Source organism: Fundulus heteroclitus, chromosome 12 (genome assembly GCF_011125445.2).
Source record: "Fundulus heteroclitus isolate FHET01 chromosome 12, MU-UCD_Fhet_4.1, whole genome shotgun sequence".
NCBI classification, from domain to species: Eukaryota; Metazoa; Chordata; class Actinopteri; order Cyprinodontiformes; family Fundulidae; genus Fundulus; species Fundulus heteroclitus.
The window spans coordinates 15346857-15407804 of NC_046372.1; the positions used below are offsets into that span (position 1 = coordinate 15346857).

General features: G+C 39.5%; 2 protein-coding genes and 1 pseudogene across 2 annotated transcripts; all 3 read left to right on the forward strand.

Annotated features, from left to right (window-relative positions):
- Nucleotides 1-11573: 11573 nt before the first annotated feature.
- jak2b (Janus kinase 2b) lies at nt 11574-47715 on the forward strand. Its single transcript, XM_012878479.3, has 24 exons — nt 11574-12106; nt 17680-17915; nt 18375-18498; nt 18584-18701; nt 26520-26665; nt 26788-27079; nt 27707-27826; nt 27910-28067; nt 28937-29048; nt 29687-29873; nt 31886-32010; nt 32188-32322; nt 34581-34668; nt 36305-36432; nt 36542-36680; nt 37081-37232; nt 39549-39699; nt 40060-40193; nt 40468-40657; nt 42113-42237; nt 42335-42507; nt 42758-42875; nt 46329-46442; nt 46847-47715. Exons 2-24 carry the CDS (start codon nt 17684-17686, stop codon nt 46952-46954), a joined length of 3369 nt encoding a protein of 1122 aa, XP_012733933.2. The 5' UTR covers nt 11574-12106; nt 17680-17683; the 3' UTR covers nt 46955-47715.
- LOC118565122 lies at nt 44052-44164 on the forward strand (annotated as a pseudogene).
- Nucleotides 47716-49425: 1710 nt separating the features above from the next.
- On the forward strand, nt 49426-60389 carry zgc:114041 (MFS_MCT7 domain-containing protein). The gene is made up of 5 exons (XM_036144043.1): nt 49426-49787; nt 51208-51456; nt 51548-51691; nt 54842-55627; nt 59778-60389. The coding sequence occupies exons 2-5, from the start codon at nt 51255-51257 to the stop codon at nt 59927-59929; spliced, it is 1284 nt and encodes a 427-aa protein (XP_035999936.1). The 5' UTR covers nt 49426-49787; nt 51208-51254; the 3' UTR covers nt 59930-60389.
- Nucleotides 60390-60948: the final 559 nt, after the last annotated feature.

The window sequence follows — 60948 nt, forward strand, 5'->3', positions numbered from 1 at the left end:
ACCATACAGAGTTTGAAAACTATTCCGGAGGATAAAATGCTCTTGCCGTATTTGTGTGTGGTCAACAGATATGCATACATCCTATCTTTTTCAGAGACTTTGACCAGCCTGGTGAATCTGTTAGAAACATATGTTTATGCAGTGATTGGAGATACTAGTTTTTAAAATACCCAGAGAGCAACCAGATGGTAATGTAATTTTTTTTAATTAATAGAGGATTAAAGTTGATAATTTACAATGTTACTTTTAATATTGCATTTCAACCTACAACCCCACTACTTTCTGTTCAGTTTTTAATGCAAATATAATTAAATAGGAATGTGGCAGTTTAGAAAGAACCTTCTTACACACTTTTATACAGTACATAACTACACATATCTCTCTCATTTGTAAACAAGTATGTCTAATATTGTCAATATGCCTGTATTTGTTCAAATTAATTCAAGCTTATAGTGAATACAGTGTCTGACACACTAAAAATCATGGGACAACAATTAACTTTTACTCTATTAATTATAGATAAAAAATAGGTATTTGCCCATTTTTCCTCAATGCTTAGAGAGCAGGGTGCTTGTGTCATGGAGAGGCTGCGAGGTTCTGGGTTTAAATACCACAGACTGCTACTCTGGGTCCCTGAGCAAGACCCTTTGGTCTAGAAAGATCCTTGGTTGCAACACAGTCCCTGTCCACTGCTCCCTGAGGGATGGGTAAAATGCCGAAGGCAAATTTCTCTGGAATTTATGTTGCAATGATAATAAAGATAATTGTTATCATTACTTTTTCACATCCAAATTGCCAAGTTCGAAAATCAATTTCATTTCTTGTTTTGTATCGTCCACTAGGCCCTTACTCGGTTTTTAGAGCAGTTCTCAGATTTCTTATCGGATTTAGTATTAAATACTGATACGGTCATTATCTGGGGGATTTAAACATTTATGCTTATATTAAAGTGATAGCCAAAAATTTAGCCTTAATAGACTTATTTGGCTTTTCTCAAAATCTCCACAGACCTACCCACTTTTGTCTTTGTACTCTGGACCTTGTGCTGACATATCGCATTGAATGTGAAGAAATTAGAGTATATTCTCATAACCTTGTTCTGTCTGACCATTTTTTAATTAGCTCTGAGTTTAATTTAACTGAGCACTCCACCCATGAAAGAAAATCAAGTAGATCAATGTTACAATGCTTTACAATTTAATTCAATTTCATCAGTGTCACAGAAAAACACAGCAGAAGGTAGCAATATGATTTCTATCCATTCACAAATGTATGTTCTTGTTCATAGCGTTGGTTCTTCATTGCATGTGGCATTGCACAATGTAAATGTCATGATTTGGACATTTGTTTTTGTTTTTTGGGCTGATTGTCTGTTCCTCCCATTCTCTGCTCCACTCCACATTATCAGCTTTACCTGCTGTTAATTAGGTTCAAGTCATTTCAACTGGGACTTATTTATACCTGCCTCCCACTTTCACTCACTGCCGGATCGTCTCATTTGTACTAACTGAATGGTGCTCCCACTGCTTGTGGGCTCAGCCTACCAGACTTTATGTTTCTGTATGTGGCCTGCCCTCACTGATGGGTGACTGTGTGCTTGTTGCTGTTTACCCTGGGTTCTGCTGCAGAAGGTTCTGCTGCTGTATATGCCCGCTTTGAGCCATCGGCCTGCTGCTTTTTCTGGTCAAGTCAAATTTCAAGTGGCAATCCCTAGTGTACCACAGGCTTTTACGGTAGACGTTATTAAACTTTGAGAAACCTAATCTTAATCAAGATGATTTAATAAATTGTAGACCTGTATGCAATTCCTTTCTTGTTTAAAATTCTTGATAATATAGTGTGTAAGCATTTGCACTGTAATGACCTGTTTGAAAAGTTTTATTTAGGTGTCAGAGCTCATTATCACACAGAACAGCACTAGTGATATTCTTATTGCCTCGGACAATGGACTTGTTTTTGTACTTGCCCTGTTAGATCTCAGTGCTGCATTTGATACAGTCCGTCACAGTATCAAGAGATCAAAGTAAAATGTAAAGTTTACATGTAGCGCAATACAGGGTTCAGTGCTTGGGCCGTTCTTCCTAACTATATGTACGCTTCCAGTTGCAACAGAAGTGATACAATGCAATCGACTGCCCACTGTTTCTACATACTCATCCAGTGGGAGTCAGTGCTGCAAGTCAGTGACTTGATGCAATCTGCTAGATTTCCTTGAACAGAAAACTTGTTAATCAGTTTGAATAATAAACTGAACTTGAAAGCATTGTTTGATAACTAGAATTAATTTGGAATGTATGTACTTGACTAGGAATCCGCCTGCATGATTGGATTTAATTGACTTTTTATAAAGTGCCTTGAGACGGCATGTGTGTTGAATTCACGCTATATAAATGAACTAAACTGAATTGAACAAACAGCATCATGAAGACCAAGGAACAGAGAAGAGTCAGGGTGAAATTGGGGGAGAAGTGTAAAGCAGGATTAGTTCTAAAACAATATCCCAACCTTTGAACATCTCACAGAAAACTGTTGAGTCCATTATTTGAAAAGTTAAGCGTATGGAACAAACTCTAAACCTACCATGGTGATTCGGTTAGGTGAGACCAAATTTGAACTTAAAGCTATAGCTATTGTAACCCTGTTCAGAAACACTTTTTGTTATACTGGGTGAAATGATCGTTCCATCATTACATTACGTGTTCAGAAAATGGAACCAAAATAATTAGATCTCTGTGAGAGCTGCAGGCCTGTATTAACTCTGACCAATCCCTGCTATTTGGGCCGAATGGCAGCGATTGGACAGAGAATCGGTCCTGCCCACGCCCCCCTCTGACCCTGAAGTTCTGGGGGTATAACCTTATTATTGTGATGCGCTCACATAACAGCAATGTTCATGCACGTTCCTTGGTAGTTTCTGCATGCTGGCTACACATGTATACTTCTAGTGTTTATGTATCCAGTTAGCTTTGTGTTAGCCGTTCATTGGCAAAACACATGTGCTATGAGTTCCTGTAGCATGTGTGTGCTCTATATAATTCAACGAAACAGCTCTGGGGTTTATAAAATCACACATGACATTAAGTTTCCAAGTAAAATCCTAGAGGCAATAGCTGTTTGGGAGCCCTTTTCCAGAGAGGAAGGAAAGGGGAAGAGAAGAAGACATGGAAAAAGAGACAAAGGAAAATTTGTGAAAAACAGAGGAGGTGAAAGAATTAAGAAAACCACGGGGGAAAGCAGCGCAGGAGCACAAAAGTGAAAAAGACAAACAGGCAAGGCAAAAAAAAAGACAAATTTATATGGAAACAGCCTACTTCAAGGAGCTTATCACTCATATGATAATCATCAGCCAATTTAAGTGGCTGGCAGATAGAAGGTCAAGAAGGCAGCTACTCATAATTGCACCTCCCAGCTCGGCCCAACTGAGCCGTTTCAGGCACATAGGTATCATTTCCATCTGTGTGTGTGTGTGTGTGTGTGTGTGTGTGTGTGTGTGTGTGTGTGTGTGTGTGTGTGTGTGTGTGTGTGTGTGTGTGTGTGTGTGTGTGTGTGTGTGTGTGTGTGTGTGTGTGTCTGTGTGTGTGTGTGTGTGTGTGTGTGTGTGTGTGTGTGTGTGTACTCGCGCTGTATACATCGGCCTTCATGGTGATTTGCTTGAATTTAAGACTTTGAAACCAAGAATTGAGCTTGGGCCTTGGGCTTCTGGGTAATTGCATGAGAGCAATCTTAAAGATAACATGCAGTACATTTGGGTGTATTTGCCTCTCAAATGTGAACACAAACTTTACAAATATGGAGCCAAAACTGAAGATTGAAAATTAGCTGTATCTTTCCTTGATAAGCTAGCTCATCTAGTATGAGCAATACAGCAGTGCATAAGGGGCTGGACTCGTGAGCAGAGCAATAGTTTTATCAGGCAGTTGCTGAAGCTTCCAAAAGCCAAAATAGTGAGTGAAGATCACCAAAAGGAGTGGATGACATATCAACACAATTAGTACCATCAAATGAGAAGTCACATTTCGTCTTTGATAGGAAGAATACATTACATTGTGCTATTACACTGCATGTGGAGTAGTGACTTAATGTTAGAAATGGTGGGAAAAAGGGGGCACCCAAACATGCTGTGTTTTAGCAGGGCTGTGGTCAGGACGAGGGAAAGTGACATGTTGAAGCATGGCGTGACCAGGGTGACAGCGGTGGTTTCGCTAAGGATTGGTCTTTTGAACTGAAGGGGTTTTCACCCCCCTCATCAACAGTTGATAAGGAGCCCAGCGGGCTTGAGCATTATCAGTTCAAGCCGCTGGCTAAAGGCGCTGACTCAGCGAAGCCGGTGCTGCCGAGGCAGTGTAGGACAGAATGGGTCCAGTTCCTGAGTAATAAAGTCTTGTTAGCGGCATCATTGCTGACATAGGCCAACATTCAATACTCGTGATTTCAACTCCTAAATCTGGCTCACCTCGAGACGTGTGTCTGACTGAGACGCTTTTATACCCAAACACAGGACTATGATGACGAAAGCATGTACCGTTTAAACCAATAGGAAAATTCAATTGCAATAGCCATCAATCAACCCTAAGACGGAAGCACTAAGATGGTTTTACGGCAAATATTGCCAAATAAAAAAAAGTCACAGGAAAATGTAAAAAATGTTACATTATAATTGAAGTAGTATCCTTAGGTACAATTTATCCATTATAGATATAAATAAACAAGTTGATTTTGGGGTGAGTTAAGAGTCACAAAACTTATCAATGCATTATTTTTTTAACATGACAACCTTATCACAAAACTTAGTAAAGGTTGATGTTGCACTTTTACTGAGTGTGGGGAAAGAAATTGCTATTTTGCTTTTTTATAATAACAAAGTGGTTGAAGTCCAGTTGTTCTTTTCTTGTAAAAAAAAAAATAAGGCTGAAAACAGAGGGAAAGCAGTTAACGCAAAGTTTTCTGGGGTAGAAATTGTTGTCTTAAACGACAATTTTCAAATGAAAGACAGCTTGTGTTTACCTACTGGCTGAAGACACCTCAGAAATCGGTTTTGGTTTGTGAAAAGAGTGTTGTTGTGTTTTTCCACATGTTTTGATCAGTAAAGAGAAATGCAATTTACCACAGTAAAAAGCTGAGAAAATAAAATGGCATGGTATTGACAAAACCTATATACACGGTTTTATACTTCAACAAAAAGAAACAACAAACGGACACAAGATGAGAAGGTATTCTATATGATTAGAAACAAACTGATAGAGTGCAGAAGGGGGACAGGAGTTTTATGTCTGTTCTCAGTTTTGATGGAATCGTTTTTATCTGAAAGAAGCTTCTGACTGACACAAAAGCTTGATGCTGCCCTCAAGTCTCCAATAACTCCAACAAGTTATTTAAAGCACTTGGAGAAGAAAATGGCACAAATGGCCCTGCAAGTGTGTGTGCGTGTGTGTGTGTGTGTGTGTGTGTGTGTGTGTGTGTGTGTGTGTGTGTGTGTGTCTGGATTTGGCTGGGAGAAAAAGGCGCAGGTGGTGGGTTACAGGCATGGAAGGCCTTTGGAGGCTGTGTTCAAACCACCAGGGACAGAGACGGAAAGATTTTCTTTTTTGTTCTATCTCTCCATTGCTCCATCACTTTCAACTTCTGTGTTTGTATTTTGGTTTTCTTCATCATCTCCTTTCCTCTGTCCTTTTTTGGCTCATCCCATACACAAATTGTGGGCAGTTATCTCCATCTAGTGGCAAATCCTGTGAAAAGCAGTTTTCAGCCTCATTGTTACACTCTTCGACTCTGTTGTGTACCTGTAATACATCACAGACTTGTTATCAGTGTATCAACCCTCCAGACCACTAAGGTCGTCTGGCTCCAGCCTGCTCTGCATACCTAGAACCAGAACTAAACAAGGAGAAGCAGCATTTAGTTCCTATGCTCCACTTATCTGGAACAAAATTCCAGAAAACTGTAAAAGTGCGGAAAGCCTAAGTTCTTTTAAATCAAGATTAAAAACACATTTGTTTAGGACTGCATTTGACTTTACTGAAACATCATTAGTTTAACTTTGTAGTACAGCTGTTTTTAATATTTGCTGTTAGTTTCTATTTTTCCATGTTTTATTTTGTTTCTACATTTATTCCAACTTGCTTTTATTCTGTTTTATTTTCCTATGTTTGAATCATGTAAAGCACTTTGCATTGTCTTTTTACAGAAACGTGCTATACAAATAAATTTGCCTTGCCTTGCCTTGTAATATCTAGTGTACAGCTTCGGATGTGCTATTTAAAATTTCTTGAGGCAAAAAAGTGAAGTAAAAAGGTTCCTTGTCTGTAATATCTAGTGTACAGCTTCTGATGTACTATTTGAAATTTCTTGAAGCAAAAAAGTCAAGTAAAAAGGTTCTTTAAATTTAACTTTTTTGAATTCTTGATGTTAAAAACTCTCAGAATATACACCGACACGCTTGCATCATTGACCCTGATTTTCAGAAATCTTTTTTAAAGCAGAAAATGCAAATGTAAGATAAAGAACAGTGTATATTCTGAATTTTTATTTGCAAAGATATATGCATATTTCTTATTCCATTTGAAGACCATTATGCAAATTATATACAGAACTAAATTTCAATGAGCATTACTATTTCGCAAGGCACTGTAACGCACATGATGCCTTTCCTCATATTATTCTAGTATCTTTTAGACAGTTTGTGGAATGCTGTCAGTATTAATCTATTCTGACTATTTTCTGCTGTTATGCGGGAAAGCGTTTGCTACGAGAGAGGCCTAACAGAAAGAAATAGAAAATGTCAACTATTAAGCAACAACATGTCTTACCTGACCTATTGCATTCATGTGAGTCATGTCAGGGAAAACTTTGCAACAGACATGACGTGAGGGCTTTGGTGTCTGTGGTATTTGTGCTAAAGCAAGGGCATGCAAAGCTGGTCCTTTCACATGTGATAAACAGTGGAATGACATGTCAGCGAAAAAGGCGAGGCTTTTACTGTTTGTTGACAATCATCGGGGACCTAAAGGTTAAAAACAGCAAGAAACACTAAGCTTTCTTCAGGCATAGAACTTTAAAACATTGAGTCAAGGGGATTAGTATTTCTTTCACATTGTTTAAATAACTATTTGCTTCTTTAGTTTTGTATTAAAAGTATTAGCCTACTGATGCCAAATAAATTGGATATAAAATGCATTAATTTTAAAGTAAAAGGTTCAAGTGAGGATGCAAAAAACACTAAGGCCCAACTAAGTGTATTCATCTATAAACGGATTCTGCATTGTACTTTTTTAGTATCTTTCATTTGGTCTTCTCTCCCTAACTTCCCTTTCTTCCACCACCCACCCTTGTTTTCTCCGCTTGTCTTTCTCTCAGTTCCTCTTCCTCTATAGTTATGTTGTGCTTTCGTTGGCACTCCCTCCCCAACCCCCTCTCTGGCTTGCCCTCTCTGTGTCTCAATTTTCTCCCTCGGCCACCTCTGTCTGCCGTGGGCAAACCGGCTGTGGTGGTGTTTTAGATCCACCGCGGGGATAAGTGCTGGAGCAGAACAGACTCAGCTGTCCCAATAGGAGCTTGTGTGTTTGTCACCTGAATGCCCCAGGACCATCCAATCCATCCTAGTGTCTGGGAGGTTTTATGTGTCTGTGTCAGGTGTTTGCCAACGGCCTTTTGCAAAAATAAACTCATGTTAGCCTGTCAGCTGATGTGTGAATCTATCTGACTTTCTGTCCAAACTGACATCAAATTGCCGTGTTTACTTTAGTATCTTTCCTGCAAACGTCTGGTTCAGTATCTTGTTGGAATATGAACTGCAAAGCAATGAGCACTTCTTGTTTAAAGGGGGGAAACTATTTTGTTTTCATAGCTTAATATGTTACATATTAAGAGCTCTTCCAAACAAATAAGCTGACAGAAAATGTTTTCATTGCTATTTTTTCTGTGAAACTTTGGCAATCTGGTCAAAACCACTGCTGGCCAAAAAGGAGCTCAAACGCCCTTCTCACATTCGCCAAAACATCTTGATGATCGTCATAACTTTTGGGAAAATGTCCTATAAACTGAACAAAGAGAAGTAGAACTGTTTTAAAGGTGTGTGTGTGTGTGTGTCTTCTTTCATCTATAATGATGATAATAATGTTGACACATTTTATTTATAATGCAAGGTAGTGTATATTTAAAAGAAATGCTGTCTGGCATAATGGTGTTCCTATCTCAACCAAAAAAAAAACCTAAACGATTGATGTCCGGCCGTTATTTCAAGGCCTAACTGCACTCTAAAAATGCTTTGGTATGACCCTGCAATGTAGCTGAATTACAACATAATTTTATAAAGATGAGTGGCCAAAATTCCTCCATAGAGATGTGAAAGACTCACTGCCACAAACACTTGATGGGAATGGATAATGCCAAGGTGCAAGCATACATTTTATTAATTATCAGGTTGTCTTATTCTGTTCTTAAAATTTGTTTGACAATCTCAAACATTTGTGTCTAAAAGCAAAAATCAAAGAAATGTGTCAGGGGTAAATCCTTTTTGTTTTTTTATATCAGTGTGTTTTTATAATAAAAAATGTTATAGTATGAGGCAACTGAGAATTGTTTCAGGCCCTCTAGTCTTATGGTGCTCTTCACTCTGTCTTACTGAGGCTATTTTAACTGCATTCTGTTGAATTTTACTTTCTTTATTTCCATTACACTAGAGTAGTCTATTGTATTTTGTTGAAATCAAAAATGTGGCTAGTTAATCTTATTAAACAATGACTGCAATTTATTTAATGCTTTCTCTAAATACAATATTTTTTTTTTATCATGTTTCAGTCACTAGAACAAAACCTTTTACAATTTTTGACACATGCTTTTTATATTTGGCATCCGAAAAGCTCAACTTCCCCTTTTGTGATACTCATCTTACACTGTTCAAATTCCCACTAAACAGTTTCTCAATTTCCTAGTGTGTGTTACAGTTAAGTTCTGGCTCTGTTCCAAGAGCTTAGTTAGCATAAAAAGGATTCCCAAAATTAATCTCAAAACAGGTTAACCCTAACAGAATATGGCAGTTTATTCCATTTAGTCAAATAAAAAACCCACAGACCATTACTTCCTTTCAGGATGAGAAGACATTTGTTTATAAGTCCACAACGAGTTCAGAGGAACTTGTTAATTTTAACAAGACAGCTTTTTTTCCCCAACAATCTCTTTTCAGATTAAAAAAAACATGTATTCAATTATTTTAACTTAATTAAAAAGTTTAAATAAGTGGCTAAAACAAGAGTAGAAAAAAATGTTAAACAAAAAACATAAACACCAAAAAAACCTTTTCTATCTCTACAAAACAGCTCTATTAGTTTCACAGAGTTAATATTTGTTACTAAATGCTTTCAGTTTCAAAGGGGAAATCTGCTTTCAGGACGTGTTTGTTTTTCTCCCTTGTGTTGCTGCTTTGTGGTAATTTGTGCAATATGCACCCACACCAGTTTTGGTGGGTGGGTGTTGGTCAGGTTGGTGTTTTCATTGTGAACTTTGTGAAAATGTTTCCTTCCTGGTAGCTTTGGCATTTAGGACACAGAACTTTTAGTCATAGTGGGGTTTTTTGTTGTTGTTTTTTTGCAACTGTAATTCATAATAGTTTTGGAGGAAAAATCAGTACACAGTACCCTCTGCATCATTTCAGCCTTTTTTTTAAGTTTCTAAAAATGTTAAAGATTCTTAAGATTTTTAAAATGTTAATGATTCATGTTTTATATCACATTGTTTTTGTAATCCTATTTGAGTTCATTAATTTAAGTATAACAAAAACTCCATGGTAATAAATAATTATGATTATTTTATTTTTCTACAAGATCACCTGTGCAAGATCTATTAGCTTCCCTTATGTGGTGTTAATATCTTGACCAATGCCTAAGTGGCAGTTAGTCTTCTCCCTTAAGATTGCCACAAAGAGACATAAAACTTTGAACATTTGTTTTTGTAATTTTGTAAATTTTTTCACAAATTTCTTTTGTAAATTATCCACAAATCTGGGTTTTCTCTTATACACAATTGTCTTCAGCTCACTTCACAGGTTTCTTCTTGGATTTAGGTCTGGGGACTGAAATGGCTTTAACTAAGGCTGATTTTCTATTCATGTTTTTGATCTTGGATCATTATTGTGTTAAAAAAAAGATTTCTATTTAAAATTTCATAGATTCCTTTACTTTAACAATTACCCAGGGCCCTTGAAAGAGAAACATTCCCACAGCATCACAGATCCTTCACCGTTCCTAATTGTGAGCTTTTAATTTATCCATATTTGAGTTCTGTGTAAAATTACCTTCACATGCTTATAAACACTTGTAATACTATGTTTAAATCCAAATTAGCTAGTAGTTGTTAAGGTGCTGCAGAGCTGCTTACCAAGAGCAGGCATCATTTTGCTTTGGGAAATTATGATTTATTTTTTAGAAAGAGGCTGGCAGGAAGGACATTTTGCATTATACATATTATTGTATATACTTTACATAATTGTTCAAAGGTCAGTTAATGGTTTCCAGTAAATCTTAACTTTTAAATTTACAAAAAAATTATATACACTGTACAACAAAACACAGCAAGGGTTTCAAAGTCCATAATCTAAACTACATTTAGAATTAATACTCCCACATAACAAATCATTGTGGATTTAAAAGCAGTTTATTATACAGATTTGTATTTTTGAACAAAATGAGATAGGGAAATCTCTGGTAAGGGTACAAACATTAAGCATTCAATGATAGAGTGTATTTTATAAAATACAATCTGTATGGTGGTGAAGTTTGTAGCACTGTTGCCTTCAACCGGGTCTTGGGTTCAAATCCTGTGTGTTGGTTTTGTCCAGATATTGTAGCTTCCTCCCACAGTCCAAAAACATGACTGATACCTTAATTGTTCTCACTGAATTTTCCCTGGTTGAGTGTGTGCGCGAGCATTGTTGTGTTTCCCTGTGGTGGACTGGTTTCTGCTTGAGGTAGTTCTGTGTGTATGGATTTCATGGTCTAAAAACTGTATTTTTCAATAACTAGGTTCCAAATTTCTCATAAAGCCAGAAACACATCCCTGTTGGCAGATTGAGCCAGCTTCACCAATATTTAAAAAAAATCACCTAGAAATAAACGGTTTGCCTCCTTCATCACTAAGTAAAACGGTCTTTTATGAAGAGACGTTTGAATGCTCCGACTTAAAAGCCTTCATTGTAAATGACAACTTGGTTTCCGCAAAACAGTCATGGCTTTCCTGGAAGAATTTCTCGTTTAACGCAGGCTCATGATACATCACTGAAACCCCACTTCCATCCATTCATCCACAGCCCGTAGCTGTTGCAAACCACACTTTATCAGATTGATTTAGAGAACATACGCTTTATTTGAAGTAGAGGCAATTTTAGAAAACTGGGACGTAATTTTGGAAAACTTGACAACACAGCTGAAATCCCCCAAGAAAGGTAATTCGATATATTTTTTGCTAGAGGCTGCTGCTTTGATGTTAGGACTTATTTTTATTTTTATTTTTTTAGTTTATTTATTTATTGTTAGAATTCCCACCGCCTCCAAACGCACCATGCAGTATGGTGGGAGAGGCAGGTTTGTTGACTCAGTCGGAGCTCGGGATAGCCCGGAGCGGTCACTGGCAAAGTAGCTAGCACTCAGTCATAGTTTGAGCTGCCTAGTCGAAAAATTATTCCAGCTATGTAGTTTTATGTGGAATAACCGTTCGAGCTGGAGAAGAGGCCGGTTGGCAAGCGAATTTCGTGTTACCGGGACCGCTTATAAACGAGATTTGCGTCAGTTAGCCTTAGCATAAATTAAAAGATTGACGCGATAAAAAACGGCTGAAGTTCCCCTGTGGGGGAGTGAGATGGCTAAAGCTAGGCTGACCAGAGGTAGCTTTAATTAGCCGGAGTCCGCTGGCGAGCCGTGTGAGGCATGGGGTCGTTGATCTCTCTACACGAATCCAGACCGTAAATAAATCGGTGAGTTTATTCGGTAAGCGTAAAAAAAAAAAAGAGACGGCAGCGGTATCTCGGCGCTGCTGGGAAGCTCTCCGGTCCAGGCTTCGCCGCTGGCCTTGGAAGTTAGCAGACGGCTAACAGCTGCACGTCTGCCTATCCAGCAGGGTAAGTGAGTGTACGCTCGCTCTTTAATTTTTTACTTTGCCAGCTGTACTGTTGTTTATTCTCAAACGTGGAGCAACGCCGAAGCTCGCGAACCGACAAGGTCTGCGACTAATGGTCATGTTTAGTCAACATAAAGTCGTCGGTGGCTGAATGAGGTTGCTAGCAACAAGTTGGGAGTCAGTTGAGGCGACAGCTAACAGCAAAGAGCACGGCCTCGATGAGTTTCAAAGCTAGTTTTTATTTCGTTGCTGCTGTGTTGAGCGTTATTATAGTTCTGGATGGAGATTAAAAGGCTGACATATCAACAGATAGCCTTTAAAAAAAACAAAAAAAAAAAAAACACGGGAGTGTTGAAAAATAACTGCTTGTTGCAAACATTTTCAGAGTGGAAAAGCTAATGTTTAAGGGCAAATATACCAAAATCTCCCTGATACTTTGTCACAAAAGTGAGTAAACCCCTTACGTTTTTTGGTTAATGTGTTGTACAATTTTACTGGATGACACTGTAGATGTGTCACTTTGATACAATATACAGATTGTATAATGGTGCCCATTTGCTTTTCCCTCAAAGTAACCCAAAACACAGCCATTAATGTCTAATATCAAAAGTGTGTCTAAAGTGTAATTAGTTTGCATGTTCACCCTTGTTTCCCAGCACTGCCTTGATTCTCTTGGGCACGGAGTTCTCTAGAGTTTAACAAGTTGCCACCGGAGTGGCGAAGCTGGTGGATATCGGAGGCCTTGCGCTTCTCCACCTTCTGTATTGATGATGCCCCCAAGGTGTTCGGTAGAGTTTAGGTCTGGAGAAGTGTTTGGCTAGCACAGCACCTTTAACCCGCCTTTTCTTTAGCAAGGCAGTGGTCGTGATTTCATGTTTGGGCTAATTATCATGTTGGAATACTTCCCCGGGACCCACTCTCTCCCAACGGAGGAGGTCACGCTCTGTCAGTGCGTCAGAGTACATGTCTGCATTCCCTTAATGACCCGTAGCTCCCCACGACTGGCAGTGCTCATGTAGCCCCCACACCATGACACTCCCACCGCCGTGTCTGACTGTAGGCAAGGCAAACTCGTCTTTGTACTGCTGATACCTCCATGCTATCAATACTAAAAGAAAGAGTCAGTCAAAGCTACTCGATTGCGTTCAAATCGATTTAAACTGACCCATATTCGCATTCGCCCCAAAATTGTCACACTTCTTATGGCAGCAGCAATAACGAGAGGCTCAGCCGTTCCGCTCCCGGCAGCTTTACCTGACAATAGTAGCAGTGATCTGCTTATGGAAGTTTTCTAACAGATTGAGAGCAGCCAGAATAAAAACAAAAACGACATGAGACCATCTGTTGACAAGATAAACACAAAAACGTTGTTTGGAGGAGCTTTCTCTGTAAGCAAGATGGACAGGAAAAACAAAATGCTGAGCGATGCTACACGCTAAGCTAACGCAACCACACTGGTGTTTGAGAACTATATATATATATATATATATATATATATATATATATATATATATATATATATATATATATATATATATATATATATATATATATATATAAAAAAGGTCACTAAAGCTCCAGTTTCTGCAGCAGTGAAGTAGTAAACATCCCGGGCAACTTAAGCTAACGCTAGCCGTTATTAGCTTGACAGATGACGCTACGACGGGGTTCTGTCTGTCCGAGCTCCCCCATCGGAATGCGCTTCCACAGGCGTGTAGTGCCAAACAACGCAACGCTCTGTTCTTCTGCGGTGTGAACCACACAGGACATCGTTAGTCAGTGGAGGCATCGGTCAAGCAAACCAGTGCTCCATTACTCCACCGTTCAGTTTTAAGGGCATCCGAGGCGAATGTGGCCAACAATAACACAAGGTATGGTGGGGCCAGACTGAAGCGGACAGAGCAGGAAAAAAGTGGGAACCCGTAGCAACCTGCCCCGCTGCTGGAACTGATCTGTAAAGAAAATATTATGCAAAATGACCGGACAGAAATTTTACAGGGATGCTGCTGAATATATTTGCATTGACCAGATCATTACTTATGCTGTAAGAAAAATTATTGTATGCACCAGATCCATGTTTCGTTGTGACATCTCAAAAATCATATATTCTTTATTTTTGTCCCTCGTTAAACTTTATTTGTATCAACTAATTTGCAGGCTAATGGAAGCACACAGTGGCACATTATAGATAAGCAATTGTAATAAAAAATAATTGCTAAATCAAAGGGAAATACTCCCATAACGGATATTAACATATATAATATTAGTTAATAGCACACCAAACTGACACTTAAGCTATATATTTCTCTAAACGAGGGCAGATTTGCCCCCGTATTCATCAGTTTTGCCCTAATTAGGAAAATGAAAGTTAAAATTTGTCATATTGTAACTAATTAATTTTTCGCCTTTAACCAGAAACCACCCCGTGCCTTTAAAAGATGTTGCCACGGTGTTGAAAATGGTATCTAGTATTGAGCTTTTTTCCCTGGTATCGAGTTTGAAACGTTAGCGTCGTGACAACCCCACCTTGTGCTCCTCACCTAGAGCCGGCCGTCTGGGACGATAGCCATGCAGAGCAGTTTGATGAAGTGTGCAGCGTATGGTCTGAGCACTGCCCCCCCCCCCTCTCTCTCTCACCCCTTCAGCCTGTGCAGCTATCCTGGCAGCACTCTTACATCTATTTTCAAAGGACAACTTCTGAATATAACGCTGGCAGCTCAGGGTGCTGGCAATCTCATAGCCTCGGCCAACGTTTCGTTTTTCCCCAGAGTTCTTTGTCGTGAGGTGCCATGTTGAGCTTCCAGTGACCAGTGTGAGAGCGATAACACCAAATTTAACACACCTGGAGGGAAAACGGCTAATTGGGCACAATTTGGACATGTTCACTTGTGGCTGTGCTCACTTTCATTGCCAGCGGTTTTGACACTAACGACTGTGTGTGGAGTTATTTTTAGGGAACAGCTAATTGGCTCTGTTATACAAGCTGAAGACTGACTAGCTTGTATCAAAGTGTCATAAAACATTTACAAAAAATATGAGGGGGTTTACCCACATTGGGAAGCCGCTGTATGTTGTTGTTGAGATGCTTTACCTGATTGCCAATGCTGGGGTGTTTTATGTAAGCGGCAGGTTATCATTAGAGCTGTTGTTTTGGGAAAATATCTGCTATTTGAATGTCATACATATCAGGACAGTGACCCTGGCCTGAACCATACTTGTTCAAGTTGTCACAACCGAAACATAATGAAAGGGCTGGTTTAAGGGGATTTTTTTTTCTAAAAGGCTGTTTTTGTATCTATTTTGATTAGCATTTATGTTAGAAATTGACTTATAACGGATAGAATGCCTTTGAAATTGAATAGAAGAATGAAATCGTTCCATCAGAAAGGCCCTAAGATTTACACAAACTAAACTTTTTTTTGGGGGGGATTTCTGATTTATGTTAGAAAATATTTGGATTTTTTTTCAAATGCAATACCTTGTCCTTTAATATTGGTAAGGATTTACTAGGCAGCTGTGTGGCTGTTCCTAGTGAAACAGCATCATTTACTAGATTGTCTAATGTCTTAGTTACCATATCTTTTTATATCTCTGTGGAAAAAAGCAATCTACAGAATGTAAGTCGAATCTTAAAGGTATATAGCCACATCATATGCTTAAAAAAGACAAAACCTGTTTCACCATGATAAAATAAGGTTATATACTCCAAGCCTCCATCCTGATGTTTTTATGGTCCTTTTTGTGGACAGATATAGCCCTGGTGCTGGTGCTATATAAAGACATGGCGCCATCTAGCGACAGTATCACAGAACTATCATAATGCCGCTGTGCCTAATTAATAAATCAAAATTAAATTTTGTAGGACCAAGCCTGACCCTCTGCATTCCTCGCAGTAAAGCGGCAGCTCGACGTGATCGAAGACCAACCGTTATTAATTAAATAAACCAATCTACAAAAATTTTAAGAACCTGATATCAGGACATTTACTCACGTCAGTCAACTCTGCGGTCACATCTGAGCCTCGGCAGGTTTAGCGTCCGCTTCAGTGAACACCAACGGTCATACTGTATTCCCGGCGACATTCCAGTTTTTTTCCCTCTTGGAATCATATTTTTTACGTTTTTTTTTTCACTGGATCTTGGAGCTCTCTGCGTTGTTTCGCCTGGAGATGCTAATATCCGTTAACCGCTTACTTGTTTTAACCCCTGTTGTGCATCCGCAGTACGCACTTCCGTTAAAATCGTAAATAAACACGAAAGGCTTTATTTACTAACAAATTGAGCAAAAACAAAGCATAAAACACCAAAATAACAACTGATACGCCAGCAGGACTTTATAATCTTTGATAAAAACTTTGTATGCAACTAGACTGAGCTACTGACATTTAAGACTTGTAATATGGCAATGCTTCATAGTTTTAGCAGCCTTGTTTTCTTTTTTTAAGATCTTCTATGCTTTGTTGGTGTCTTTAAAAACAAAAGTGCATCATTTTGGCTTATATTTAGTAAGAAATATGTAACATTTTTACTTCATCATACATGATCTGCTTCTTGAAATGAGACTGAACGGTCTCCCCACTCAAATAGAACTGGGTTGTTTTCTTTTCAATGTAACAAAGGGAGCTTAAAACACCAGAGTATGATTTTTGAGATGACTCTTACCTACAGATATGTGCGTTTTAATCAGGCGCAACACAATGTGTAGATTATTTATAGTATCTGATTCATGTTTCTGAAATTCCTTCTTGCAATTGTTACTTGCCACAAAATTTTGTCTACAAAAGAAGCAATTTCCCAAAGTCTGCTTTTGCTTCGTGTTCTGTGCTCTCTGTGCGTTAGATAGTTGCCACCCTTTAAGCCCTTGTCACTCACGTTTCCAGAAGGAAAAAGGGCTTTTCCTGCAGATCATTCCCCGTCATGGACTGAAAATAGGAACAGTAACTCTGGTGTGGTAAAGAACTGTCTGAGCGTTCTCTGCTAACAAATTGGGTTTAGGATAAAATGTAAAACTCCCTACGGTGGTGGTAAAAATACCGACAGGAGCTCAGTTGTAAAGACTTCGGTTGTAGATGGGAAAACATCTAAACACTGATTGATTTTATTCCGTCTCCGTCTCAAATTATTAGCGGCTCCATTTAATTATCCAGCAAATTTCAAGCGAGGTCTGATGTTACTCAAACACTGCATACCCATCTCCAGTTTTAATGCTATGCTCTCTGTAGTGAGGGTTATCTTTTTTAACAGATGTTAAGTGCAGTCCGGTACAATTATATAGTTACTGGGGGGGATGTATAGAGAATTTCACAAAATGATAAAATGGTGGGATAAAAATCTCCACGTTCCACTCAGAAAAGAAACTCATGACTCTGTTTCATTACTATCACTCATGGAATTAGATTTACAGATTTTATAACCTTCTTCTGAACAATGGCTCCTCTGTGCTGCAGCTTTATGCAACATTTTCCAGCACTACGACGTTTCATACCCACGTACCCTCACTGTGATATTAAATTTACATCTAGGCCAAGCGGCAGCTATCAGTCCCAACCCCTTTTTGCTTTCCGTCCCCGTTTAGGTACATGTTGCTGATGGCTTCCCCGCCAGCTATGGACACTGTGACGGACTCTTGCCCCACGGTGCACCAAAACGGGACCGCCCATCGAGAATCTTCGCACACAATACCAGCTGCGCCTGTTCTGAGGCTCCATTTCTACCACAACAGTCAGGGAGCAGGCGACGGCAGCCTTCTCAGTTACCCACCTGGGGACTACGTGGCTGAGGAGCTTTGCATAGATGCAGCCAAGGCGTGTTGTAAGTAATCCAAACTGTGTGGACCATCACAAAGCACTCCATTTGTTTTTTTAATCTGTTTGACTATGTACAGAAATAGCTTAGCTTTTCTTTTTGTTTCCTTGTAGCGGTGCACTCTGTGCGTCGGCGCTAAATGTGGTGCGACTTGCCACTGCAGGGCTATGGAAGGGGGTGGGGTTGGTGGGATAGGGACTAGATTTACCAGCATGTCATGTGTTTAAGGGTAAACCAAAACACACATGACATTTTAGATAATCTTTATTGACCTTTTTTTTCCCCCCCCTGTATTGGTACTTGAAACAAATAGTTTTTTTTCTGTATTTTCCAGTTAATTGCCTCAAAGCGCCGCATTGATGAGCAAAACAGATTTCACCACTGCAGAAATGTTGCATCATGAACTGTAGTACAAGCTTGTTTGTTGTGACTTCTTTCTGTTTGCTGTTTTTCTTTACACCCCAGGTATATCACCGCTGTACTACAGCCTTTTTAGCCTTTTTCGAGAACGAGACAACATATGGTTTCCTCCTAATCACATCTTCCAGCTTGATGAATCGGCCTCTGAAGATCTCTTTTTCAGAATACGGTCGTGTGCTTAATTTACCTTCGCTTGTCCTTATAGGAATTCTTCCGTTTTCTTTGTTGTGACCCGTTGTTATTGTTCACTACAGGTACTATTTCCCTGGCTGGTACAGTAGTGGTGCTTCGCGGGCATATCGATATGGGGTCAAAAAGGGGTCAGAAAGCCCCGTTCTCGATGATTATGTTATGTCCTACCTCTTCTCTCAGGTAAGTGGCTCTGTATAACCCTTTATGTTTCTTATACTCTTAAATGGAGCTTTCAATACGAGGTAAAGGAATATGGGCAGGAACGTGGAATGTAGCTCCACTGTTTGGTGGGAATTTAGCTTGAAACAGCAAGCTGTGCAAATTATTGCTTCTTTGCTTTCGTTTTCTACCTTGTTGCAACTTATTGGGCAATGTGAAAACGGAACAAAAGTTTATGACACGAGCTAAGAAACCTCAGTTTCCACAGCAATTGTTTATACTTGCATGGAAAGTACACCTCAGTTTGGAACAGAAGCTGAACACATCACAATCAAATCTCAACTGTTTTTGGTGTGCTATTAACTTCCTCTATGTGGCCATTGTCCAGATTTGTCATTGCTTCCTGTCTTTGTTTGAGACAATTAAGACATTTTGCACATACAGGAATCATGCACACACGGTCCCTTCCAGTAAGGCTCAGTAAATGATGGAGCAAAGCAGGAAGCTTCTCAGGGCTTCATGTTACATCAAAAGTAACTTTGCTTTGGGGTTAGGCTGTGATACTTTGTGAAGTGGAAGAAGTGCCTCATGCACATTTTGGCTAATAATATATTTTATTAGTATAGCTTGAAACTGTCAAAACAAGTATATATTTTTTTAAAGTGTGGATGCACTTTGTATCAGACTAGAAGTTTTTTTTCTCTAGAATTTAGAAATAGGCAAACAAGCCCTCACCAGCCAATACCAATTTCCCCTTTTAGTTTGAGAGCTGGGTTGTGGGTCCTGATTCTCTGGCTATAACACACACAGACTCATTTGTGAAAGCGATATAATTCAACACTTTTCTGTACTTTATTAATTGAAAAATAAAAAATAAAATGCCTCATTAAGATTAAAACCTCTCCTTTTAAGATCTTGGCATGAAAGCAAATGCGACAAACATTAACCACACAAAAGCAATGTTCTCTTTTAGTAGTAGCTTTGAATCCAACAGAAATTGAAGGGATTACCAGTCTAATCCCATTTTTGCATCAAAGCAAATGTCCGTGACGTATGGTATTTAAACAATTTAATATTGTTGCAGAAAACAGAGGTGTACAGGATGTCACCGTTACTGTTGTAGATGAAGGCAAATTAAAATCGCTCTCGCTTCTTGATAATGGCGTGAATAACTAACTCTGGGCTCCAGAATATGACTGGGTTGGATGAACATGCGACAAATAAATCAGATGAACGTTTTTTGTTGTTCTTTGTGCACAAGTCCTTGACCTTTGCAAAGATGTGGATGATTCTCGGTTTGTGCATCATTCAGAATGAACACTATGCACGCTAAATCTTCATTCTCCACCTGTCGCTCCCACACAGCTAATTACTAAAATCATTAAAAATTTTGCCTTGATGCATTCTGTTCAGAAAGCCTTCTTTGTCTGTTTAACTTGCTACCACCTTTTCAGATTTATTGGACTGTACGCTGTGTAGTACTTGCATGTCTGGCATAAACATTGAGGCTTTTTGTCTGAAGGAGTTCGTCAATCGCTTGTGTTTTCTCAAAGCTCCAACACAGCAAATTACCTCAGAGCTCTTTCTCACTCAGGTCTGCTTTGGTTAAGTGTGGACAGGTGAAATCCTAAACAAGCAAACTCTGATCTGTCTGAAAACATGGCTCTTGGACCCCTTGTAAGTGACCCCTGGTGTGTTTTGCTTACAGTGGGAAAGCTAACTGACAAACCAGCAAACCAGGGAGAGAAATGTTTGTCTTTTTTTACGTAGGATTTATCAAAATATAGATGAAAACTTGTAACTTTTAAATCCCTAACCAAGGAATCACGATATAGGCTCTCTTTTATTTTTCTGCACCCCCTGCATTTGTCCTGTGTATACAGAACATGTAATCTCTCATAGTTTAAGGCAAGCTAGCTAACACTTAAATGCCAAGGAATCCACAAAAGGTTAAAAAGGAAAACAACTGGACTTCTATCCTGAAGCTGAAGATGTTTCACTTCCCATTTAGGAAGCTTTCTCAGTTCAAAATGTCTGGAGTAGTGTGGAATTCCAGGCTTTATAGACCTGCAGGCGAAGCCTCATTAGTGCTTAGATTCACATGTAGATTCGCCTGGAACTGTTGGCAGTTCCAGGTAATTAGGCTCGTCATTTGAGAAATCTGGTCACCCGGTAAAATTGATGCTTCTATTTCATCAGTGTTGTTCAATCTACCGAATATTTATTGTCTAAAAGAACACCAAAAAAAGGGTTTTGAAGAATTTTGTTTGTTGAAACAATGTTTTTCGGTTTCGATGTGAGTGGTTCAAGTAGCGCATCAGTGAAGATGACGGAGAAGTGGTTTATTCAGTCATAATAAGGTCCTTCCGTCTGAAATACATCTCTAGTGGAGCAATCCCAGATGGAGTGTGGATCTCTGCGGAGCGAAAACCAAGTTAGAGAGTCAGGTTAGGATTTTTGTTACCAACAGACAGAGTTTTGGTGATTTGTGACAATCAAAGCCAATGGTATCTTTGTAGGACATCTGAAAATGACCATAGAGCCATTTACTTGCTGAGAATGTGCCGCATTGAGCGTTAATGTTTATAATAATCCAGTTTAAACAACGTGATCTTCCTTATATTTGTATCAGGCAAACGTTTTCAGTATATTGAAGTAATCAGGGCACCTCTTGAAATAAACAAATGTGTCCCTTTTCAGTCGTAACACAACATAAAAAGGACACATTTATCCTGTTGGATCCCGTGCTCCCGACACGAGCGATACAAATTCTGTGGGTGATAACTAGCTGGTCATTTATAAGCCTTTATGTTTTATGAACGCCCCGTGTTCCCCCATCAGAACAGCCTCCACCAAGGTCTTTACGGCCAGCAGACGCTCAACGCTCCCAACTTGGCAGGAGTTTTTAGTGCAGCCATCCTCAGCAACTGGGTCCGTTTACAAAACACAGAAACATTTACCAAGGCAGGTGAAAATATGTCGCTACTCTGAGCGTTCTCTCACCTGACCGTAGTGAGTTTACCTGCGTCCCAACGCAGGTGACTGAACTATAAGTAAAGGAGTGAAGACTAGCTAAGGAGAAACATTAAAGGCAGCTGCACACTTGGTTGTACCGTGCACCGCGCTGACTCTCTGCCAATATTTTTAACTTTATAGTTGAACGCACTTATTGACTATTTCCTGTGACAAATTCCTACGTTTCCCACTGCAGACACCCACCACACACCTGACAGTCAGTGGTGCAGAGAGGCTGTGACCTGCTGGAGCTTGCAAGTCGCAGCTGCCTTGGAGACTTCTTCCCACCCAGCAGTTTATAGTGATGCCGTGTACGCGCTCGTAAAACTGAGCTCTGCACGTACCTGTCTGCGGACTGATGTCCGCCTTATTATGGGAGAGCCTATAGACAGAAATAGCTCAGGATGCGATCTGCCGCTATTTAGAAAGGCTAATATTAACAAAATTAGCTGTTGTTTGTGGTGGGCCCCTCCCCCCTTGTTGAATGGTAGGGGAAACACTGAAAGCAAGCACTGGGGGTGGTGGGTTTATTTAGGCACATGTTGTGTTTCCACCAATAAAGCACATGACATGCTGCTTCCATTCACTTTGAACATTATTATGGAGGATGTGTTGTAATTATTGCCCTGTGGATACAGCAGACTGAAACAAATGCAACATTTAACGTGGTCTTTCGGTTTCCTGTGCTTAGAAAAAGCCATGATTTACATACCAGCATCTTAATTAAGTTAAATATGAATTCTATAAAGACAAATTACAATCTAATTGGATTGATTAAAATTATTTTTTAATAAACCTGAATAAATGTATTTCTTTCAATGTAATTAGGGGCTGGGCTTCTATATTTTTACTTGTTACATGGGGTTTGTGTTTACATTTGAAATTACATTGGAAAAAAAACCCAAGTTAAAACAGCTTTTATTAATTATAGCAGTTTCTTTAAAAAAAAAACAGTATTGCACATTACCTGCAAAAAATATCTTGTCTGGTTTGTTTACTATCCACGGGCAAGAAGTTCACTCCCTCACAGTCTAAAAATCATGAGTGTGAAAGTTGAGACAGGGATAGAGAATCCATTACCTTTGTAGTTCTGGTCTGTTTAGTGTTCACACTGGCCTATTAAAGCCAAAACAAGAGTTGCAAATGTGACGTCACATAGACTGATAGGAAGCTTATTCATTGGTTAGTTATGGTTAGCAGCCATCCTACAGCGTCATGTGGGCCTGCAGGGGGACAATGAAAACAAAGCTTGTTCTAGTCACTGCAAGCGCGTCATGATATACCTCCTCCCAACTGTTGTTTATCCTCTGCTGAGGTCAAAAAGGTCCCGAGAGGCGGCAGAGAAATACATTTTTAGGACCTGCTGTAATAAAGCGATTTAGTAAGAAACCGGATGCAGGCATTTAATATACGAATTTTCAGAAATCCTCACACTTCAGTGTGGGAGTCGTGGCCTAGGTTATGGAGCAGGGTGCTTGCGTTCACGAGAGGCTCCAAGGTTCTGGGTTCGTATCCCACAGACTGCCACTGTGGGTCACTGAGCAAGACCCTGAGCCCCAGAAACTCCCCAGGCGCCATACAGTGGCAGCCCACTGCTCCATAGGGGATGGGTTAAATGCAGAGGTCATATTTCATTGGAATGTATGTTGCAATGACGATTGCAATCATTAATGTTGCAATAAAGATGATTAATAATATGCAGGCAACAGCTGTTGCTGTAACCATGATAGTATCAGCTTATTTGGAAGCTAAATGTGACCAGCCTTAATGCAACCCCTTTGGACACTACAAACAATAGTTATATACAAGATTCAAAAGTAAAGAATTTGTAATATTTTGTGGATAAGTATATGAAGAAAATCTAGAGTGTTTCCTTTATACGGCATACAGTTTTTCCACCAGAATTAGATTCTCTTTAAAAATACAGGATTTTTTTTTAGTATAAATGTAAAACTCCAAGCAGCATTATGTTGGTTGCTAAACATCCGTGATGATCAGGCTGAAGTAACTTCACCCTTAACAGGAACTTGTACCAAGTTTAGTTCACACAGACTAACTTATGTTCATAGTTCAGCCAAAAACACTGAACTAAATTTACACTCTGCATGAATTCTAGGTACAATAAAATAAATGTGAATATTGTGGAAAAGTTTAATGTTTGAAATGAATGAAAGATCAATTAAAAAGGTTATTTGAAACAGAAACGTCAGGCCTTTAAAAATTATTAGTTGGGCCTCTATTTGCATGAATTACTTCATCAATGCAGCGTGGCATGAGGCGATCTGCTGAGCTGTAATAGAAGCCCAGTCTGCTTTCACAGTTGCCTTCAGGTAATCTGTCTTGTTGGGTCTGGTGTCTTTCATTTGCCTCTTGGCAATACTCCACAGATTCTCTACAAAGTTCAGCTCAGACCAGTTTGCTGGCCAACTAGCACAGTAACACCATGGTCATTGAACCATCTTTTGGTCCCTTTGGCAGTGTGGGCCAGTGCCAAGTCCTGCTGGTTAGCTTGTCAGCAGAAGGAAGCATGAAGTGCTCTAAAGTTTCCTGGTAGACGGCTGCATTGACTGCGGCCTTCAAAAAAAAAAACAGTGGACCAGATTACATGGCACCCCTAATGGAAAGTTCACTCCGACCTTTGAGCGATGAGGATTTTTGTGCTTCTCCATTTTTCCTCCAGATTCTGGGACATTGATTTCCAAATGAAGTGCAAACTTTACTTTTCATCTGAATGAGGACTTTGGACCACTAAGCAACAGTCCAGTTCTTTATCTCCTTAGCCCAGGTGTAGGATTCCTCTCTGGGTTAGTGGGGCATGATGCGATGACTCCAATCTCAGTTCAATCCATGTGAAGCTGCCCCAAATTGTTCAGTGGGTTTTGCTTGACAGTCTTCTCAAGACTGTGGTTGTCCCTGTCACTGGTGCTTCTACCACATGTTTTCCTTCCATTCAACCTTCTGTGAGTGTTTTTCCATATGACACTCAGTGAACAACCTTTTGTGTCATTGGCTGTCTTCTGGAGGTCTGTCTGGTCAGCAGTCTCCATCTACTCTGTAGCCTACTGACCCAGAATGAAAGACCATTTAGAGGATCAGCGAACCCTTTGCAGGTATTTGGGTTAGTTTGCTCATTAGAGTCCAACATGACTTTCCAATATTTCACGTTTTTTTTTTTTTTTTTTTTTTTTTTTTGCATTGTTTGAATTTTTTACGCAATGAGTTTCCTGTTTTCATTATCTGTAAGCCACAAATATCAAAATTACAAGAAATAAAGGTTTTGGGTGTTTCAGCGTTTCTTATAAATAATTCAGGAAAGTCTTCATGTTCCTGACAACTTGCGCCAAGTAGCCCATTGATAATCCTATCTCATGGTTCCCCCAGCCTTGTCTTTGCCATTTTACTTAAATGTGTTCAATTCCTTGCCATTCTCTTTCTTTCTTCTCTTCTAATATGGTCAGATTATCAATAAAGCGGCTCTCCTTTACACATTTTCATGCTGTAGTTTTCAGAAACCGCACTGATTGAGATTTTGTGACTGAAATGTAGGCAGTTAAGTTATATTTTAATCACAGGCACTTTCCATTAACTACAGTGGTGGTGTTCCTGTTTTATAATATCATGATTAAACACATTAAGCTGTACTTGCTTGCAGAACAGTTAGAAATAGCAGACTGCATTAAGCTGCGGGTTCATTCCTCTGCTTATCTCTGTACTTGCAAACTCACAGTTTGACTTGCTGCAACAGGTTTCCATGTTGTAGCAACAGTAAAGAGCTGCAGAAATGTACAATATATGGCAAACCTCAATATCATTGTATGCAACATGTATATTGCAAAAACTGCCTGGGCTGGAATAAATTCAATTAAATTTTATTTATATAGCGCCAATTCATGAAACATGTCATCTCGAGGCACTTTACAAAGTCAAAGTCAATCATATTTTACAGATTGGTAAAAAATTTCCTATATAAGGGAACCAGTTGATTGCTTCAAAGTCCCGACAAGCAGCATTCACTCCTGGAGAAGCGTAGAGCTACAGGGAGAGTCGTCTCCATTGTTGATGGCTTTGCAGCAATCCCTCATACTGAGCAAGCATGAAGCGACAGTGGAATGAAAAACCACCCATTAGCGGAAAAGAAAAACCTCCAGCAGAACCAGAACTGGGCTCAGTATGAACGGTCATCTGCTTCGACCGACTAGGGGTTACAGAAGACAGAGCAGAGAGACAACAAGACAGACAATAAAGCACACATTGATCCAGGAATCTTTTGGTTATTATTCTGGTCTATGCATAAATATATTTTGTCACTTGATTTAGGCGTCATAAAAAGCTTTAGAAGGTAAAGAGTATTTCAAGTCAACAGCCATGTTGTTTTAGGGCCAAAACATCAGATGTTGACCAGAATGGTAAAGCTTGTACTTGAACAGCGCTTTAACTAGTCCGACAACCCCAAAGCACTTTACACTGCAGTCAGTCATTCACCCACTCACACCCTGACGGTGGTGAGCTATGTTCGCCACAGCTGCCCTGAAAAGACACAATTTTATTTTCTTTTTTTACAGTAGCTGGATACGTTACTCGTTATCTGGGATCTATGTTTGCTATAAATTCTCGTTTTGGGCTTTGTGAAGTTGTGGAAGTTATGAAAACTTTCTGACAATTTTTCAGTGGAAACCTAATCTCAAAGCAGAAAGACATGAAAACTTGTATCTGTTCAGTTAGAGTTTAGATATTTTGCCAATGACAATGTTGAGAATTAAGTCTTTTGGCATGCGTGTTCACACTCAAGTACTACAAGTGTTTCTCTCTGATTACTGTGTGCAGTGGAGGAATGACTTTGTGAATGGAGTGGTGAAGATTTCCAACTCGCATGAGTCACAGGAAGAGTGCCTTGGTATGGCTGTGCTGGACATGACAAGAACAGCTAAGGAGAGACAGATGTCCCCTTTGGACATCTATCACAGTACAAGGTACTAGGCGGTCCAATTTCTTAGTCCAAAAAAAGAGGATGTTTTGTACACTTTTGAAAATGTTGAAAATTGTACATGAAATTAAGGCAAATGTTGATTTGAATCTGTTGAATCTCTTCTAGTTACAAGTCCTTCTTACCAAAGGAAATGAGAAATCAGATCAAGGACTGTAGTTTTTTAACTCGAAAGAGGATCCGCTTCCGTTTCAAGCGCTTCATCCAGCAGTTCAGTCAGTGCCGGACCACCGTCCGCGATCTGAAGCTCAAGTACCTCATCAGCATCGAGTCGCTGGAGAAAGCCTTCTACACAGAGACCTTTCAGGTCAAAGAACCGGCTAGCGGACAACTCATCATCCTGGTTGCTGCAGACACTGGGATACAGTGGTGTCGAGAGAAATTAAAAGACTCTGATGAGGTTTGTACCCACCATTAGGTTTCTTTTGTCTAATCTACAGTGCAGGAAAAACTGCGTACAACACTAGGAGCCTGTGCTGACCTTGTCATGAATATACCCACACAGTACCTTGTCTTGTTGCAGCCACAAACTTAAATGTATATTATTTAGTGTATTTTCATGTCATGGATCACAAAGAATGCGTAAGAATTTCAGTGTTTAGATGTGTAAAGCTGGTGGAGTTGCAGCTGAGAGGATTTGCAACTGTAATTGACGGAAAAGGTATTTACCCAGGTGCTAAATTAAATGACTATTGATTTATATATTTATATTTTGAAAAGCATCTATTCCTTTCCAGTCTATTAATAAATATCTGTTAATTTGCATTAGCCAATCCCATAAATTGCAAATTAAGGGCATTTGAAGTTGTAACGTGACATGATGTGTAAAAGATTTATGGGGAGTGAATACTTTTGCAAGGCGCTTTATAATATACAAACAGCAAAACAAGAAGCCTAAAGAAACTGATACTGACATAAAACAATATGAAGACTAAACGAACAGCTAAATTAGTTTAAAAGACATGTTATTTTGTTTAACAAAATATGTGATGTTTTCTATATTGGTGTTTTTATGTCGTTTATTCAGGAGCTGCAAACATTGTGTGACTTCCCTGATGTCACCGACATCAGCATCAAACAGGCCAGCAAAGACGGCATGACAGAGAGCCGGCTGGTCACCATCAATAAGCAGGATGGGAAGAATCTGGTAATCTCTCTAGATTAATCTGTTTCCGTCTTCAGCAGTGAAATCTGAAGTTAACTTCATTATCTCTGGGGATTTTCTTTCAGGAGCTGGAGTTTCCCAGTCTGTTTGAAGCCCTTTCATTTGTGTCCCTCATTGATGGCTACTATCGACTGACCACAGATGCTCATCACTACCTTTGCAAGGAGGTGGCACCTCCCAGGCTTGTCGAGGCCATATCTTGTCATTGCCACGGCCCCATTTCGTAAGCAATGTTTTTATCAATTTGCATAATACTGTATATATCCCAATATTGCCGTTTTGATTTTTAAACAAACACCTACAGCCTATTTGCTTTAGCTATCAATACGCCTTCTTGCACAAGTATTGATACCTATTGAAATCTTTCATATTTTTTCATGTAAAAACTACAAACCTCAGCATATTTAATGGGGTATAATGGTGCTATGAATAACACAATTACTCCCTTTTGAATAATTGGGTAAGCATGCAAACAGCCAAGTTTAGAATAACTGAATTTATCATTTTTGTTTCATTTAAATGAACCCTGATCCATTAAACACAGACAAAGAAATCAAAGTTTATCTTTTGGAAGCCTGTACAATAAAATGGACATATTTAAAACAATATTATAGCAAAAAAAATGTATAAACAGTTGGTGAGTGAATGACAAACAAATGATGTTAGGTTGCAGTATAGTCCAAGCATTAATGAATCTGATAGATAAAAACAATAAACTTTGCATGAACCTGGCTCCTAAATTTAACTTCAGCTCCTCTTTTAAAATCTGGTATTTGTTGTCTAGCCGTATGGACTTGACAGAAAAGAGCGTATAGTAATGTTGGCTTAAATTATGGGAATGTCTCTCTGTGGGCAGAGACGATACTAAAAAGATATTCTGGCATTTTCGGTCAAAAAGAGGAAGAGTTATTCCATGACTTGTTGCTGAACTGGGTTTCTCCATATTAAAAGGCATAGACATATGAAACATGGTTCTCATTCAAGTGTGTGTTTTCAAAATGAATCCAAATTAATTATAAAATTAGAGTGTCTTCACTGCTAGTTGCTAAAAACTCAGTTTATTTATTCTTTCATTTTTTCATTTTTTTGCAGAATGGAGTTTGCTGTCAGCCGGCTTCAAAAGTGTGGAAACAAGCGGGGATTGTACATTTTGAGATGTAGCCCAAAAGACTTCAATAAGTATTTTCTAACTTTCCCGGTGGAGGTGAGTTCTTCACCTTCTGCAGCATTGGGACTAAAGTGGAGATTGTTGAATGGGAAACGGTCACCATCGTGTTCCTGCCATATGTTTCAGAGCTGTTTTCCTTTGGCGTGATTTTATCATTTATCCGTTGTACTTCTTGTCCCTCTGTCTTGTTTTGCTCTCAGTATGTGGGAATTATGTTGTTAGTGATGCCAGAACAACCACCTGTTACGCAATACATTGCTACAGCATGGCAACAATAATAGGATTCATATTATTTTCTATTCAAGCAACAGGATTTCTCAATCATTTTATTGGGAAACAATTTGACTTTTTATCAAACATTTTATTTTAGACTTGGATAAAACAAATTTTTCTTCTCATCAACAGACAAGTTAGACACGTTAATCCCCCAAAAAACATTAGATTTTTAAGGCAGACTAAAACACATTTTTTCCTGCTTTTTCTAGTTATCTTCTGCTACAATGTATTTCTGCTAAATCGCAGATCTGAAAAATAGAAGGCAAACATTTTTATTTATTTTTTTTAATTGATGTAAACCTTTAAGTGATGATTAGGGTTGTGCCCCTGAAGATTCTCTGACTGAAGCGGTACATCTGTGGATCTGCGCTGTCTGAGCTCTGCTTTGTGTCTGCTAGGTGTTCGACACGGTGGATTACAAGCACTGCCAGATCACCAGGTCTGCTGCTGGCGAGTTTAACCTCAGTGGAACCAAGAGAAGCTTCAGCACCTTGCAGGAGTTGCTAAGCTGCTACCAGAAAGAAACGGTGCGCTCGGACGACATCATTTTCCAGTTTAGCAAGTGCTGTCCTCCCGAGTCCAAAGGTAAACGGCCAAATGTTTTACAGTAAAATCATGAAATAAAGTGTCATCATGATTTCCATATGTACAAACATAGATCTCACTAAAAAACAACTGTCAAGATATCTTTTGTCCTAAATAATATTTCTAAGCACAGAGCAGCAATGCATACAGTCTCCCCTAAATGCAGCCTTACATTTTCTCCGCTTCGGCAGAACACGTTCTAATCTTTCACAATCAAAGATTCCCGTATCGCCCAGCTCTATTTTACAGACATTTGAACAGGATGTGTGTGCGTGACCATTAACTGATGCAACAAAAAGGAACATGTGTTTCTGTGCTTTTTAAGGTTTTTGTATTAGTGCTTAGTTATTCCTAAGCACTTTAGTTCTTAACTTGCAGGACTCAAATGAAAAAGTAAGAAAGATATTCTAGGTAGTACCTGAGGCCATCCACCAACATCTCAGAGCTCCCTTTTTTCCTGTGACTGGTTCGATGGATGTTTCTCTTATTTGCAGAAATAAATATTTCAAGGTAATTAATATAATCCTGTAAGGTTAAAAATGTAATATTTATGTCGTTTGTGTTTCTTTCCTTTTTCTTTTCAAGAAAAGGAAGTTACAACAGATATGCAATGCTCTACGTTTATAAGATGAGCAGGGAGATCGTCTTCCACCACAGTCTCTGTCTCGACTGAATAGCCTTTTTTTCTGTTGTTCAGTACCAAACTAACCTTATTAGCTTTTTTTTCCCCCTTTTCTGAAAATTAAATCATAGCGGTTTTCTTTCTCTTGAGTACTTTTCCTAAATAATATTGAAAGAGCCTCCTTACCGCTTAGATTTGATTTGGCAGATTATCAGTCGGCGCTAAAATGAGCCTAACTGCTTAGAGCTGTGGAGTCAGACTGAGAAGGCTCTGATCCAGTTTACAAACCCTACAAAGATTTTTTTTTTTAGTGCAATTTCTACATTGAGGTATGGAAAAAAGGGTAACAAAGACGTGGTCAGGTTTAACATTATGACCAGTGATCGGTGAAGTGAGCAACGCTGAGTAGCTCCTCACTATGGCCACATGTGTGGGATATAGTCGTTGTGTTGGAAGCAGGACAAACGGGCTAGCTTGAGAATTTGCCTTAGATTGACAAGGGCCAAGTTCTGACGGGGAGACGACTCATCTAACAATGTAGCTCCTGTGGGGTGTTTCAGGTCTAAAGTGGTCAATATCATGCTAAAATGGGTCCTTTTGTAAAAATGGTGACGGGATCAGGGTTGGTCCAAAGACGGACTCGTACAGTTCGGTCAAAACCAACTGTGCTACTGCTGATATATCTCAAGCCACAGCAGAATCAGAAATACTTTAATAATCTCAGAGGGAAATTATTTTCGTTACACGCTCCAGATATACAAGAAGTCTGTGCTGGTTGTGAAAGAAACATGTCAGAATACACCGTGGTTGTTCCATATGGAGCTTCATAGCTGCAGACGGGTCAGGCTGCCGGAGCTGAACCCTGTCCGCCACCCAAAGCCCAGAAAATAACATGTGAGCATCAGAGCTGGTTGCTGCACGGGGCAATCAGCTGTCCATGTTATGTAGGGGGAAAAAACGGGATTCATCAGATCAGGCTGCACTTCATCCACTGCTCCGTTTTCAAATCGATTCTATTGACCTGAGAACCCCAACCATGAAGAAATAATCTGCTTAATATGGGATATTTTGATACATTTTGTTGTCAGACAGCATCCAGTTTACAAGTTATTGTGAGCAGCAGAGAAAAAAGCGTTCACAGGAAAATGACCACGTACCCGGAGTGTCTGCATCCCTGTTTTCTTTCGTAATTTTACCAGAACTGGTTTCCAGTGAACAGGATGAAGAAATGGTCTGCACTGTTTCTCTTTCAGCACTGGTTCAAAGCACTAGCTCTAAAACTAAGATTAGAACCTTTTTTTTTTTTTTTTTTTGTCTCAAGCAACCCACATTTAAGAACTATTTTAAAATACTCTTTATTTTATCCTTTGCTATTCTTTTCTCCAAACAGAAAAATCCTGCCTCATCATCTGCAGGAGCAACAAGGGTTCAGAAGTGCCTCTGTCTCCGTCTCTGCAACGGCACAACATTAGTCAGATGGTGTTTCACAAGATCAGGAAAGAAGACTTGGAATGTGTAAGCTTACTGTGCAAGTTAAGATCTGTGGCATCTGCACTTCCTCATTTATCTGTTGATTGCAGAAGCGCTCATTAAACTTGGGAATTTGTGTTTAGTCTTTAACTTCCAACGTGTAGCCCTTCTAACACGTTAATGAGGTTTTTTTAATCTCTATGCAATCGTGATTTCTGACAGGTGGAGAGTCTTGGTCAAGGGACATTTACAAAGATCTTCAAAGGGGTCCGAAAGGAGCTGGGAGACTACGGACAAATGCATGAGACAGAAGTCGTGATGAAAGTTCTGGACGTGGCCCACAGAAATTATGCTGAGGTCAGTGATTTTAAAGCTGTCTGTCGTGTTAAAACTAAACCTCAAACATAACTGAATTTTTTTTTATTTTTTTTCCTGTTTTGTGTTGTAAATTATGTCCACACTCACTTGCTTTTAATGATCAGCCATTCTGAAAATCTTGTGATCACATGTTATGTTTTTTATGTCGTCGTGCAGACCTTCCAGACCAAACAGTCATGTTTGCGTGGTTTCTTCAGTCATAAAATCTCAAGGATTTGATTTCTGTGTTTTCTAGGTTGGGGGGAAAAAAGTATTGAAAAACGTTTGTATTTCCAGACTTTATTCATGATCTTCTTGTCTAAATCAGAGAGCCTAAATTCAGAGATGTTAGTATTCTGCAACTTTTAGTCTGGTCCAAAACACATGAGTCGATCATTTAGGTCATTGGTGGCACATTTGTAGGACGCGATGATCTCCTGAGGGGGTAATTCACCCATTCATGTCTAATGGACCAGGGGCACATTTCTCCAGGACTGAAGTTTGAGACATTTGTCTAACTTTTTTTTCCTCCTTTGTTTGCTTCCTTCCTTGCTAGTTTGCTTCCTTCCTTGAACCATTCTTCCCCCTCATTCTGTGTGTGCTGTCTTCCTTCTCTCCACTTTTCTTAACTCCTTTAGCTCATCTTTTCTCCCTTCCTACCTCCCTTATGTACTTAAGTGAAGGACAATCGTGTGTTCTTTTCTTGCTTTTGTCCAGCCATGCTTCTTTCCTTTTTTCCTTTCTTCCTCATATCCGTACTTCTTACTGTTTGCTTTCTGTTACATCCTCTCTCCATTCATCCTCTATTCTTCTTTTCCTTTTTCTGTCATCTTCTTATTTTTCTATTCCTGTCTTTCCTTCCTTTCTTCCTTTATTTGTTCCTTATACCCTTCTTCCCCTTGTAATGTTTCTTTCTGCCTTTGGTTATTCCTTCCATGATTCCTTCTTTTCTTTCCCTCATGCCTCTTTCTATACTTGCTTTTTACCTTCCAATCTTTCTTTTTCCTTTTTATCTCTTTTCTCTTTTACTCTTTCTTTTTTCCATTACGTCCTTCCTTCCTTTGCGAAAAATTCTTTTTAAATATAAAAATAACGAGTGAGATTTATTTGTGTGACATAAACACTGCTAAATAAGAGCTGCTAAACTGAAACAATGTAAAATATGTCTCACTCCATCCATCGATCCACCCTTTATTTATAAAGAAATTTACAAGCCAAAAGGCGACCAGAGTGCTTTATGGGTTAATAACAAAAAACGGGGGAAAAAACAGCATAGTAATAAAATCTAAAATCAATAATATCTTAAAATCAATCTTAAAATCAGCAATAAAAAGCATAGTAAAAACAACAACTGGCCTAATGGTTGTGCTCTCTGGAAATAAAAGCTCGTCATCCATCCGTCCAACTGGCTGAGATTCTTTTACATCTCAAATTAGTAGGAACCCTGTTTTAGCATCAACAGAAAAGTGTAATCAGCAAAAAAAACTATTTTACCTAAAAACTATTTTGCTACATCTCTCTTTGCAAGTACATTCTTATTTGTTTCCTTTCTGCTATTACGTCTTAACATTTCTCAATCTGTCAATGTTTTACTAATGCTTATCTGGTGGTTGTCCTTCTTTATGTTCTTTTGTGTGTATTACCGTTTTCCTGTACAGCGTTCATTTGTTCGACTAATAGTGACAAACGATCCATTTGAAGTTACCCAACACTAGATTTCCAACAAACCAGGGAAGTTAGGAGCTAAACGGGACTCTATTAAAAGATCCACGTAATTCTGCTGTCTAAAGCTCCTTAAGAGTTCAAAGAACTATAAAAATGTTTATTGTGCTCTAAAAGCATACATTATTATTTTAGATTTGCCAAACAAGTTTATATCCTTTAGGTAAAAGCATGAGATGGGTTTTCTTGTTTGCTTTATGTGACGTTTTTTTTTACTGAGAGCTATATAATCCATAAAGGATTGCTTTTCTTTTGAGTATGTGAAAGGTGGAGTAGTTCTTATCCAGAGATGTTAAATGCAGTTAATAAATTACTTTGACAGCTTTTTTTATAAAAGTGTGAAAAAAACAAATGTATTCATTTTAATAGAACATTTAAAGGGTTTAAGTACCCGTAAAGTGATATTTTAGACATCAAATAGGGCCTCATACTTATGCTAAAACTCAATCTTTGCTGGAATTCAGAAAGATTTTTGGATTTCTATTTTTCCGAGTGCTAGTTTTAATAATTTTTTTTATCTCCTTCTGGTTTTCCAGTCTTTCTTTGAAGCAGCCAGCATGATGAGCCAGCTATCCCATAAACACCTGATCCTGAACTATGGTGTGTGTGTCTGTGGAGAAGAGAGTAAGTCTCATTTAAACCTTTTCAGCCATAAATCTCATTGTTGGTAAGTTGTAATATTCTGTGTAGAATTTGACCATATCTTTTTATATTACTGTGAAATCTTCCTTGAAAAATACCATTAATATGAAATTTCTGTCTACTGAGGTAGAGTTGCGATGATGTTTGACGGGAATTGTCAGACTTGATGTGCAAAGGTCCAAATCAAATCTTGATGAGGTCAAAGATCTGAAATGACTTGTGATGGCCAAACTCCTTTTGTTAAATTCCCTTACAACCAAAAGAAATTGCACTTTATGCTGATAATAATTTGTTTGTGTCCCCGCAATTTCTAAAGGTAAAGTGTAATGAGCAAATTATTGCTTAAAACCTCATTACCTTTTTTTTTTTTTTTTTTTACAACAAAAACAAAAAAATGTCAATTCATTACCCACAAGAATAAGAAAAAATGAACTGATGTTAAATTGCATTAAGACAGAAAAATCAAAACATCTAATTTAAAAGTTAGATTCCTTAAAGACGGTTATAATAAAGCAGCGGCCTAGTATGAAAAATGCTCTTAGTCTTCATTGAGGATGGATTTAGCACGGGTGGTGAGAACAGCGCAGGGGATTGTGGGATGCCGTCTGCAGGATCTAGACTCAATTTATGCAGAACGAGTCCAAAGAAGGGCCAGACTCATCTCCACTGATCCCACCCACCCAGGCAATGGGCTGTTTGCCCCTCTCCCATCAGATAAACGCTCCAGAAGCCTCAAATCCTAAACAAATAAACTTAGAAACAGTTTCTTCCCAAGAGCTGTGAGGGCAATCGCCCCCCTGATGGGAGACAGTGGTCCAACACGTGTTAAAAATCACCCCACTGTTATTACTGCTGTTTCTCAGCAGAGGGCAATAGACCCCTGCTGAGCGTTTGTCCATCAAATGTCTATCATATGTTACAATCCATCTAACGTCAGCTATCTTATAGTCCATCATATGTTACAATCATTTTACTGTTGTTGCCTATTTTGCACGCTCTCCTCTCAGGAATATCTAAACACACATTTCTGTAAATGAAGCCTCCAATCATTGCACAAATGCATCTTATTACCTCATACCACTCACCAAGGGACTAGAATTTAAAGCCATTGGACTCTGACACAAACTTTTGAAATTTTTTAATCTTTTGCTTGCTATAATATGAAAAAAAAACTGTAACCTTTGTTCATTGTCTGTTGTCTGTTATTTGTGTACGCTTAGCCAGAGTGGCTAAAAATAAATTTCACCACAGTAACACAAGGTGACAATAAATAATCTTTGAATCATTTGACATTTCTTATATTACCTAGATTTTCTTTAGGTTGAATTTCTTTGCTCTATTTTTGTGGGGTTAATTTTGTGAAATAAAATAGAAACTGAAAACAAATATATATCTAAAGTTTAAAAATAAATGGGTCTAAAATAAATTTTACTTTCATAGGCCCCTAGCTCTGTGCAGCTATAGTATGGTTCTGATGAGACATAGGACACTTTCTATGGTAGCTCTATAGAAGTTCAAATTGTGCAATAGAAAATAGAATTTTCTTTTAGGTATGTTATGAAAAAGCTTGTGTAGTTTTTAAAAAATAAATAAAAAAAACCTTTTTGTTCTCTTCCAGACATCATGGTGCAGGAGTATGTAAGGTTTGGTTCCCTGGACACCTACCTGAAGAAGAACAAGAACTCTATAAACATTCTGTGGAAACTCGAAGTCGCAAAACAGCTTGCCTGGGCCATGAACTTTCTGGTAAAAATCCATATTTCATATCCTTTATTTTTGCAGACTTAATTTTACTTTTAAATATTAGCCATATATGACAAGAAATGTGCACACGTCTCTCTATTTGTCCTTGCAGGAGGAAAAGCATCTCGTCCATGGGAATGTTTGTGCCAAAAACATTCTGCTGATCAGGGAGGAGGATCGGAAAGCCGGGAACCCCCCGTTCATCAAGCTTAGTGACCCCGGTATCAGCGTCACGGTCCTGCCTAAAGAGAGTGAGTTGTGTGTCTAACCTCACCCAAACTGCCCTAACCCATCTCTAACAGCAGGGAGAGCTTGTGAGTCCGCTGACAAGCGTCACTTTGGCGCTTTGTGTTGCACGTTCATGAATTAACAAAGGTGAAAAGAAGTTGCAGCACAGAGAAGCTGTCAGATCAAGAGTTATTTTTATTTTTCTTGATAGATGCCTCTTTTTTTAATTCATGCACTGCGTTGCAAGCGCTGCCCTTTTTCAAACACGGTTTTCTCCTTTTGTTAGATTAGAGGCTGACTTTTACTGCCAATATATTGACATTTCTAGTCAATTTGCGCAACAAACTGGATACAATTGAATTTTGTCGGTACGTGACCTGGAAAAAAAGCAAATGTTCATCCACTGTTTTTGTTTGTAATCAGTCCTGATTGAAAGGATCCCCTGGGTGCCACCTGAATACATAAAGGAGCCTGTGAAACTGAGCCAGGCTGCAGACAAGTGGAGCTTTGGCACCACATTGTGGGAAATCTGCAGCGGTGGAGAGAAACCTCTTGCGATGCTGGACAACTCAAAGGTAGGCTTGTGTTTATGGCCAAGAACATGCGTTGTCTCCTCTAACTTGTATGGACCGGTTTGTAAACACTGGCAGGAATTAGACACAGAATTACGCTGCTCAAAACAATTAAAGGAACACTTTATAAAGTATAAAAGCAAGTCCGACAAACCACTGTAGTATTAATCTGGTCAGTTCAGTAGCAGAGGGGGTTGTTAATCAGTTTGTTTATGAAAATAACAACAGGGACACCAACAGGGCACCAAGGAGACAGGAATGGTTCTGCAGGTGGGGGCCACAGACATTTTCTCTCTCCTCGTTTTTCCTGTGTGCAAGAAAGAACAGGATGAGAACTACCAGAGCCTTTCAAAGTGGCCTCCAGCGGGCCACTGGCATGAATGTCTCTGACCAAACCATTAGAAACGGACTTCACGAGGGTGGCCTGAGGACCCGACGTCCTCTGACCCTGTTCTCCCTGCCTGACACCGTGAAGCTCGACTGGCATTTGCCAAAGAAAGCCTTAATTGGCAGGATTGGTTCTGGCGCCTTGTTCTTTTCACAGACTCTGCAGCTCTCTGATGATTCCTATCTGTCACTCTGAGCTCTTGTGGGAGATGTGAACCGGTCTGGAGAAGCTGCGGTGGACGTTACGCCGCCTGCAGCATTGTTCAGCATGACCGGTTTGGTGGTGGGTCATCGTTGCGCCAACCTGTACGGGATAAACGACGACACCTAGACTGTTGTTGGCAATCTGGATAAAATCCTCAGACCCATTGTTGGACTCTTCACTGGTGCAGTGGGTCCTCAGTTCCTTCTGGTGCATGATAATGCCGGCCCTCACGTGGCAAGAGAATGCAGGCAGTTCCTGCAGGATGAAGGAATTAGTCCCATTGACTGGTGGCCTCTATGCTACCCTGACCTGAATCAGATTGAGCTTCTCGCGGACATCACGGTTAAGTCCATCCGACGCTGAACAGGTTGCACCACAAGCTGTCCAGGAGCTCATTGGTGATCAGGATCTGGGGAGGAATTACCCTGGGAAATTATCTGTCATAACATAAGGAGCAAGCTGCTTGTTATTTCAGTAAATTTGACTATCCTGCAGCTTCAGTTTTTAACTTCAATGACTTTTTGGATTAAGCATCGAGACGGATTTTTTTTTCCAACTGAGATTGGACGTGTTTTCAAAGTGCTCCTTTAACGTTGTTTAGCTGTGTATGTTGGACAGGTAATAAGAGCAGGATACTGTAATTATTTGGTGTAATTAACCATGGCGATGATACTACTGAATCCATTAAAATAAGTGAATATAATTTTCCACAACATCACTACGATCATCATAAGCAGTGCCTTTAATGTCCCTTTATACCAAGTCTTTGTTAGATATAGGAGTTCATCTGAATTAGATATAGGAAATAAAACTGTTGTTAAAGCAAAGATGATTTAGATGATAATACATTTGTATTTATACTACAAAACGTCTTACTTAGGACTATAACTGCTATTTGTGGGGGGGGGGGGGTTATTATACCCTCTGCTTCCTGACTGTTGTGATAACTAAAGATTTTTACATCTGATTACTGTCAGTATAAATTCTTCTTATTTCTACATTAAGCAATATCAAGTTACCCACTAGAACTAGTTTAAAGTTATTTGTCAGAAAGAAATGTTGTGATGAATAAACATGGTGCAAAATCAGAGGTCAAGATTTTAAAGGCCCTAGTGTTTATAGCATTATAATGGTAGATGGAAAAGAAATACTCGGCCCAACATGGATTTTTCATAACTGATCATTTAATTGCAACATGTAACAATAATATCTCTCCCACAGCCCTAATACAGTCGTGATTTAACAAGTCCAAGTGTTTTAGATTTTGTGATTTTGCTGATGGAAGTTCAGATGCCAAAAAAAAAAATGTAATGTCCTTTTACTGCCAATACCCCCATGTTGTTTTGTGATTTCATAACATAAAGATATGAGACCTGACTGCTGTACAAGCAGCGTAAAGGTAAATGTTTTGTATTCAAATCTGCAGGATTCTCCAAAAGCTATTGGAAAAAAAATTCAGAAATTTAAGTTTGGGGAAAAATATTTTCTAAATGGAAAAATATCTAGGAACCCTGAACGATTTGCATTGTAACATGTTTAGAAAAAAAAAAGTGTTCTTGTGCAATCTTGTGCATCCAATCAGTCATGACGGGTGCGTCAGAACGCTTAGCCCGGCCTGTTGCTGCATGATCCAGCTGGCATAGTCTGGACAAGCTTTCCTGAGGCGTTGATGTTCTGCGGTATGACTTTTGATGCCGTTTGCATTAATCCTCATTTATTCACCACAGAAAGTGCTGTTCTACAACGATCACCAACATCTTCCTGCGCCAAAGTGGACAGAACTGGCTAACCTGATCACCGCCTGCATGGATTACGAGCCCACGTTCAGACCCACGTTCAGGGCGGTCATCCGTGACCTTCACAGCCTCTTCACACCAGGTCCGTGTAGCCTTCCTTCCCCTCCAGTCAAATTCCTTCTTTGGTATTGCGGAAGCAGACGCCCATATGGATTCTAGATGGGTTTTTTTTAAACCTACCCACCAAAGAGTCCTCATCTGTGTCATGATTTCTTGAGAAACTTATTGGTAATGAAAGGTTCTTGGCTCATAATCCCTTGTGGGAATTTACTAATTGAGAGGAAATAAAATTAGCAACTACAGGAATTACAATGAGGAATCGGTACCGCAACGTGTCCCGTTCCCGTTTTTAGCTTCTCAGAAAGATCAAACTAAGACTTCTTCCGTGGATGCTGTTAATTCAGAGATATTTATCTGCACGTTTATCTTTTTATGTTCTCAGACTACGAGTTGATCATGGATGACATCCTGCCAAACCGAACAACGGGTGCTGGTTGGACGTCTGGTGGACTTGAGAGTCAGGAGCCAGCTCTGTTCGAGGAACGGCATCTTATATTTTTACAGTTGCTCGGCAAGGTATCAGTTCTTGCTTACGATGCCTTCGTCTCAGCGAACTGTAGATAGTACCGTAAGACGTTCATTGCTGAATTTACATGATTACATCGCCATTATATACATTACACATTTATAAAGATCCCCTTTGGAAGAAAACTTTTACCGTCTACATGTTGAATTAAAAATGTCCTTAATTTTGCTCTGCTATAATAAACATAATAAATCTGACGGATTGCAGTACCCACTCCAGCTGTGTAAACGGTGCTGTCTCACTGAGAGTTGTTTTGTCTTTAAGGGAAACTTTGGCAGTGTGGAGATGTGTCGCTATGACCCTCTTCAGGACAACACGGGAGAGGTGGTCGCTGTGAAGAAACTCCAGCACAGCACAGCGGAGCACATGCGAGACTTTGAGCGGGAGATTGAAATTCTGAAGTCTCTCCAGCATGAGAATATCGTCAAGTATAAGGGTGTTTGTTACAGCGCAGGTACGACTGGCATTTTGGCCCTTGTTTTACGTCTGAAGTGTTACAGCTTAAGTGTATCTGCTCGTTATAAAATGTAGGGACATCAATCCAAGTCAGGTTGCACAAATTTGCCAAAGGGTATTGAGATACTTGTGTTTTTCAACACTTCAATGAAATCTAGTTCTTAAAAGATCAGGTTTAATATGTATTTTGCCCACCCTTTTGCACTTTGTGGATTGCGTTCTCTTGAGAAGGCTTTCCACAAGGTTAAAAAGTGCGTTCATGGACATATTTGACAATTGTTCCTTGAAAGCTTTTGTGAGGTCAGGTGCTGATGTTGGATGAGACGACTTGGTTCCCAGTCTCGACTAATTCATCCTAAAGGTGCTCTATCAAAATCTACACTGCAAAAAGGGAACTAAAAGCAAGTAGAATTTTCTTAAAAGTTCTCTATTTGCCCTTGATTTGAGCAGGTAAACAAGTTTCTACCAATGGAATAAGTTTTTTGCACTTAAAATACGAACAACTCATCTCCATTATCTTATCTTTCGAGTGCAGGATATCTAATTATCTTTTATACTAGGGGTCAAAATACTTATTCCATTGGCAGATAATCGTATTTACATGCTAAGATCAAGGACAAATACACACATATTAAAGGAAATTTTACTTTGAGTTCCCTTTTTTGCAGTGTAAATCTAATGCCAACGCTAGAAATATTTTCTTTGCTGAAGCATTTAGTGTTCCTTTCACAGGAGCCAGGTCAACCCCCTAAAAAAACAATCACCATTTACAGCAATCCCTCCTCCAGTGAACTTTTCCCTTGACGCAATGCAGACTAGCGGTGGTTTCCACCATTGCATATCAGCCATGAATAGCCATTCCACGGACGTCATTACATCCTGTTTGTTGGCAAACCTGAAGGCCCCACGAAGTGTTGCTGCTGCAGAAACGTCTGCACACCGTGAGCCGTACCAGCTCTGTGCCTCTATATGGTGTACAACGCCATGACTAAGATGCAATATTACTAAATGATGACCATGGAACGTTTAGTAGAGAAGAAATGGCAAACGGGCTTTCTGCACAGGTGGCATCGTTTGAGAGTATTGAATTCACCAAGCTCCCAAACCCATGTTTTCTTAAATGATTATTAAAGCAGTCTGCATGCCTAGGTCCTTAAGGAAGTAATCAGGACAGCTTAATCTGACAATTTGGAAGAATATTTAAATACTTTTTTTAAGCGTAGCTTCTTAACTAGCTGCAATTTTTCCAGTTTCTGTTTGTTTGTAAATTTATACTGCAGATTTTTATAATGCAGATAGGATTGGAATCTCCAGTCGTTTTGTGCCGATCAACAAGAGACCACAAACTCTTTTAAAGGAACCACCCAGAATTACTCAAGCTTCTGTTAACTGAGAATAAAGTCATTGGTATATGTTGAGTATAATTTGTGGTTGTCGTTTTTCTGTCATTCAGGCCGACGAAACCTTCGCCTCATCATGGAGTATCTTCCCTTCGGAAGCCTCAGAGATTACCTCATAAAAAACACGGAGCGAATCGACCATAAAAAGCTGGTCCATTACGCCTCTCAGATCTGCAAGGTGCCGCAGCTTGACCTCGTCGGTACACCTTGCTACTTGGAGCGTCTTAAGCGGCGTCTGACGTTCCTCTTTGTCGCTTCTCTGTGTTGTTCTGCAGGGAATGGAGTACCTGTCGAGTAAGCGATACATCCACAGAGACCTGGCGACGCGGAACGTCCTTGTTGAGAGTGAGCTCAGAGTAAAAATTGGAGATTTTGGCCTCACCAAAGTTCTGCCTCAGGACAAAGAGTATTATATGGTCCAAGAGCCAGGAGAGAGCCCCATATTCTGGTGAGAGCCTTTTTTTTGTGGTGCTGATTTTATATATAACACAATATACACTTTGTTTGTCAATCTAATTAAATTAAACTGTCTGAGTTCACATTGAACAGACGTTTATGTTAATATTCATTTGGTTATTTATTATTATATGGTGTTTAATCTGACGTCCCTTTGGTTATCAAAGCATTGATACTGAGCTGTATAGCCATCTCAAATATGCGGCGCATGTAAAGCTTGCCTCCTGATGTGTGTTTTGCAGGTATGCCCCTGAATCATTAACAGAGAGCAAGTTCTCTGTGGCTTCAGACGTCTGGAGCTTCGGAGTGGTGTTGTATGAGCTCTTCACCCACAGCGACAAAAACTCCAGCCCGCCTGCTGTGAGTAACTGAACATATTTGTATGTTTGGATTGCATTTTGCTGCCTAACACAGGTAAAAGTTGTGCTAATGCGTAAAAGTACAGAGAGAAAAAAAAAAAAAAAAACTCCTGGAAGCTAAACACTGCGGAGGCGTTATCTGATAGACATGTTGGGGCGCACAGTCTGCCTCAGAGCTGCCACTGGTGTCAGCAGTGACTCCCAGAATCCCAAAAACCTAAAACAAATTTAATTTAATGTATTTTTAGGACCATAAGGCCCCATCACGTACACAGCTCTCTCTCCTGTGTCGGGAGGACAGAGTAGTTGGACTACGCTGCCCTGTTTTTAACATAAGGCCAAAATAAACAAAGCTTTTATATTGAATTCACTTGCTAGGTTTATTGTTGCTAGCATGTACATCGGGTGCGGGGTGCACTTCTAGTTTAGACTTTAGTCAGGCAGTCTTGTAGACAGCTCAGGGGTCCTATCGGGTAGTGACACAGTGTACCGTAATGCTCCGAATGTCCATTGAGCGAAGCGGCTTTGTTGCTAACCAAAGTTGTACTTACACATGTTAACAGATTTTTGAGCGGTCATTAAGCACAAAGGTAATCATATATAAGGAGCACCATCAATTTGAGAAAATTTAAGGATTTTAAGTGCGCCTTATAGTCTGAAAAAATCTTTTAAAACGATTTCAGCTGTGTTTTTTTTTCATTAATTATGCAGTTAACTCAGTTGCTAACAGATCCCAAAAACTCACGGTAGCCTTTTTTTAAACCATGTTTTCTAACAGTTCCTACTCTTGCTTTTTTTTTTTTTTGCTTTTGGTGATCAGTAAATGTACTTTTTGTTTACCACAGCATGATATACTCCTGCCACACTAGCCCCATGAAATCCCTGTCTGCCAGGTCTAAAAAAGTATGTTCAATTATTTATGAATCACCTGTAATCCAAAACCAGAGGTCACCCTAACCCAGTTCAGAAAGGTTGATTGAGTTCAGTGCCGTAGTCATAGTGTTTTGAAGACAGGTCCCAGAAGGAAGCGAAACACAGATGAGATGATGTGCTCTTGACCATTGAAAGGATGTTCTTGCCTCCTGAAACCTAATTATTAAAAGAAAACGTATCAAACGCCTTGTTACTTCATGCTTGGCTCGACAGGTAAACTTAAATATGATATAATAAAGGAGCAAAACCTACCTGGTAGGGAAGCTACTAGGTTCTAACCTTTGGGAATTTCCCAAATGTGGGAATCTTGACTGCATAATTTGTGGTAGTGAGGTACTGCGTTCACACTCTCCTGTGTCATTTTTTTTTATTTTTGAAGTGGGGGAGTGGCGGCCCAGTGGTTAAAGCAGGGTGTCTGCGTGCTGGAGAGGCTGCGACTTCCTGGGTTTGACTCCCGCTGACCCTTAGCTCTGCAGAGCACAAATTTAATTGGAACCTACAAGTTGCAATGACAAAGATAAATATAGTTACTGACAAAAAAAGTTAAGCACCAACTTGCATACAATTTATATAAATAGCAGTAATTATCTGTTTTGAACTTTTTTTTGTTGCAAAATGTAAACCTACAAGGGGTGTGTAAAAGATTAGAAATGTACATTGCATGGCTAGAACGGGCATTAGAGAAAAGAGAAGGTGCGATTTAATATGGAGTGATATTTTGTAATGTGTTGCTGGAGCATCCAACGGTAAAGGTTACCAATCAGAATGAAATTTGACAGCGTTACCAGCACTTAGTAGTTGTTTGTTCTGGTTGAAGCCTGGACCAGACTTGTTAGCTGCTAACAACTTGAGCTTCCTGTGACTTTACCTCAGTAATATCGAGTATAGCCATCTTTCAGTCTTCTTCGCATGGTTACCACTTCTACAGTAAGCGTTTTTGTCAGCGCAGACTGGCAGCTCCTAGTGTGGTGCGTTCACTGAGTGGAAAATGAGCCGATTCGCGAGCTTCTGATGCTAAATGAAACCCATCCGGTATCCATCAGCAGGTGTTTTTTTTCTGCTGCATCCTCAATTAACATACACACCACCAGTTTGCATTAGCATCAAACTGTGTCCAAACCGTTCATTTCCTCTTGGTGTTTATCTTATTTTTAAACTAGGAGAATTAGCATGCGTCGGACAGTCACGGGTGACGAATTGTCATCTCTATTTATTTAAATAGTTTTTTTCTTGTTTCTTTTTTTTTTTAAACAGAGACAGAAAATCTATGTGAAATGAAATGCTAAAGGTTTTTATGAAACGCCTCTGCTAAAGTAAGAATGAAAGGTTTTTGGAGAGCTTCCTAACTGGAAAAGACTTGCAGGAAATAAGCTGATCAAGTGGAGAGGGGAACTATGAACAGTGTGCACAGTATTTGCTTTTGGAGTCAGAGTACATTGTGTCTAAAACGAGTCCTTACATGTTAGTCACAGGATAACATTGAGACGGTTTGACTGTCTGAGGGGGCGGTGACTTTCACCAGAGCAGACATAACTCATCATGTTCACTTGAATGCTTGATGTAAAGGCTTTCAGCACTGTTGAGAACATTGTGTACATTCAGAGAGCCGCTAATCTTCAGTATGATTTATTTAGAATGATGGCGCCTCTTAACATAAGCCCTTTCCAGATGTGCGCTTTTACATTAATCTGGCAAAAAAGGAATGTCGTGTTAATGTGTATGTGGTTAAATTCCCCAAAAACACTTTCCAACGGGACTCATTTCCTTTCTTTGGGAGGAACAGGAAAATAGAGCTAAATACAGGGCAGTTCTAGGAGGAAATAAAACTGTAGAGGCGACACAAGACTTGAGACTTGTCCTTTTTAGAGCAGGGCAGCAACCCAGGATTGCACCAACAACTCCAAAGGAATGGTTTAAAACAAAACATAGTTGTGTTAGAAAGGCCGAGTCAAAGTACTGACCCTAAAACCCACTTGAGGTCTGTAGCAGGACTTGAACGTTCATGTTTACAGCTACTCTGCAATCTAAGGACTGAACTCCAGTTATTTTGCAAAATACAAACATTTCAGTCTCTAGATGTGCAGCAATCTTTCATTCCAAAAGAGTGTCCCTTTTTAGTTGCAACGACTGGTGGCTTTACAAAGTATTTACCCGTGAGGCACGACATATGCTACATGCTGGTGAAGATTCTCAGTCATCCAGGTCATGGTCGTTCCAAAAAAAGGTAAAAAACAAAGCAACTGGACTTGTTTTCCGTAGTTGAAACTAGGGAAAACAAGTCCAGTTGCTTTGTTTTTTACCTTTTTTTGGAATGACATATGCTACACTTTCAGATTTTTATTTGTAAAGAAACCTTTTTTTAAATGTGAATTATTTTGTGCCTACTTTGTGGTTTTAAAGTGACAAAATGTAAAAAGTTGACAAAAGAAATATTCTTTTTCAACTACCTGTACATGGAATTATTTCCTTCTTGTCCTCAAACTCATCGTCTTTTTCTGCTTATTTCCTTTCCTCCTCTTAGGTTTTTATGTCAATGATGGGTAACGATAAGCAGGGCCAGCTGATCGTCTATCACCTCATTGAGCTCCTAAAGTCAGGCAGCAGGCTGCCTCAGCCCCTGGGTTGTCCTTCAGAGGTATACATATCTCCCCTTTTATTTTTCTAAACACTTATAGTGTCGCTTGTGAGAGAATATTGTTACCTCAGCGCTGAATGTGCCAAGTCGTACCAACTGTTAGACACAGAGACTCTGATTTACACCTATGCAAATTTCTCTGAAAACAAGTTTAGTCATCTTGCTTTATAACTCAGACCTTTAAGATATTTTAGCCGCCAAGAATGAGTTCTTCAGCTGAGCCAGCAACAGATTATCATCAGCCTAGAACAACTTCCTGCACTTTGTCACGCTGCACAAACCGACATGTCAGTGTAAATGTTTCCAGATTACTTAGAATCCAGCTCTGTGTTATAACCTTAATGAGCGATTTCCTTTAGTTTCCTGCTGAAAACATTGTTCCTTTCCCCCCCTTCTCCTCTTAGATATATGAGATCATGGAGGAGTGTTGGGACAAAGACCCAACCCTGCGTCCGTCTTTTAATGAGCTGGCTCTGCGCATCGACCTGATCAGGGACAGCGAGGAGCTTTAAAAATCAAGTGCCCCCACCTAACTTTGCACCAAGACACTTGAAGAAACACTATTGGCCTGATCGTGGCTGAAGGATGAAGACCAAAGCAAAGGAGCCTCTGCCAACACGTGGCAGAGCCGCGTGACCTGAAATATCGGTGATTTGGGATGAGGATCTGATCGGGAACTACTGCCAACGTGCCTTCAAGCAAGGCACTTTTCTAATGTGGAGCGGCTCGGTGAGCCTGCAGCACGTCGGAAATCTTTGGTTGGTTAAACTTTAAAATTGGGGCGTTGCTGAAAAAAAGGCAACTGTGTTTGGTCAATATTTTAAAAGAAGACTTGCAGCGCCTATGTAGACTGTGACAAGACTGTTGCCAGACCTAAAGCTAGAGATGCTGGTGGTTCTCTGTCTGTTTGTGTGTTTGTTTCGTCTGTGTGTGCATGTGCATGTGCATGCAAGGTCCGTACGGCTAGCTGGGCTAGCTTTTGCTATCTCCTTTTCTCTCACCGGAGAAGAAGTGGGCTGATAGCTTCTTTTTTTCTTTTTTTTTTTTATATATATATATTTGTGTGTTTAACTGTATTATAGCTGTAATATTATGTACATATGTCCAGAAAGATTTTATAATTTTATAAATATAAATAATGTTAACACTATATTTGAGATGCCAGCAACTGCCATTGTAAAATATGTGCATACAAAGGTGATTTTAAAAATCTGTCATTGTTTTCATTGTGAGAGATGGCGTGAAGAAAATAAAGAGGATGTCTGTGAAGAAATCTGTTCGCATTGCGTGTATTCCCCTTCATTTTCCTCAAAACTCCCTCTGCACATATTTAATATGCTGTTGAAATAATAATATAAGCACAACTTATATAAGGATTTGATCCACTAGGAAGTTTGGGAAAAATGTTCTGCTCCAGTTTTCTGTAGTAAAATGAGTTTTCCATTGCTTGGAAAAAAGGACAAAAGATTTTTCAAAATGAATTTGAGAGCTCCAGTGCATTTGCTGACTGATGTAGCCTAGGAGAAACTGACATGAACTATGCAGGTAATAACACGGTATACCTAAAGTTATGTAACTGCTGATTTGAATAAGAAAATGGAAAATTCTGACACGGAAACAAAACTCAATCACACAAAAAGGTGTAACTGGAAAATAACTAAATCAAATCTTAATTCCAACTGAAAGAAACTTTTTTTAATGCCTATTTTTTTTTTTTTTATCTCGAATAAAATTTAACATCCTTCAAATTTTCAACTAGTTTTTTTAAAATGTACAATAAATAATACTTTTTGGCTCCACATTAAAATAAGAAGGTCATCACTGTTGCTATTAAAAACCAATGTGTTTTCTTTCTGGAAGCCTATTCCCATACAAGATACAGGTATGAGATATATTGTTTTATCTCATATGGCTAACTTGATGATAAACTTATAATTAAATTTGTACTCTGTTTAATACATGGGCTCAAGAAAACGTCTGCTTAACCAATTATAAGGGATATATTTCTTCTAAAGAGTTTCTCCTCAGAGTAATGCAAATATAGAAAGTGATACAACGTTGTAGAGAGAGGACCGGAACCGACAGAAATAAAAAATAAATACATGACCCATTAAAAACACAATACTCCTAAAATTTACTAATTTAAAAATGAGAAAGTATATTAATTGATACATCTTTGTTTAGAGTATCCTGTTTATGTACCATTTTAGTTGACATCTTTCTTTAATAATTCATATCAAGCATTATTTCAGCATTTAATTTTAATCTCATGTTTTTTTCATGGTTTTCTTTTACTTGTGCCTCTTTTTTTTTTCCTCCCTTGAGGACCATGCACAGTTGATATGCACAGATCCTGCACCTTCCTTCAGATTGACCAATAGTTAAGGGAATAAGGAAAAGTAAAAGAGGAGAAAGAAATACCTAAGCTTGTAGGGAAAAAAACAAGGATATTAAAGGAGGAAATAAGAGATAAATGCATCTATAAGTTTAAAAAAAAACATGAAAAATAGTAAAATTACAATCAAATACTTAATGTGTTTGAAATGGAGAAAAAATATGGTCAAATCATAAAACGTGGTAAAGTAAATAGGATATTTAAAACAAAACGTTATTTATATTACTCAACAGAAACTTATTTATTTATTTGTACATTTAGTGTTGGCTAATTTATTGAGCCCTTAATATGTTTCTTTTATTTTGAATTATGTCCGTTTCAGTCCTCCTAAACTTATTTCGACATTTAAATTTGTTTTGAAAAGCAAGCCGGATGTGACGTTGAATTTGAATTATGGTTACTATGGTTATTCGTAGTGCAGCGCAAGACATTAGTCGTTATTTTCTTTGCAAAATTAGTTGGGGCTATTGTTGTCAGCTGTTAAACTATTCGCTCGGTGGTTCGTATGCTGTGACATCATATGTGTCCATTTGAGGACAGGGAAATTAATAAAACGAAACCGCCACGGGAGTTTGTTTTGAAAATCGGAAGTGACGTTCGACACGCATTAGCTTTAGCTTCATCAAAGGTCGTAGACCTGCCCTGCGTTTCTGTCCGCAAGAAATACGTGCTCAGTTGTTTGGTTAGTCGTAAATTTAGTTTGGGTGCTGTGTTATTTGTTCGGAAGATATGAAATTATAGGATGCGTCTGATTTCATACGTTATTCTATTCGAGGTGTTGAAGTGAGAATACCATACATGATCTAATATGGGCGCGTTGCAATTTAAAAGGAAGTTGAATCTAACTGCGCAAAGGGAGAAATGCCTTGCCGCTGTGAAAAAGTGCGCTTCAGATGAATAACAAATGCCGAGGACTGCGGGGTTGAGGACAGAGAGCAGCTTGGAAAGATGTAAGTCGACAATTTATCAATTGTTGTCTGGAATCTAGTTTTTTTTTTTTTAGTTTTTTGTTTTTGTTTTGTTTTGTTTTTTTGGTTTACAGCCGTTTATTTAAAAATAATGCTACATCATAATTCAAACGTTAATTTAAGTTATTTAATTCACAGGGCACTTAAGTGTTGTTAAGAGTGTAGAGTGAGATATAATCTGGAGGACAAACTTTTTGCACATTTTGATCTACCTACCTACCTACCTTCCTAATGATCGGTTAAATTTTTTATCCTGATAGTAACTGAGCAACAAAACGGATCACGACTAACCCTAAAAATTAGGGCAAATTCAGCCAAATCGTGTGAATTGTGTTATTGATCGAGCGTGAATAGACAAAACAGGAAATACACGCAGAACATTTTATATATTCCAAAAAAAGGTAAAAAAAAAAAACAAAGCAACTGGACTTGTTTTCCGTAGTTGAAAAAAAAAAAAAAAAAAAAAAAAAATATATATATATATATATATATATATATATATATATATATATATATATATATATATATATATATATATATATATATATATATATATATCCAGGAGCCATCTACTGAACTGATGAACTGATCAGGCTCCTGGAATACATGGCATGGGATCAGACTTTATTTCACATATAAATATACATGCCTTGCTATCTTTTCACATTGAAATATGAGATCCTTATTTTTCCGCAATGTCCAACACATCTTCTCCTCCACACGCAGGACTCTGGACACCAACAAACCTTCTGTTTTCTCGGCAAGTTCTCCATTAGGGGTAGATTCCCAATGACGTACTGAGCAGCACCAACCAAAAATGACCAGTGCTCCTCCGCTAGAAACCTTTCCGGTTGCCGGGTTATAATGTGTCTGGACCTAAAAAAGGCTACTGAGCATATCTAGGGCAGTAATGACAATCGTTTAGCGTGTAACCAGCAGAACAGATTGCTTTGCAAAATACATTTGTAAGGATAATAGAAATGATTGAAGTTCAAATGGTCAAACACTTGATCCTGAGTGTTTTATGTTCTCCAGCTAATTAAATCCATATACTATTTTTTTTTTTTTGTTTACAGGTTACAGGTAGAGTGGCCATAAAGACTAATGGTTTTATAGAATGAGAGAGGATAGTAATGAATAGCTGCCATTAAAACAACCCAAAGATGAACGGAGGGATGTACCAGAAAAGTTGTAATTTTTAATCTCAGTTATTCAAGATGACTGAACAACGATGTGCACTTGTAGCGCTACAAGAAGAAAAAAGAAAAGGGAAAAAAAAGAACAGCTAAATCCAAGAAGCACTGTCCCACGTTTGACTGTTTTTACAACTGCTGTGCCGTCTGTACATACTGCGCTCGTTTTTCACCGGCTCCTAACCGCTTGGCTGATTATTACATAACAGCCTCCGAGCAGCAGCGGGGGAGAGCAGCCCGCTGAGCAGTTGGAGAGATGAAGTCCAGGAGAGCTGGACCTCCCGACGGGGGGTACGGCTGGGTGGTGGTGGCATCGGCCTTCGTCGTCATGGGCCTCACCGGAGCCGTCCTCAAAAACTTCGGCCACTTCTTCCTGGACATCCAGAGTCACTTCGGGGTCATGACCAGCACTACCTCCTGGGTTTCTTCCACAACTATCGCCATGTTTCACATAGGAGGTAAGCCTGCGGCGATCTGTTTGACAGCGCTGTTTCACTCTTTTAATAAAGAGGGTGTTTTAATTGTGCTAATTGTTTTTTTTTTAACCAGCTCCAGCAGCCAGCGCTCTGACTTTGCGGTTTTCTCAGAGAGCGGTCATCATAGCTGGAGGTTTTCTGTGTGCTCTGGGGATGTTGCTCGCATCTTTGGACCTCAGTCTCCCCTGGCTCTACCTCACTATGGGTGTCCTGGAAGGTAGGCGAACAAAGATTTTCTCTTATTAAAGGAGTCTTTCTGTGCCTGATTTGATCTGTTAAATGAACCGCACGATTCATTGGTGGTATTTTAGATTGTTTTTGTTTATTTTTTTTTGCTGTCATGTAGATTTTTTTCCAGGAAGTCACTGACTGGAGTGACTGGTTCAACGCTCCCTGCCCTGTTTTAATCGTTGTGTGTTTAGTCTTTTATGAGATCAAATAATTCTGTGTGACATTGTGCTTGTAGGCAGCAGACAAAGAAACGATTTTAAAGTTAATATACGGTTAGACAGATGTTAGTCAGCACATATAAAGAGGTAAAATTACTGACTGGACTCACCCTGTTTTTTTTTCCTCCTAAAAGTAAATGGAAAAATTTATGAAGAAAACTTAGAAGCAAAATGAAACATTGAGTATTTGATCCTGAAAGAGCGGAAGGCACAAAGCGGTCTGTTTATTCATCTTTAAACTGATGTTGAGTTCAAGGTGAATAAAGTTCCCGTACAGTGCTGGGCACGTTTTTTGTTGTTGTTGTTGTTTTTATGTCAACCTTGGTAAAGATGTGCAAAAACTAATGAAATACAAGAAATTATTTGAAAACACTGATTCTGTGGGAAGATTATTATAATTTTTTTTAAATGCGTACCTTATTTGGCAATAGAACAGCACATCGTCTTCTGTAACATTTCACCAGGTTTGGAGGACACAGACAGAGGCATCCTGCATCCTCTCTTTTGCTCTCTTCTCTTCAGCTCACCTCACTTGGCTTCTCTTGGATTTAGGTCTAGGGACAGAGACGGTCGTGGAAGAAGTTTCATTTTGTGTCCAGCAAACAACTTCTGTGTTGACCTGGCCGTCCGTTTTCAATCATTATTCTCCCGAAAGACCTACAGTATGTTCAGCTTTTTGCTCAAAGCCAACCAGATGTTAAGATGGCCTGTTGTTAGAAAGAGTCCACAGTAGGGCTGGACGATAATTCAGTAACAATATATATATATATATATATATATATATATATATATATATATATATATATATATATATATATATATATATATTGATCCATAGACATATCATATATCGATGATAGAAAAAAGGGTCAATAAAAAATTCAATAGAATAAAAGTTTTCCTTCCTTAGGCATTAATAACTAAGTAGGTTAATACTACAGTCATTACATCTTCCCAACCAATCACAAACACAGACCCAGGAACAATCTGTCACCAAGCTCCGCCCACTCCTCACTTCCTCTGGAGTGAGGAGTGAAGACGCATTTCTATTAGTCTGCATGGGCGTTAGCAACGACATTTTTAGTGAAGAGAATGTGATCTGTAGTATTTGCAATTTGAAAAGAATGCAATTCATAAAACTTGATTTGAAAAAGACAAATTTGAAAAATTCAAAATATAAAATCTGTAAAAACATAACATATTTGAAAAGAATGTTTTTAAAAAAATATTTTTTTCAAAAAGTCTGAGGAAACACCACTGTTTTTCTCAAAACCTTTTCTTCGTTGAGAAGTTTTGCATAGTTTTTTTTTCTGGATTGCATATTTTTGTAACGTTTCTGCCACACCTGTTCAGTCTCCTCCCTGCCTGCAATTAACTTTCAATGATTTCACCTGTTCTCACCTCCATTTAAACTCAGTTCTGTCTCCAGTGCCAGAACGTCTTGTATTTACTGTACACGTCAGCTTTCAGTAAGCACATTCCAGCCTCTGTTATTTTTGTTTAACCTGTCTTTCTGCCTGTCTGTTCCCGATCTGTTCTTTGCCCTTCTGTTTTTGAGTTGGTCTAGTCCCTGCCTGGTTCTGTTTGCTTGCCTGAAGTCCGCCTTTTTGCCTCCTTGATTTTGCTAATAAAACCCTTTTTCAGCATCAGCTCCGTGTCTGGCCTAACCTGACTCTCGCCAGCTGTATGTCGCTCCGCCGGCGCCTAGCTTCACTCACATCCATCTGGGACATCTCCATAGGAATTGCCTTTATTGAAGGCTGGGCCTTATCAAAAATCCTTGCATATGATTGGATAAGCCACTTGTCTGTCATCTTTATCGACGTGCTATTTCAACCATTTACACCGAAGCTAACCCGTGACGCTGTGAGAGCGACGCATGAAAAAAAAAATTTAAAAAATTTTTTAAATGTGTTTGCGGCTCTAGTGGCACGCGTTTTATTGACAGTGAGCTGACAGGAAGAGGAGGGAAAGACAGGCGGCAAAGCGCCGCGAGTCGGAGTCGATCCCGGGCCGACCGCGTTGAGGACTAAAGGCCTCCTAACATGGTTCACGCTAACCGCTCCGCCACGGGCGCGCCCCGGAAAACAAAACTTGCCAAATCCGGTCGGGAAAAGGGCGAAAACATTGTTTCCACCAACAAAAGCCTTCAGAGCCGTTCTCTGATGTTCTTTTAATGAAACAATATTAGGTAGATTGGACAACACGGAAGAAATAGCAGCATCAATGCTAACGCTTGCTTCCTCGATGCGAGCCGCCGTTGTTGTCTGAATCAAAACAGTCTCACGGTCGCTTCTCCACTACGTCACATCTATGAAACTCCAGCCCTGCGTCCTGATTGGCTAGACAATAAAATTGGTTGGAGAAATCACTCTCTATGGGAGATGTCCCAGATGGATGTGAGTGAAGCTAGGTGGAGCGACATACATCTGGCAAGAGTCAGGTTATGTCTGGCTCACATTGGGTTCAACCTTAGCAGATCATTACAATTTTTCAAATTTCCATTTACAAAACCCATGTCCTGTACTTATAGAACTATTGTTTATCCTACGCTTGCTGCTATTGCAGTTCTGGTTAGACCTAAACTGCATTTTGTTGCCTTGTACCTGTGTAATGACAATAAAGTTGAATCTAATCTAATCTAAAACGTGTTCTTTGTTTGCAACAATAATGTCACAAAATTCACTCCATAAACATCTATGTAACCAGGTTGTTGCACCTTTTTATTTTTCTTGTGTTCTACAAACTTTGTTTTTTCACTCGAACTCCACACATGTGCAAAAACATTATAAACAAATTTCTTATTGTCATTTTTTCAACCCCAAAGTCTGGCATTTTACCAGGGAGGTGTAGACTTTTGGCAGCCGGTGTGTATCCTGTTGCTTTCCAGTGAACCTGTTTGTTTCTTCTGCCTGCAGGTACAGGCATCTCATTCTCGTGGATCCCTGCCATCAGCATGGTGAATCACTACTTTTCAAGGTGGCGCCCCATCGCCTATGCCATTGCCAGCTCAGGGGAGTGCGTCTTTGCTGTTGTTTTCAGCCCTTTGTTCAAGTGGCTCATTGAGATGTACAGCTGGCGGGGCGCTTTGCTCATCATCGGAGGCCTTCAGTTCAACCTGTGTGTGTGCGGCGCGCTCATGAGGCCTCTGGAGGCGACTCGGAGCGCTTCACAGACAAATGGCAAAGAGGGCGCGGAAGAAGACGCTGCCGCGCTCCCGACGAAGAAGAAGGCAGTCTTCCAGTTCCGGCTGCTGAAGAAACCCGAACTCCTTCTCTACATCCTGTTTGCAATCTTTGCGGCCGCGGGGTTTTTCCTCCCAGCTCTCTTTCTGGTGCCGTTCGCCAACAGTTTGGGGATAGACGAGTACTGGCCGGCCTTTATCCTCTCGGCCATGGCTGTGGCTGACCTGGCAGGCAGGTTGTCTTGTGGGTGGCTCGCCAACATGAGGTTTCTGAGGAACCTGCAGCTGCTCACCGCCGTAACCACTCTGCTGGGGGTTGTGCTGCTCCTGCTGCCCGTCAGTCACAACTACTGGTCCGTGCTGGTCTTTGCGTCACTCTACGGTTTCCTGTTTGGCTGCATGGTGGCCATTCACGTCACCTCCATCGTGGACATTGTGAGCTTGGAGGGCTTTGACAGCGGACTTGGGCTCTTTATGGTCTTCAGGAGCATTGGCGGCTTTATTGGTCCACCCGCTGCAGGTAAGGAGTTAGTGTAAAGTTTTTTGATTAATTGTTTTGTTCACTGTATCTATGGCTGCGATTTTCAGCAAGCGAGCAATTGCCAAAGATACGGGATTTGTAAGCTTGATACTGCCTCGACGCATTGATTTGTTCTAAGCATTCAATCAGTGCATGGATGGGTTCAGAGTCACCTGGTGACATCGTAATGTACAGGATGCTTGCGCAAGTCTTGAAAGTCTTAATAAGTATGGAATTTTGAAACACTGTTTTCCAGACCTTGAAAAGTCTTGAATTTTGTGTGAAAGTCTTAATAAAGTATGTGAAATTAGAAATAGGAAGGTAGGCTATAAAACTATAATTTTACTAACTGGTCACGTACTGTGTTAGCCTAATGGAATGATATCCAATCAATGCTTGCTTAGCCTAGTCTTGCACAATTTCGTGATGTCACTGCTGAGGTCTATGGCGTACCGCGCACGTGACGTCACCATCTCAAGAGTAACGCCCCTAGCAATTCTACATACATTCATCCATCCATTCATGTTTTTTTTTATAGATAGTTTTTGTGACACTTGTTTGATGTGAAATTCATGTACTTGTGATTTTCATGTTTTGAAACGTTTTCATCAGTAAGAGCATAATTTACTGTGAATAATGCGTTTGTTCATTGAATACTAGCCTATAAAAATTAACATTTCTAATAAACACAGTTGGTACAATCTCAACCAATGAAGTAGGCAGTAGGCACACAAGTATACAAGTACATAACGTTAAGGTCTTGGGGGAAAAAAATATCAGTTTTAAAAAAGTCTGGAAAAAGTCTGGAATTTTAATTTGGAAAAAGAGCAAGCATCCTGATGTAGAGCTGTGTATCATCTGCATAGTTATGGTAACTAATAATCTCAGCTAGTGGGGAGCAAATAGATATTGAATTGAAGGGGTCCCAGGACTGAACCTTGCGGTTCCCCACATGTGGCTTTTGTCCGCTCTGATGAGAAGACAAGAAGAAGTCCCAGTTCTTTAGGTAGTTTTTGAACCAAACCAGCTCTCCATTCGATTTAATAATACATCATGGTCAACAGTTACCTGACTCCGCCAGATAGATTTGCTCCGCATATCCATCTGGAAACCTTCCGTTGAAGTAATTTTGGGAAGGGGCGAAAATACTGGTAGCTGATTGGCCTATGTTGGTGATAGACGGGCCAAATAAACCAATCAGATTCGTCGTCGCTCGTAACAGAGCGACGACGAAAACACAACCACAAGCCAAGCTACTCTTGCTGCTGCAAGTAAAGGCTCGTTAGCTCAGCAGAGAAATACTCTGTAATTCCGATAAAACTTGCTCGATAGCCGCGCTAACGCTAGTTTCATCGGCTGAAGCCGCCATGTTCTTTAGACTGAACTGACGCGCTTCCCGTTGCGTCACACCGCAACCTGCCTCAAAGCCAACGCTGATTGGACGTTCGTTTGGTGAACGGCTTGGTGAATTTTCTTTAACGGAGAGTAGCCAGACTGATCTGCGAGTGAAACCTTGAAACCTCGCGAGATCAGGATGGTCTCACGAGGCTAGGTCAACAGTGTCAAATGCTGCGCTGAGGTCCAACAGAACCAGCACCGTGGTTCTTCCACAGTCTGTATTTATGTTTATGTCATTGAGAACTTTGACAAGAGCGGTCTCAGTAATGTGGTGAGTACAGAAACCTGACTGGAAAACATTAAAGTGGTTGGTCATTGTAAGGAAGCTTACAATGAAACACAGATTTTTCAATATTTTTACTGATAAATGTCAGGTTATAAGAGGGTATACATACTTTGAAAGGCATTTTCTGATCTACAAACTCTAAATACCTGAAAAAACAGCGAATCTGTGAATGCAACCCTTTGTAATAAAACTTTTAAGGAGGACGTGTGCTCTTTTTGGTTTTATTTGCATGACTCTTAGATTAATAATGTAGTTTATAGTAATTGCGCTTCTCTGAAGGAATTACTGCAAAAGCAGAGAAAAGCAAACGTTCAGACGAACAAGTTTGCTGAAATTCAGTCGCTGACCTAAACCTCAGTATTGTTCATGAAAGACGGGTCCGTTTACGTGCACATTTCTGGTCTCATGGTTTCTGTTGCCACCAGACATAAAACTCATTAGACTCTGTGAGGATTACAAGATGAAACCGCCCTGGCATCAAAGAAACCTCAAATGATCTTAGGTTTAAATCCCCTTCGTGTTTTCTCATCTGTGAGTAATTCCCCAACGTTCGCTCCTTATAATCCCTCAGACTGATACATCCCAAGATGAAGAATACAGTCTTTGGAGAAATATTGGTACATTTTGATAATTATTTGTTCCATGTTTTATGATTTGGACAAAGGCTCAAGTTACTAAATAGGGGGAGGGATACCTTTTTCATCATCATACCTTTTCAGCTGTAGTTACATAGTAGTAAGAACTTTGTTTAGTAGAAAACAGCTCGATGTAAAAAACATTTGTTGCATTTTTTCCAAATTAGGTTTTGGTTTTGTAGAGATTTTAGTTTATATTTGTGCACTTATTTTTATTTTTAATTGGTCCAAGCAAAATCTCATAGTAGTCAGTGGGTACTGATTCAAGGCAAGGCAAGGCAAGTTTATTTATAAAGCACTCTTCAGTAACAAGACGATTCAAACTGCTGTACATAAACAAAAGAAAAAGAGGAAAGAAAAGCATAACAGAGGGAAACATTACAGAGGAAAGCACATAGCACTGGAAAAGTAGCAGCAGGTCTGATAAAGTATAAGACAAGTTGGACTACAGACTTCAACATTAATATTTGAAGGCAGCTCTAAACAAACAGGTTTTTAACATTGATTTAAAGGAACTCAGGGTTTCTGCACTTTTACAGTTTTCTGGGAGTTTGTTCCAGATAAGTGGAGCATAGGAACTAAATGCTGCTTCTCCATGTTTGGTTCTGTTTCTAGGTATCCCTAGTAGGCTGGAGACAGAAGACCTTAATGGTCTGGAGGGTTTATACACTGATAACAAGTCTGTGATGTATTTAGGTGCTGATCCATTCAGTGATTTATAAACTAACAGAAGTATTTTAAAGTCTATTCTCTGAGATACAGGGAGCCAGTGTGACTGGGTCAGTGGTGTCTGCTTTCTGAGGACGCAGGCAGCAGCGTTCTGGATCAGCTGCAGCTGTCTGATCCACTTTTTAGGCAGACCTGTGAAAAGACCGTTGCAGTGATCAATTGAACTAAAGATAAACACATGGATTAGTTTTTCAAGATCCTGCTGAGACATCAGTCCTTTAATCCTGTAAATGTGCTTCAGGTGACAGAAGGCCGACTTGTGTTTAGAAGTTTCTGGCCTGAGTCCATCACTACACCCAGATTTCAGGCCTGATCAGTGGATTAAAATTTTTGAGGGTTTGTTTTGTTATTTTAGGCTGTAAAGGATTGAAGGGCTCTGCCCAACGGATGCTGCTGATGTTGTCAAAACAAGATTTATTTTGGCTGTGAATATGGGCTCTCTTAACTCTAGAGCTCCATCTACAGGAGCAGTTAATAACCTCATCAATGTCTGTAACGCAGACATATGCTAATCTATCAACAATCATGCAGTGCCTTGTAAAATATTCACTCCGTTTTTCCCATTTTGTTAAGTAACAACCCTAAACTTCAATGTATTTTACTGGGATGTATAGACAAATGTTTGTGTTCGGAGAGGTTTAAAGAAAGCAAAATCCCAACATCTCTCCATCCAGTTGAGATGAACTTAAGCTTTTCTATAAAGAAAAATGGGTAAAAAATGTCGATCTCCAGATGTGCAAAGTGGACAAACCACCCAAAATACATCCAGCTGCGATTACATCAAAAGGTGATTCTACAAAGTACCGACTCAGGGAGCCTAAACATATACATGCCACGCTTTAGACACTTATTAAGTAATTAAGAAAACATAATTTTTATTTCTTCCACTTCACATTCATGCGCTTCTTTCTGTTCTATCATAAAATACATTGAAGCTTTTGATTGTAGCGTGACAAAATATGAACAAATACAAGGGTTACAAATGCTCTGGCATAATACTGTTCATACTTTGCTCCAGTAAAAGCGAGTTGAATTGAAAGAGCTTTTAAAGGATTTGCCCTGCGTGCGACGCGACCCGTTTTCATTTTGTCTCCTTTTGCAGGCTGGTTGGTGGACCAGACGCACGACTACAGTGCTGCCTTCTACCTCTCAGGCTTCTGCCTCATCACATCAGCGGTGTTTGTCGTCCTGGTGGACCGCCTGGTCCAGAGGAGGAAATCTGCGGAGGCATCAGGCCGTCAGACGATCAACTAACACGGGTGACGGGGAAAACGGGAAAAGTCAAAGGAAACGTGGTTACGCTAGACTTTAAACTACAGCTCAGTGTGAGAAGACTGGATGCTAGCTGCTATATGATCTGGCTTGGATTGAGTAGTAGAAGGGCTTTAGGGTTACACCTTAAATGATCAAATTATCTTTTTGTTCCCTGAAATTAGACCAAAGGATTTAAAAAGATAGTCTGTATTTACAGTAGCGATAAAAGCATATCTTGCGTTGCTTCGTATGATCTGCCACAACCTTCGTCTGCAAGACAAGTGAAAATACAAGTGAAATATATATATTTTTTTTTAAATTAGTCTTACTTTACTTCATTTAATATAATTTGCACATCGTCCAGCACTTTGTGAACCTTTGTTTATTTAAAGTGTTTTATAGATAAAGGTAAGGTTGGATATCATAGTCTGCTTTTGCAAATTCCAAGAAAATCCTAAATTTTTCCCTGTTTTCCTGGAGCTAACTATCCACCAGAATGAATAGAAATTGTTCCAAAAAAAGGTAAAAAAAAAAAAACCAAAGCAACTGGACTTGTTTTCCGTAGTTGAAGACGTGAAAACAAGTCCAGTTGCTTTGTTTTTTTTTTACCTTTTTTTGGAATGATCATGACCTGGATGACTGAGAATCTTCACCAGCATAGAAATTGTTGTCCAGACAGGCTCTGCTCCGGTTGTACCTACAACAGACCACCTGCAGGACTTCAGTTCCCATAAACAGTCAGCACCAATGGAAACTGGAACCACCGTTCAGTCAACTTTTTGTCCTATTTCCAGAAATAAGCCCAGGATTAGCTTCTGGTCCCGTTGGAAGCTGGTGAGACTGCAGGGTCCTGTTTCTTTTTGTCCCGGAGCATCGGGGCTTTTAAACAAATGATGCCTACTGAGCACAAACGCTAAAAGGCTGCAGCTGTGGCGCTGCACCACACTTTCTCATCATCTGTAGGACTAATCAACGTGATAAATGGAGATTGTGTTGTAGTTATAAAAGGGGAACGTAAT

What these genes read in the sequence shown, in the direction of transcription:
- jak2b (XM_012878479.3), top strand. Translation starts at nt 17,684, where the DNA reads ATGTTGCTGATGGCTTCCCCGCCAGCTATGGACACTGTGACGGACTCT. An exon ending in CACGGTCCTGCCTAAAGAGA is followed by an intron (nt 36,681 to 37,080) that starts GTGAGTTGTGTG and finishes GTTTGTAATCAG; the next exon opens with TCCTGATTGAAAGGATCCCC. An exon ending in CCCTGGGTTGTCCTTCAGAG is followed by an intron (nt 46,443 to 46,846) that starts GTATACATATCT and finishes TTCTCCTCTTAG; the next exon opens with ATATATGAGATCATGGAGGA.
- zgc:114041 (XM_036144043.1), top strand. Translation starts at nt 51,255, where the DNA reads ATGAAGTCCAGGAGAGCTGGACCTCCCGACGGGGGGTACGGCTGGGTG. An exon ending in CGCCATGTTTCACATAGGAG is followed by an intron (nt 51,457 to 51,547) that starts GTAAGCCTGCGG and finishes TTTTTTAACCAG; the next exon opens with CTCCAGCAGCCAGCGCTCTG. An exon ending in CACTATGGGTGTCCTGGAAG is followed by an intron (nt 51,692 to 54,841) that starts GTAGGCGAACAA and finishes TTCTGCCTGCAG; the next exon opens with GTACAGGCATCTCATTCTCG.